Source organism: Pongo pygmaeus, chromosome 18 (assembly GCF_028885625.2).
Source record: "Pongo pygmaeus isolate AG05252 chromosome 18, NHGRI_mPonPyg2-v2.0_pri, whole genome shotgun sequence".
NCBI lineage: Eukaryota > Metazoa > Chordata > Mammalia > Primates > Hominidae > Pongo > Pongo pygmaeus.
The window spans coordinates 74,829,107-74,901,195 of record NC_072391.2 but is presented as its reverse complement, the minus strand read 5'-3'; the positions used below and the strand labels follow the sequence as shown (position 1 = coordinate 74,901,195).

General features: G+C 40.9%; 1 long non-coding RNA gene across 1 annotated transcript; it reads right to left on the bottom strand.

Moving 5' to 3' along the window:
- Positions 1 to 34,925: 34,925 nt before the first annotated feature.
- LOC129016245 (uncharacterized) lies at positions 34,926 to 56,863 on the bottom strand. Its single transcript, XR_008494749.2, has 3 exons — positions 56,828 to 56,863; positions 46,486 to 46,645; positions 34,926 to 35,069 (listed from the first exon to the last, which is right to left on the bottom strand). It is a non-coding gene; the product is annotated as an uncharacterized LOC129016245 (long non-coding RNA).
- Positions 56,864 to 72,089: the final 15,226 nt, after the last annotated feature.

The following is a 72,089-nucleotide window of genomic DNA, read 5'->3' as shown; positions in this document are numbered from 1 at the left end:
GAACTTTGCTACAGGGCAATGGGTTATCTTTGTCATACAACTCTTTCTGTTTTTTGAATGTTTATTAAGATATCACATAAATTAAAAAAATAAATACAAATCACATTCACAACTCATGGAATTTTCACAAACTGTGTACACCTATGTAACCAACACCCAGATCAAGAAACTGAACATTATAAGCGTCTCTAGCAGATTCCCTTGATTACTCTCCCTCCATCCCTCAAGGCAATCTTTCTCCTGACTTCTAACAGCATAGATGAATTTTGCTTGTTTTTGAATATGATATAAAAGGAATTACACAGTGAGTTCTTTTAAATGTGTCTGGCTCCCTTGCTGTGTATCACAATTGTGAGTCATCCTGTTGTTGGGTGTAGTTGTGGTCTGTCTGCTTTTATTACCATACAGCATTGTACTGTGTGACTGTACCACCATGATCTTACCCATTCCAATTTGTTGGCATTTGGGTCATTTCCACTTTGGGGGAAACTGTGAATATGCTGCCATGACCATTCCTGCACAATGTCGATTATTGATGAGCGGATTGATGCATTTCTGTCGAGTAAATATCTAGGAATGGAATTTCTGGATTGTAGAATTGAAAATCCCCTTTTAATGACAAATACATCTATCCCACATGATTCTAATTATACTTTTAATATTCCTAGGTTGGAAAATATACAATGATAAATATCTTGTGAATTCAATAACATTTTAGAATCAACTGGTATATGACTAATTACAGAAATATCTTGATATGTGCATGATGTATTTTGTCTGCAGGCAGGGGTTAGTGTGCATATGGACACGCAGATCCCATGCAACAACTGAGTCCCCAGTTGGGAGCCATAGACTTAAGTAAATGGTGGGGTGTGAGGCCAAGGAGCAATCATCAGTTTAGTTCCCTAGATTTTCGTTGTTCTAGGCCAAGACTTTAGAGAAATCTAGTGGGGGTTTCCCCCTACATTTTTTCTTTTTCCCTGAGAAACCACATGTGCTCCCTAACTATAACTGTTGCATTGTTAGGAAGATAGTATAGTCAAATGGAATAATGACAACCATTGGAGAGGAATCTGGGTTTGAACCCTAAACCTACCACTTATTGTGTGACTAGGTAAGAAATGAATTTTCTATGAGCCTCAATTTACTCATCTGTAAATGGAAATGAGAATAACTCTTTAGCATATGGATCATGAAAACTGAATAAGCTAATGTATGCTAAGTGCCTGATGTTGTGCCTTCTCACTGAATGGTAACTGTGGCTACTGATTTGATTATCATCATAACCATCTTTTCCTGCTTCTGTGTGTGTTTTTCCTTTGGATTATGTTCTTTCTCTGGGCATGCATTACCCGTGTTGCGTAGTAATTGCCTCCTCCCCATTAGTCTCATAACTAAGGAAAACCACTTAGATTGCTCAGCACCTTGGGTCCCAGGCATTTTTCCTTTTTAGATCCCCAAACATGCATTTTGTGTCCAAGATCCCATTTCATCAAGCTTGCTGGTGGACAGAGCAAATCTGATAAGTTCATTGTAGCTGGAGGGCTTATGGCTGATAATAACTTCCTGTGTTTGCCATCTCCCTAGTCAGTTGCCTTTCGAGTTTTTAATTCATCCAGAGAAATGAGTTGAGTGATGGACTTTTTGGTCCTGTGACCAGTTTCTGAGGGAGTTATTTTTGATTAAAGAGAACCTTTTGTATCTCCCTCTTAAAGCATTGTTTGTAGGAGACTGATGGTTAATTTTGTGTCAACTTGGCCGGGTTAAGTGATGCCCAGATAGATGGTAAAACATTATTTCTGGGTGTGTCTTTGAGGGTGTTTCTGGAAGAGATGAGTATTTGAATTGGTAGACTGAGTGAAGAGCCACCTGTGCCAATGGGGATGGCATCATCCAGTTCATCAAGGGCCCAAATAGGACAAAAAGGCTGAGGAAAGGCAGATTCATTCCCTGCTTGAGCTGGGACATCCATCTTTTCCTGCCCTCAGAAATCAGTGCTCATTGTTCTTGGGCCTTTGGACTTGAACTGGGACTTTTACCATTGGCTTCTCTGGTTCTCAGGCCCTTGGGGTTGGACTAGGACTACATCAGTAGTGTTCCTGGACCTCCAGCTTGCAGTGTGCAGATTGTGGGACTTCTCAGCCTTCATAAACACATGAGCCAATCACTTGTAATAAATATTTCTATATACTTCCTTATGTCTTCTTGGTTCTGCTCTATGGAGAATCTCCTTACCAACACACGTATTTCCTATGTAATCTTCAGGGAGTGCTTTGTACCTGAAGGGTTATGGATATTGTATGGAGGCGGTGGAAAGTCTATGGGGAGGGGGCTTGGCTGAAGGTATCAGAGGTGGAAGTGTAGAAAAGAGCTAGTATCTTTGACTAGCTCTTTTCTATACTTCCAAGGAAGTAGGAGGCCAAGGAAGATGGAAACAATGCCTCCAGATGGTTTCTCCTACCTTTCAGAAGTAAATTTGATTTCAAAGCCAAGCAAGGAGAGAGTCAGATGGTTTGGTCATTTGTCTGGGTTTGGGGTAAGACAACAGGACAGAGGGAAGTTTCTGGCAATGGGCCTGACGAAAGCCGAGGATCAAGAAGGCGATGAAGAAAGAGTGAGTGACAGGTCACACCCTCATGGGGCACTAGAGCAATCCTTCTGAGGAACCGATTTCCAGTTGATCATAACTTTTGATGAAGAGCAGTCAGATAGAGCTGTGTTTTGAAGCACACAACTGTGGATCCAGTCAGTTCTTAAAACACTTAGAGCTGAGCAGATGGATTCTAACAACTTATCTGTTGGTAATGCCTGTTCTGACTGCTAACCAACTGTTCTTGGTCATCATCAGTCTTTTAGAGGTAAAGGAAAGGAGCTGTATTTTTCCCACTTTGATAGGTATTTTCTCTCCTTGTCAGCTCTTTAAGGCCAGGTTGCCTAGATGCCCCCCATTCCTGCCGCCCCCCCAGCCCCCGTCCAACTGGGCTCCCTGCCTCAGTGAAAGCAGAGTCATTTCCCATAAGATTTCAAGCATAAATGCTCCCCATCCACATGCCAGAAGTGTGTACAATTCAAATATAGGGAAAATCAAATATACCAAAATAGGGTTTCTTGAAAATCCTTCTGATAAGAGTAACCAGAAAATGCTTACCTGCCTGCTTGATATCAACTAATAATTTAAGAAAAACACACATATGAAAGTTGTTTTTTATAATTTCAGAGTTTGGAAATTAAAGGGGGGAAAAGGTTGCTGAGAAAAATGTGTTACATTTACTGATCCTCAACTATCTGGAAAACAGTTTGAGATCCTTGGCCAAACATAAAAATCTCTGGCTGGGTTTTTATAACCCTGCTATCGACAGCTAATTTCTTGAGCAAATTTATTCACTTTTTTTTTTTTTTTTAAATTGGCAGCCCGAGCCACCTGAGATGTGCAGCCTGTTGAGAAATTCCTGAGTTCAACTTTCTTAAGCATTTCTGTTTCCTTCTTAGGTCTGAAAGAAAATTCTGGCAACATGACATAGTGTTTTGTTTTGTTTTTTTTGTTTCTGTTTTTGTTTTTGTTTTTTTTTTTGAGACAGAATTTTGCTCTTGTTGCCCAGGCTGGAGTGCAATGGTGTGATCTCAGCTCACTGCAACATCTGCCTCCCATGTTCAAGCGATTCTCCTGCCTCAGCCTCCCTAGTAGCTGGGATTACGGCACGCGCCCCCTCGCCCAGCTCATTTTGTATTTTTAGTAGAAGTAGGTTTTCACCATGTTGGCCAGGCTGGTCTTGAACTCCTGACCTCAAGTGATCCACCCACCTCGGCCTCCCAAAGTGCTGAGATTATAGGCAAGAGCCACCGCGCCAAGCCATGACAGTTTTTGACTGTCACCTTTCACCAAAGGGCACACGGGTGGAGAAGCCCTTCTTACTTTCTGAAGATAAGGCAAAACGTCTTGTCTCTAACACAGCCTTCTTTCTTTGTTTTTTTAGGGGTTAGAAGGAAGAAAAAGTTGAAACTCTGGATTTTGACAGTAGAATTCAGCTCTTTGTCTCAGGAGGAAATGTTTATGGCTGTTTAAAACTTGGAATCTTAAGCTAGAATCTGATTTCATTTATAAAAACCAAATCATTTATTTAGTGTCTGAACAGGGCCTTACATCTAGGTCATTGTTCTTAACTTGGATTGTAAGTAACTCTTTGTTTGGGTTTCCTCCCAAAGCAGGCCTTGAGACAAGGACTCCTGTGTGGTTAATTTATTAGGAAGTGGATCCAGGAAAAACAGGTGAGGAAGTAGAGTTAGGGGCAGGAAAAGGAGGAAAGCCAATCAGTGAGGCACTCATGAGCAGACTTTCTGCAGTGGACAACCAGGACTCACTCCCACTGGAGAATCTACATAGGGCACACCCACCATGAGGATGGGAAAACCAGTGCATTTATGCACCAACTCTAATCATTCCCCTTTCCCACAGCAAGTGTCCAGGGGACCCGAGGAAATTCTGACAGTGACTGGAAATATAGGCATTGGAGGGGAAAGCTGCCAGCATGCTGGAGACAATCAGGGCCTGGGGAGCTTCCACGGGCCAAGGAGATGCACGAGGCATTGGCAGACTGTGATTCAGTGCTTGTAGACAAATTATGTCCCCTCTAAACCCTCATTTCTCATCTTTTACAAGAAGGAATTGGAATTTCCAAACTGGGTCTCCTGAATGACAGACGCTCCTTACAAAAATTGTTTCTTGGTGAAATGATGGCATTCACAGCAACCTGGATAGAATTGGAGATGATTATTCTAAGCAAAGTAACTCAGGAATGGAAAACAATACGTTGTATGTTCTCACTCATAAGTGGGAGCTAAGCTATGAGGATGCAAAGGATTAAGAATGATACAATGGACTTTGGGGACTTGAGGAAAGGGCGGGAGGGGGATGAAGGATAAAAGACCACACATTCGGTACAGTGTATACTGCTCGGGTGATAGGTTCGCCAGAATCTCAGAAATCACCCCTAAATAACTTAGTCATGTAACCAAATACCACCTGTTCCACAAAAACCCATTGAAATTTAAAAAAAAAAGGTTACTTGGTCAAATAGCTTTAGGAAATATTAGATTAAACATTTTTTAAAACTGCAGGGCATCTTAGAGCCTCTAGCCAAGAGTGGGAGAGGAGGGATGGTGTATTTGACCATGAGATCCTCACTCTTGTTGTTTTTCCAGACAACACCTGTGAATGTCTTGAGGATGTGGCGGTTTGTGGCATATGGTTTGGGACAAGCTACTCAACTCCAGCCCAGCTCTCTGGTTGACAGAGTCAATAACTGCAACTCTTTAACTTGGTTCAGAGGAGATGTGGAACGCATCAGATGGGTTCTAGGCTTTCAAATCCCATTTTCATCTCTTATCTGTTGGACTTCTGACTCTGCTTTCTTTTGATAAGAGCTTTCTGCAATGAGAAACAAAATTAAGAAACCAATGTATCTAGGAGAAGGACCTGGGAAGACACGTTGTGGTCTTGATAGAGATAACTGTAGGGTAAGAAGAAAAGGAGACTGGACTCTGGTCTGGTTAGACTGAGGCATTCCCACCTGTGCTGTCAAAGGGCTCCTTAGCAGCTTTCTTGTGGGTGTTTCCAATCCTTATCACACCTTAGAATTACCTGAGGTGCGTTTTTTTGTTTTTATTATTGAGACAGTTTCACTCTGTCGCCCAGGCTAGAGTGCAGTGGTGCTGTCTCGGCTCACTGCAAGCTCTGCTTCCCACCTTCATGCCATTCTCCTGCCTCAGCCTCCCGAGTAGCTGGGACTACAGGCACCCGCCACCCACGCCTGGCTAATTTTTTTGTATTTTTAGTAGAGACGGGGTTTCACCATGTTAGCCAGGATGGTCTCGATCTCCTGACCACCTGAGGAGCTTTTAAAATAAGACCTGTGCTTGAGACTTCCTCCCCAAAAGACAGTTTATTGTTTCTAGTGTTTCTGAATGTTGTCAGAGAATAGGACAGATCACAAATGACTTAAACTGTGATTTTATTTTTAGGAGTCCCAGGATGTGATATTTCCAAGGGAAGGGGTAAGTTAGCTAGCATTGGTGGCTACTCTGTTAGAAAGTAGCTAGCATTGGTGGGAGACCCCGTGCATAGTCTCTTACTTAATGCGTGCACTTGGTGAAAAAGGATATTTTGAAACTGATTTGCTCACAAAGACCCTGTATTAGATGCCTATTGATTGCAGCTGTAATAAATTGCCACATATGTAGTGGCCTAAAACAGAATATATTTATTATTTTACAATTTTGGGGGTCAGAAGTCCAAAATGAGACTCACAGGGTGAAAATCAAGGTGTTGGCAGGGCTGCATCCTCCTGGAGGCTCTAGGGGAGAATGTATTTATTTGCGTTTTCAGTTTTTAGGGGCTGCCTGCATTCCTTAGCTGTGGCCCCTTCTTCCATCTTCAAAGCCAGCAATGTCCAGCTGAGTTCTCATGCTGTCATCTCTCATTCTTTTCTGCCTGCCTCCTCCCCATTTAAGGGCTCTTGTGATAATACTGGATCCACCTGAAAAACCCAGGCTACAGTTCCATCTTAAGGTCAGCCGACTTGCAACCCATCTGCAACGTTATTTCTCCTTTGCCATAAAAGCTCACATATTTTCAGCTTGCAGGGATCAGAATGTGGACATTGTTGTGCGGGCTGTTATGCAGCCTGCCATAGACACTGAGACTTATGCTCTGTGTTTAAAGCTCAGATGATTCTCAAAGGCCAGACTTCAGGCCACAGCGCTATGCAAAAGATTTCTTCATTTGCTTCACGGTTACTTTCAGAAACATTTCTCAATTTATTTGTCAAAACACACCACAGTGGGGCTGTGGGCAAGTCTTTTAACCTTTAAATGTCATGATCTCAGTTTGCTGCTCTGCCTTCCTCACTGGGATGATGTTAGAATAGGATGTGTACGGAAACCTATTTCAGAAGCCATACAAGACCAAGCTCCTCTAAAGGATGATCATTAGCATAGATCCCAGCCATAGGGAACAAGAATATAGTTTTTTGTGTTATTCATTCAATAGTCTACTAGGCCATGAGTTAATTGAAGGTATGGTAAGGGTTTTGTTTATGCCTGTCTTCCAGAGCCTAGCTAGTTTCAACACAAAGTGTTCTTCTTAGTCCATTTGGGCTACTATAACAAAATACCTTAGAATGGGTAATTTGTAAACAATAGAAATTTATTTCTCACAGTTCTGAAGGCTGGGAAGTCTAAAATCAAGGCACTAGCAAACTGGGTATATGGTAAGGGCCCGTTCGTCACAGATGTCACCTTCTGTGTCCTCACATGGCAGAAGGGGCAAGGGAGCTCCCTTGAGCCTCGTTTATGAGGACACTGATCCCATTAATAAGGGTGGAGCCCTCGTGACTTAATCTTCCTAAAGACCCCACCTCTTATTATCACCTCAGGTATTGGTTTCCAATGAACAGATTTTCGGGGGACATCAACATTCAACCAGTAGCAGTGTTTGATATTAGTTGCTGAATTCCGCAGTAGGTAAAAGTCTAGACAGAAGGGCATATATACTAGGATCTGAGAGAAATGCAATAATAAAATGTAGTTGCCTGCCTTGAGGAATTAATGGTCTAGAAGGGGGAAACAGAAACATGTAAATGATAAAGAGTAGAAAATGTGTCATAAGAGAAGCAGAAGGCAACAACTTTGGAGTTTCCAAGGATGGAGAATTTAACACAGAGTTGAAGAAGTCAGGCAATGCTTAATTGACATGGTGACACCAGATAATAGGGTCTCCAAATCCATGGCACTTGTACTGTCCCTCTTCACTTCCATTGCCACGGTAGACATAACTAATCAATCTTGTATTCTTTCCCAGTAAGCCAGTGATTAGGATTTAGTGCAGATCTCCGGTCACCTGTTGTTAGAAATTGACAAGCAAGGAGCTTAAGTCCAATTTATCCTACTGCATTCTAGGGAGGATTTCTCTACTGGTATTTTAGCAGATTAATTTTGCCTGAAACTCACTTATAGCAAGGTGTTATCTTAAGGTCCCCTTGGGCATCCACAGTAAAATAGCTCGCTATTTTTAGATTTCCCTAGATGAATATTCCCAGCAGTACAACGTTCTCTGGATGTCTCAGCACAATTTCTGTTCTGATTGAGAGCCAAGATTGGGAGGCTTTGTCTATACTCTCACCTATGTGATTTAAGGGTCTGTTGCCAACCCTGCTGGTAAGGGATATGCACTTGAAAGCATGCTGACATGAGTAACGGCAGCCTAAAACAAGGACCCAGTTGTGTATCTGTTTACACATCATTGCTCAGTGCTGTGTCCTCAAATCTTTCACAGTACAATGAGGTGCGTCTCTAAGTTTGCTTGGAGGACACCTTGTGTTTCCACCCTCGGCATGGCGAGAGATTCCCCAGACAGAAGCTTTAGGGACAAACAAAAAAGGCAGGAAGGGAGAACAGCCCAGAAGGGTGACAGAGTCTTATTCCCACTTCAGGAAAGGACTTATTCCTCACGAGGAGCAAGGACTTCTGCCTTTAAGCACGATTCACTTGGTCCTGAGCCCATGACAGCATGAAGGATTAGATTATGCAGATTCATTTGGAAATGTCTATTTCTGTTCTTAAAACATGAAATGATAAAAAAATTTTCAGTGAAAGTGTACAGAAACATGTGGTCTGAAATAGTCACCTGGAAAAAAAGACAAATCCCTCTTTAGTTATGGGTGTTCAGTCTCTTAAAAGTGGAAAGTGATTTTAAGCATTTTCACCATCAGTACTGATAAGAATATTTGTGTATGTATACGATATTATATATGATACTGTGATCAGATTGATGGGTAGTTATCTGGGAGGATAATCTATACTCTGAGTGAGAGGAGAACAGCATTCTAGGCTGTTTCCATATGCCCCCAAACCAAAGACTACTCTGGGTTTTTTTCTAATCCATTTTTTCTGCTTATCTGCAGGAATTAGATCAACAATAGTCAAGTGATTGCCTCACATTTATGCTCATCAACCAGCTTTTGGGAACGGGAACTTGGAGCTAGTGCTCCATATGAAGAAAATGTGGTGAGAACTCTTAGCTGGAAACTTCAGGCACTGATTTTGGCTGATTTAAACAGAGAAGAAGTTTTATTAAAAAGTGTGTTGTTGAAAGAGCTGAAAACCATGCCCAGATTGATACAGCCAGAAATAAAGATAAAAATCATACCCTAGAACTGGTCTGGGGCAGTGGGAGGAAACACTCAAAGCCTGAATACTTTGGCTTGTACTCCTGCAGTTGTGCCCTGAGAGCTAGTCTGCTGCAACCTCAGTTGCTGCCAGAGGTAGCCCTGATTCCTGGCACCTCTTTTTCCTGTTTATGTCTTTTTTTGAGATGGGATCTCACTGTGTTGCCCAGATTGGAGTTTAGTGGCATGATCGTGGCTCACTGCAGCCTCAACCTTCCAGGATAAAGTGATCTTCCCACTTCAGCCTCCCAAGTAGCTGGGACCACAGGTGCATGCATACCACCACAACTGGCTAATTTTTAAATTATTTATAGAGATGGGGTCTCACTATGTTGCCCAGGCTAGTCTTGAACTCCTGGCCTCAAGTGATCCTCCTTCCTTGGCCTCCCAAAGTGCAGGGATTACAGGTGTGAGCCATTGCACCTGGGCCCTCTGGGTCCTGTTTGAAAGTCCATTGTGTGTGGGTCTGAATGACAACCTGGGTCCTGTGTTCATACCCTGGCTGCAAGGGAATCTGGGAAATAAAGATTCTGACATTCTCAGCATCTGTAGTAGAACACAGGTAGAATTCTCCAAATGTAGAAGAAAGTTGAGATGCTGGAAAGCAAAGTTGAAAAGTGTTTGCCATAAGCAATTAAAGGCAGAGTAACCAGCAGGTGCAAACTCACAGCTGCACAGAACATAATTCAGACACAGCCTGGGTCCTCCCAGAGTTTATAGTTCATTAAAGGACATGGGATACAGCACATGCTGCCTTGTATTAGAGTTATTCTTACACCAACTGGGTGAAATAAAGCTGTTCGGAGTCTAGGGAAATGAGATGTGAAACAGCTTTACAATGATTATGAAATTATGAAATGGAATGTAATACGATTGTGGCTATTAAAGCAACATCTGTATTTTAAAGACTGTAAGATGGGAGAAGGTTTATGGGTGTTAGACATACAAATGCCATCTTCTGTGGCACAAATCTGAGTAATGAGAAAGATTAGAAAATTTTTTTTCCTTCTATGTATTGAGAAAGCTGGAATTTGGAGAATGAAATATTTGTAAGGAAATGAGACTTCTGCTGTTATATGCATGGAGCTTGTGTTTCTAGATCGGTTTTGAGAGACAGTAAACTGTTGGGGCCCATTAAAGTCCAGCCTTAGGCTATGGAGGCAAAGGAGATGCGTTTCATATGAATTTCATTCTTCTTGTCAGTCAACCAAGGAAGAGATGGGTTTTAGGTGAACAATAAAGATGAGGGTCTCTCTGCTGGACTCAGTGTTTCCACTAGGGAGTATAAGATTTAGTATAGCTAGGAATGGACTCGTAGATATTGAGAGTTAGAGAAAGATGAAAAATCAGGAATTGTCTTCTGCCACATGGAGCCACAAGCTGGAAGTGCATAGGGTCATACTTGGTAAATCAGATTATCTACACTCATGGTCCTCTTTATTTTGGTGTTGATATCCCATTTAGCAAAGCTGAATGTCACCATTCTAGCATTGTCTTCATCATACTAGGGTTATAAAGAAAAGACTCTTTCATCCACACTTAGGCTAAAGTTTGAAAAAATATTGAGTAATTTCCCCTCCAACACTACCCAAGGCTGATGAGGCAGTGGCACCAGAAATGCTACAAGAAAAGTGCATCTTAGGGACAGACTCAGAGCTGTACATTCTAGCTCCCCTTCTGAACCAAAAGTGGTGAACTTGAAGGTTCTCAATTTTATACTTGGTAAAGAAGAGAAAGGGGAATTTCTTAACAGTATGTTTCCTAAAAGTCAGGGAATATGCATAAGTAAAGATGAGAAATCAATGAAACATAGCAGTTCCTCACCTCATGGGCAAAAAGTACTCAGTTGTACCAAATAAAGTTTGGGAAGAATAAAGTTAAATGCGTTGCCCTGTGCTCTCTATAAAAGGAAAGTTTTAATGGTACTTTCTGAAAGAAGGACTTATTCTTTTTTAAAGATACTGTCCCAAATCACTGTGGCTTGTAATTAGTACTGGTGGCATCTGGCAGATCCCCTGGTTTGGCCACTTTTGCAGGGTTTGATTTCACAGTTGTGGTTTTTATGCAGGACAACATTATTTGATCTAGCAATTTCCATGCAAATTAAAGGGCGAAAATCTGTGCTACATAGTGAGATATATTGTTCTACATTTTATGCAGACATCAATTTAAAGGGAGACTAAAACCCCAGTGGATGAGACTGTTGACTAGACATTTCTTAAAATAAATAACAGTTGATAAAACTGCAAGACTAATGTCTGAACACTGACCACAACCCAGACATATTACACAGCTTTTTCATAGGATCCTGAGTACAGCTTCACAGGGAAGAAATTATTCACAGGTTATGGATGAATGCCGGTAAAATCTTTTTGGTGGAAATCTTTAGAGAGATCTTGCGTTCTCCCTCCCTGCCTGCTTCTTCAGCATCGTCTCGCACCAACTTTAACCTTATTTTTTGTATTCCTTGATTTTTTTTGTCCTGTCCTTTTCCTCCACAGAACGTTGGGACATGCTCTCCTCTGGGTCTGGAATAATTTCTCTGCATCCTTTGACCACACCCCTCACCTACCTAATGCCAGTATGCCAGTTCCTCCTCCTGGTGTGTGTCCCAGCAGGACTTAGAATGGCTGTTCCAATTATCCAGCAGGTTTCTATGCTACAAGCTCTTGGATAATCATGCTCCTCTCTTTCAGGGCACTCTTGTTGGTTTATAATATATCCTCAAGGAAATCATGACCTCATTCCATCCACCCAGGTTCATCACACCCATTGAACTGTAGGCTCCAGGAGAACACAGTCCTCGCTGGGTTTTGCTCCGTGTACCCCCTGCCCCTGGCACGCTAACCAGTATAACTGTTAGTCCTCGGCTTTAATTAGAGTAGCAAATGAGGTATGCTTACAACAACATTCTCAGAGGCTCACAGAGAATTCAGTGGCAGAGCTGAAATTCAAACCAAGTCTCTTTGATTCCAAAGTCAGTAAGTAGTGTTTTGTTTTGTTTTGTTTCCAACTTCCACCTCCTGGATTCCTGGGTTCAAGTGATTCTCCTGCCTTAGCCTCCTGAGTAGCTGAGACTACAGGTGTCTGCCTCCATGCCTGGCTAATTTTTTAAAATAAGTAGTGGTTTAAGAGTGTAGATTCTGGGGTGAGGACACCTGTGTTGAAATCCTGACTTTATCACTTCCTGGCTTTGTGATCTTCGGTACGTTACTTAGCCTTCTATGACTTTGCTTCTTTATTTTAAAAATGTGATTAGTAACTACCTCAGAGTTTTTGTGCCAGGTACAGCATCATACCGTTCTCCTGTACCCAGTGATTATATCGCATGCTAAGAGAAGTAGATACCAAATGCCTGGAATGAGGAAGCATTTACTTAGCATTTGAGAGTAACAGGCAAAGGAAAAACTAAGAAGGGTGACATTGGAACTTGGTCTTGATTTAGCCTCAGAGAAGGGCATAAAAGACAACGTAGAACCTCCACTTCTGACATTCTGACAGATAGAATTGGAAGGGTGCCTGTTAAGCGCTGAATTGTGCCTCCTTGCCAACTTGTATGTTGACGGCCTAACCCCAGTACCTGAAAATGTGACTCCACTTGGGGAAAAGGGAAAGGATGATTGATTGATTCATTTTAAATATTTATTTATTTATTTATTTATTTAAAGAAAGAGTCTGACTCTTCACTCTGTCACCCAGGCCAGAGTACAGTGTCATGGTGCTGTCTCACTGCAGCCTCAAATTCCTGGGCTCAACTGATCCTCCTGCCTTGGCCTCCCATGTAGCTGGGACCAAAGGTGTATGCCACTGCACCTGGCTATTTTTTAATTTTTCTGTTGAGACAGAGTCTTACTATGTTGCCCAGGCTGGTCTCAAACCCCTGGCCTCAAGTGATCTTCCCAACTCAGCCTCCCAAAGTGCTTGGAATATAGGTGTGAGCCACCATTCCCAGATAGGAAGGAATCTTTACATATTGTAGCTGGGCATGGTGGCTCAGGGCCATATCCCAACACTTTGGGAGGGTGAGGTGGGCAGATCACTTCAGGTCAGGAGTTTGAGATGTGTCTGGCCAACATGGTGAAACCCTGTCTCTACTAAAAATAAAAAAAATTAGCTGGGCGTGGTGGCACACACCTGTAGTCCAAGCTACATGGGAGGCTGAGGCAGGAGAATCACTTGAACCCGGGAAGTGGAGGTTGCAGTAAGTGGAGATTGTGCCACTGCACTCCAGCCTGGGTGACAGTGCAAGACCCTGTCTCAAAATAAATAAATACTTGCTATAGTCTGAATGTTTGTGTCCCCACCTCCAAATTCACGTTTTGAAACCTGATCACCAATGTGATATTAGGAGGTGATTAGATTATGAGGGTGCATCCCTAATGAATGGGGTTAGTGCCCTTATAAAACAGGCCTCAGAGAGGTGCCTTGCCTTTTCAGATAGAAGGTACTATCTGGGAACCAGAAAACAGGGCCTCATCAGACACTGAATCTGCTAGTTCCTTGATCATGGAGTGCCCAAACTCCACAACTGTGAAAAATAAATTTCTGTTGTTTAGTAAGCTATGTAGCTTATGCTATTTTATTACAGCTGCTTGAACAGACTAAGACAGTATTTAATTTAAAATGAGGTCACTCGGGTGGGCCTTAATCCAGTAAGACTGGAATCCTTCAAAGCAGAGGAGATTTGGACAGAGATATGCACAGAGGGAGGACCACGTAAAGACACAGGGTGAAGACAGCCATTGACAAACCAAGAAGAGGGCCTCAGAGGAAGTCAGTTCTAGTGACATCTTGATCTCTGACTTCTAGCCTCCAGAATTGTAAGAAAATAAATTTCTGTATGGCAGCTGTATTAGTCCGTTTTCATGCTGCTGATAAAGACATACTCAAGACCTTCCTAGGAGTGAACAAAGTAAGAAGTTTGCACCATGCTTGTGTGTTTAATCTGAATTTTCACTATCATGTCACTGGAATTAATATAAAAACTAGTCCAAAAACAAAGATGGAAGAACTAAAATACATCAGTAATTGCAAATCAAATAAATTGATTTAATTTACATATTAAAACGCAGTGATTCTCATACTAGGGAAAAATCTGTTTTACTTGAATAATAAGTAGTTGTTATTCATAATGCAGATAGTTGAATTCATAATTCAGGAAAACTGAAAGTTAAAAGATGGAAAATATACGTTAGGTAAAACTGAGTCATACTAATGTCAGTTAGAATAAACTATAAGGTAAAATATATTATTAGGACTTATAGAATTCTAACAGAAGGAAATAACCAGAAAGATACTGGAAACTTGACCCTGAATGCACATATAAAAAGATAATCACAAAAATATGTAAAGCAAAAATGGACAGAATTGCAAGGAGAAATGGTCAAATATAGAAGTATAGTAGGAAATTGAAACATGTCTCCTGTGGATACCAATAGATGAATCAAATATCAGTGAGGCTACAAAATATATGATCAATACAATTGATCTAATGGGTACATATGGGACCCTGTTCCAGAAGTTAAAAAATACTCACTTTTTAAAAAAAGTACACATTGAAAATTTGTAAAAATCATACACCAGGTGACAGTAACTCACAGCACACATCAACGAATTGGTACTATACATACCACCATACATTAATCTTGTCCACCATACATTAATCTTAGAAGTCAATAATAAACCCCCCCCAGAAACCATGTTTGATAATTTTACTAATTCAAACAGCCCCTTACTCATCTAAAAAATTTTAGTGGCCTTTGGAAAATACCGAGAATTCCAAATAACAATACAAACACTACATGTTAAAAAGTTGAATCGGCTAAAACAGCATGTTGACTGAAACTGATCTTATTAATAGATTCAAAATTAATAACTGAAGGATATGAGATTATTCACTTACGTGAGCCGTCCGGTACTTCGGCTTCCCTGTCTTTGACCTCCTTGTCTCCAGTGATGTAATTTCTTCACCTACATCTGCTATCTTCGCCCACTGTTGTATCTTAGATCTTATGATTTCCAAAATCTGTTTATTAAATCTTCCAAGTTTCTTCCTACCTCAGGGCCTTTTCACTTAGCCCTTTATCTGGAATACTCTTCCTCACTTGATTAAGGATTTTTCCCAAATGCATCTTTCTCAAAAATGCTTTTGCCGATCCTTTTATCTAAGTTCATCTCTGACCATCATTCTCTATCCTCTGACTGTGGAACTTATACACAGTATAATAAAAACTGGTGTAGTTAATTCATTTGTTTATTTTATCAGAAAATATTTGTAAGCACTTATCACCTGCCAGACTGAGTTCTGGATGATGAAGCTACCACTGTGAATATAGCAGACAACAACCATTGACTCACAGAGCCTGTGGTCCAGTTAGGATCACAAACTGAAACAGACATAAATGTGTGTTTGCATACATGATATATTAGTGCTTACATTAATGTATATATACATGTATTGGTGTATATTAATGTGTGTATATATGTATATTAGTGCTACGTACATGTGAGGTCTGTGAGTCAATGGTGGTTGTCTGCTATATTCACAGTGGTAGCTTCATCATCCAGAACTCAGTCTGGCAGGTGATAAGTGCTTACAAATATTTTCTGATAAAATAAATGAATGAATTAACTACAGCAGTCCTAACAACACTAAATATCTTATTTGAAGGGGAAATGCACTGTTAATAATCTGTCCTATAATTGAATGTCTCATTTGGAATGTCCTGTAAAAGTCAATCTTTTAAGTGCCATGTACGGTTATAAAATATATTCCTAGGACTTTATAACTTTATAAAACCATAACTGAACATGTAATTTTGAAGGAAATTTTACTGTGAAAGGACAATATTTTTATGTGAGTTGACATGTTATTTTCAACTTTTTCCCAAATGTATCCTTGAAAAAAACAGGCAGTAAGAAAGTACTTTTGGTGTAGCTGATTGGCAATTAATCATCTTTGGCATTATTAAAAATAGCAGCTTACTTTACCCAAGAAAACATATGTTTTCTATTATATAAACAATTTTATTATTTGACATTGTATGAACTTTTAGAAATTGGATTTGTAGCTTATAGTTCTTGAATGGCACCTCTTAAATTTTGAAATCGTTGAAAAATATTTCATAGCTTAAAAATACCATATATTGTGAAAACTAGACAGGAAAAAAAATACTGTCTTTTCTGGCACCGAACCCTCTTTCAATCAGTTATTTGAATTTTTTCCTGTCATAGAAGAGACATACAAGCAGTAAAAAAATTAAATGTTTGCCTGGAAAGTGATGGTTGGTAACATTTAACTAATCCTGCTCCAGTCTTGCTTTTTCGATGATGGTCCTGGGACCAATACACTCACTGTGGTTCAATATGTCTTATTCCAACAGGTTGGCTTGGGTCCCTGTCTGGTCATCCTGGGGAAGTCAAAAGTCAGGGATCAGCACAGGATTGCATGAACACCAGTGAATTGTTCTCCTATATATTTCTCCATTTCTTCCTCCTTCACTTCCCTATTGTGTTCAAATCTGCTCTTTGGTCCTTTTTAGACACCTCATCTTAAAAAAATCTCGCCGTACCAATATGGTTTATTTTTTATCTGCTTATATGTTTATAATTTGCCAAAATTGAATGGACCTTGATGAGACCAAAAGCAGTTTTGTTTCTTCTCTTGAGAGCTTCCGCAAATATTTTACAAGGATTGCATAAAGGCTTTCCCTTAAACGATGTATCAGTTAGAACAGACCAGGTTGTGCTGCAGGAACAAACAACTGCTACATCCTGATGGAACCAAAGAGCAAAGGTTTATTTCTTGCTCACTCCACATGCCTATAATGGGTAGGTTGGGGGTTCTGTCTCACATTATTCTGAGTCCAGAGCATTCATTCGCCTACCATGAAGAATGATGAAGGTCACTGTGGCAGAAGGAAAGAGAGTATGTTGAATCACATACTGTATCCTAAAGCTTGGCATATACCTTCAACTCCAACACTGTGGCCAAATCAAGTCACCTAATCATATTTGCCTTAAGGCGGCTGGGCAAATGTCAATTCGGTGTCATTCTACTATGCTTGGAGGAAGAGAGAATCGAACAACTCTAATGATTCAACAATATACTACATTTAATTGCTTGGGAGGTGCCTTCTAGGGCATCATCTTGGGAGGTGTTGGGTCTGTCCTCAACTAATCAAAGAAGACTGTGATAGCTCAGTGTTATTTGTAGTGGTAGAGACAAGACAGTTGAACTGTAGGGGCCAGGTTGTTTCTTTGCCTGAGTGGCCAGCAGTTCACAACTTTGCTGCTTTAAACAGTCTCAACCAGGCGTAGTGGCTATGCCTGTAATCCCAGCATTCTGGGAGGCTGAGACGAGTGGATCACTTGAGGTCAGGAGTTCAAGATCAGCCTGGCCAGCATGGTGAAACCCCGTCTTCTACAAAAAGTACAAAAATTAGTCAGGCATGGTGGCGGGTGCCTGTAATCCCAGCTACTTGGGAGGCTGAGGCACGAGAATCATTTGAACCCGGGAGGCGGAAGTTGCGGTGAGCTGGGAGCACACCACTGCACTCCAACCTGGGTGACAGAGTGAGACTCTGTCTCAAAAAAAAAAAAAAAACAAACAAATGAAAACCCCCAAAAGCTCCATGGAGAGTTCTAAAAATACAGTTGCTCAGGTACCATCTCTAGAGTTTTTTTCCCCAAAGTTCAACTTTGCTCTCTGTCTCAAACTATATCTGTAAGATAAGCTCCACCAGGACAAAAGGAGAAGAATCTGGCAATAATTGTCTGGTTAAGCTAGTGCAAGAGAGCTACTAAATCTGCTACAAATAGAAATTCTGATAACTAGTGAAGGGTTTTGTTTTATGGCAGAAAAAGAAAATCCATGGCTCGGATGAATCATCCCTCCTGGCCAGATATGGCATATAAGAGTTCATCTTATATAATAATACTGATTGGATGGGGCTGCTTAGAGCACTGTATGGAATGGTGCTGAGGCTGCATTAGGGTTCAGTATCAAACATGTGCAGTGATTAACACTGTCTGCCATGGGTGCAAGAGGGGTGTATTAGACTGTTCTAATGTTGCTCATAAAGACATAGCTGAGACTGGGTAATTTATAAAAGAGGTTTAATGGACTCACAGTTACACATGGTTGGAGAGGTCTCACAATCATGGTGGAAGGCAAAGGGGAAGGAAGACATGTCTTACATGTCGGCAGGCAAGAGAGCTTGTGCAGGGGCACTCTCATTTATAAAACCATCAGATCTTGTGAAACTTACTACCATGAGAACAGTATGGGGGAAGCTGCTCTGGTGACTCAATTATCTCTACCTGGCCCTGCCCTTGACACGTGGGGATTATTAAAATTCACGGTGAGATTTGGGGTAATGGTGGAACACAAGCCACATGTTTGTCTGTCTTATTCTACATAGTCACTTCTACCCCACCTCTCCCTTTTAGGGCATTACATTCTAATCTAACAATCTGATTACTACTTTTTCTTCATAGATTCCTTGCTATTTGTGTAGGTGTAACTTGAGAGACAAGGCTCCATTGTTTCAGTTACTTATCTATTCCTCTAGAGTAAATTAAACCTAAAACCAAAAGCTAGACATTTTAATTTATATCAACTTTTTAGGAATCTGATTAAATTGAGTCAATCCCAGAGATCATGGTCAACTTACTAATAATGTAAATGACTTAATGTTAAAATCTGAACTTGAGTGTGATCTTCCCAGAAGATGCTCTCTGTTGGAAAACTGGTCAGCTTTCCTCTCTGACATCACTATACTTGTTCTTTCTGATTTCAATAATTATCAACTGGATAGCATCAGAGATGAAACTGATATGGAATAACTCATGTGTCCAGAGTAAAAGAAGAAACACATGAAAAGTTCAAAGGAAAATAAAAGCCAATGTTAAGATAAGTGATACTCTGCTAATTCATCAAGAGTGAGCTGAGTATTTCTAAGGTTAATAAAGAATGGAAGCCTGGAGTATTCCAAAGAGCTGCTTGAGTTTTTTTTTTTTTTTTTTCTTTTTTATCATCAGTGTATGATTTAGGGACTGAGAAAATACATGCCTTCTTGGCTCCAGAGTAGACATTCAGGCTTGTTTCTCCACTTTTAAAGATAAGATGAGGCGGAGATCTTTTTTCTAATGTGATCATTGATCATTGAAAATAAGTACTAGACAGGTGTTGCGGTTACAGACACCCTTATATGCTGATGAGAGATGGGATGCATGTCGAGAAATTAGAACATTTCAATATGCCTTCAGGACTATAAGAAAATTATTTCACCTTTTCATATTCTTCATGACTAGAAACAATTTTTATAATCCCATAAATCTTCAAGCCCAGAGCGTATACCAGTAACTTTGACATAAACATATTTCTAGGGTGTAATGATATTTATCTAATGGGACTGAGTCTCTGGCCAGCTGCCTGTGTGTACTAGATAGGGAAGCGTTTTCCAAATCCTTAGATTTAACCCATTTTTGTCCTAAATGCTGAACAGCATAATTTATAATAGATAAGCAGTTCCACTCACAATTTATTATTGTTTTAGACAAGGTCTCAATCTGTTTCCCAAGCTAGAGTACAGCAGCATGATCGCAGTTAAGTGCAGTGTTGAACTCCTGGGTTCAAGTAATCCTCCTGCCCCTGCTTCCTGAGTAGCTAAGATTACAGGCGCGTGCCATCATGCCCAACTAATTTTTTTTTTTTTTAAATGGGGTCTTACTATGTTGCTCAGGCTGGTCTCAAACTCCTGGCTCTAACCTCCCACCTTGGCCTTCTGAAGTGCTGGGATTACAGGCCTGAAGCACCACCCCCAGCCTAAGGGAGTGGCTTTTTACTAAAGCTTCAGCCCCATTTTCCCTGGCCTGTTACACAGGCATCCTGGGGTTCTCAGTGTCCTGCCATATTTACCAAAAGGAAGTCATTATAGCTTCCAATGCCCTGGCTAGTTTTGTTTTTTTTTGTTTTTTTTGTTTTTGATTTTGCAGATATAGGTGGCGGGGGTGGGGGGTAGGGTGTTACTGTGTTGCCCAGGCTGGTCTTGAAATCCTGGCCTCAAGTGATCCTCCCATCTCGGCCTCCCAAAGTACTGGGATTATAGGTGTGAGCCATCACGCCCTGGCTCCACTGGTAATTTTAGTTTGTATCTTATGTAATATAGTTAAATAGGAAATCTTAAAGGCCATATGATCTATACAGATTTAAAATATTAGAGATCAACTGATTTATCATAGACATTCTCAACATGGGTAATACTGCTAGCAAGGGGGTAAAAATTGGTTCTTGGAGTGGTTAAAAAAAAAAATCTTGACTATTACAATGGTTTGTGGCTCTCCGAAGGGCTACAGCACATAAAAAGATCTACAGCATATCTGTGGCATTAAAATTTCATGGAGAGGAGGAATGCTTAGCAAAAAATGTAAAAGAAAAACTCGCTTGGAAGACAATAAGTTTGAGAGATACTGCTCTGTCTCTCTAGTTTTAGAAATAATCATTTTAAAAATCAGTAACATTTGTTGTATGTTTCTCCTGTACCAGGTACTGCTTTTCAAGTATAGTACTAAGATTGTCTCAGTTCCCCTGACAACCCTGAAGGATAGGTGCTTTTGTGTAATTTTACATTTGAATGAGACAACATAGCATAAAGGTAGAGAGACACATAAAGAAGTCAAAGCATTTGGGCTGGGCGCGGTGGCTCATGCCTGTGATCTCAGTACTCTGGGAGGTTCAGGTGGGCAGATCACCTGAGGTCAGGAGCTCGAAACCAGCCTGGCCAACATGGTTGAAACCTCGTCTCTACTAAAAATACAAAAAGAAGCCAGACGTGCTGGCACAGGCCTGTAATCCCAGCTACTTGGGAGGCTGAGGCAGGAGTATCGCTTGAATCCAGGAGGCGGAGGTTGCAGTGAGCCGAGATCACGCCATTGCTCTCCAGCCTGGGTGACAGTGAGACCCTGACAAAATAATACGGATGTCAAAGCATTTGACTAGTCTTTTGACTAGTCTTTCAACTAGTAAGAAGCAGAGCTGAAATTTTAACCTACAGTGTCTGTTTTCAGTTTCTTAACCACTTCCCGGCTTTGTACGCCAGCTGCCTGTGATACAGATAAGAAGACAGAAGCCCAGAGAAGGCTCCTTGCTTTCTTATCTCTACCACAGGTTAATCCTGGATTTAAGACACCTGCTATCAATCCCCTCACGATTTCAGGATTTGGTCTTAAACAGTTTCTCTGCCATTAGGGCTCTTCCCTGTAGTGTCTTCATTTTGGTGACGAAACCATTGACAAAACTGTGAAATATAAGGGGAGCTGACCCTAAAACTAACTGATCTTCAACAAGGCAGACAAAAATATACACTGGGGGAGGACACCCTATTCGATAAATGGTGCTGAGAAAATTGGTTGGCCACATGCAGAAGAATGAAATGATCTTTATCTCTCACCACATACAAAAATTAATTCAAGGTAGATTAAAGCCTTAAATCTAAGAAACCATAAAAATTCTAGAATAAAACCTAGAAAACACTCTTCTGGACATTGGCCTAGGTAAAGAATTTATGACAAAGCAAATGTAACAGAAGCAAAACTAGAGCCGGGTACGGTGGCTCATGCCTGTAATCCCAGCACTTTGGGAGGCCAAGGCGGGCAGATCACAAGGTCAGGAGTTCGAGACCAGCCTGGTCAATATGGTGAAACCCTGTCTCTACTAAAAATATAAAAATTAGCTGGGCGTGGTGGCAGGTGCCCTGTTGTCCCAGCTACTTGGGAGGCTGAGGCAGGAGAATCGCTTGAACCCGGGAGGTGTAGGTTGCAGTGAGCCGAGATTGTGCCACTGCACTCCAGCCTGGGTGATAGAGCGAGGCTCCGTCTCAGGAAAGAAAAAAAAAGAAAAAAAAGACCTAACTAAAAAGCTTCTGCACACTGAAAGAGAGTAAACAGCCAACCTAAAGAATAAGAGAACATATTTGCAGACTATATCTCCAGTAAAGTGCTAAAATCCAGAATCTACAGGAAACTCAAATCAGCAAGAAAAAAAAATCCCATTAAAAAGGGGGCAAATGACATGTACAGACATTTCTCAAAAGAAGATACACAAATGGCCAATAAATATTAAAAATGTTCAACATCACTAATCATCAGGGAAATGCAAATTAAAACCACAATATGATACTACCTTACCCCAGCCAGAATGGCCATTATTAAAAAGTAAAAAAACAAAACAAAACAAAACCCCACAAAAACAAACAGTAGATGTTGGTGTACATGTGGTAAAAAGGGAATCCTTATATACTGCTGGTGGGAATGTAAATTAGTACAACCACCACAGAAAACAGTATAGAGATTTCACAAAGAACTAAAAGGAGATCTACCATTTGATCCAGCAATCATACTACTGGAGGTCTACCCAAAAGAAAATAAGTCATTATATAAAAAAAGACACCTGTGCGTGCATGTTTATCACAGGCCAATTCACAATTGCAAAGATGTGGAATCAACCTAAGTGCCCATCAGCCAATGAGTGGATAAAGAAAATGTGGCATATACCATGGAATACTACTCAGCCATAGAAAAAGAATGAAATAATGTCTTGTGCAGCAACTTGGATGGATTTGGAGGTCATTATCCTAAGTGAAGTAACTGAGGAATAGAAAACTGAATACCACATATTCTCACTTACAAGTGGGAGCTAAGCGGCATATAGAGGGGTATAATGAACATTGAAGACTCAGAAAGGGGAAGGTTGGGAGGGAAATAAGGGATGAAAAACTACCTATTGAGTACAATGTGCACTGTTCAGGTGACAGGTACACTAAAAGCCCAGCACCGGTATACAATTCATCCATGTAACCAAAAACGCCTTGTACCCCTAAAGGTAGTAAAATAATTAGAAATGAATCAATCATAAAAAATAAAGGGGACTGACTTTGCTTTGAAAGGAAATATACCCAATGTCTTAAGTCCTGATTTGAATTTCTGAGTATTTCTTTTGCTGTTATTGCCAACTTATGGATTTTATTTCTTGGGGGAGTGACAGTATCTCCCTTTACCCCAATCTAGTTTTTTTAGATTTTATTTTTTACATCAACATTAAAATTGACTTTTTTTTGGTGTAAACTTCTGTGAGTTTTAACACGTGTAGATGCATGTAACCATGAGCACAATCACGATATGAAACAGTTCTTTGTTTCCCTCAAATTGTCTAATGCTGCTGCTTTGTAGTAATATCTCCCCTCCATCCTTAACCCCTGGAAACCACTGATCTGTCCTCCATTACTGTAGTTTTGCTTTGCTCCAGAATGTTATATAAAAGAATCCTACATTATGCAACCTTTTGGAAACGGTTTTTTTTCCAATCAGCATAATGCCTTTGAGATTCACTCAAGTTGTTACATTGTATCAATAGTTTGTTCTTTTTTGTTGCCGAATAGTATTCCACGGTATGAATCTATGGATCTATTTATCCATTTAAGTACATTTAAGTTGTTTGACGTTTTTGGCTATCACAGATAAAGTTTCTATAAACATTTGTGTACAGCTTTATTGAGGGAATTTCAAGTTTTCAGTTTGCAAAGATAAATACCTAGAAGTAGGATTGCTGGATCGTATGATAAATGTATGTTTAAATTTTTCAGAAACGACTGTATTTAAGAACTTTTTGCCTAACCCCATGTAACAAAGTTTTTCTTTTTTTTCTAAAAGTTTTAGAGTTTTATGTTTTGCAAAGGAGATCTCTGATCTATTTTGAGTTAATTTTTGCATAAGATGTGAAGTTCAGGTCAAGGTTTACCTTTTGCATATGGATGTCCATTTGTTCTACTACTATTTGTTGGAAAAAAAATTTTCTCCAATGTGTTTTTTACCTTTGTCAAAAATTAGTTGGTCATATTTGTGTGGGTCTATTTCTGGACTTTAGAAACAATTCCGTTCTATATGTTGAACTCTTTTCTGATTAGTCTGATTTCTGACATTGTCTTAATCCTTTAAATTTTATAATAAGTCTTAAAATCAGAAAGTATGACTACCAACTTTATTCTTCACAATAGTTTTGGTGGTTCTGTTACCTTTGATTTTGTTTATCATATACAATTTAAATTAAGTTTGTGCATATCTACTAAATCTCTTTTTGGTATTCTTGTTAGAAGTGCATTAAATCTATGTATCAATTTTGTGGAGGGGGATAGAACTGACATTTTAACAATACAAAAACTTCCAGTCTATGAATAGGACATATTTCTCTATATAGGTGTTCTTTGATTATTTCATCAATATTTTGACATTTTCAGTATAGACATTCTGTACATTTACCCTTTTTATAATCATATAATATTGCCTTTTATTTCTGGTAATTTTTTTCTGAAATCTTTTTCTGATTTTAATAGAGTCTCTTCAGCTATTTTTTGACTAGCATTTGCATGATATTTTTCTCATCCTTTTACCATAACCTACAAATATCATTATATTTAAAGTGGGTAGATATCTTGTAGAGAATATATTCTTAGGTTTTATTTTTAAAAACTTTCTCTGACAATATCTATTAAATAGTGTGAGTAGACTACATGTTTAATGTGATGGATTTGTTTGGGTTTAGGTGTACCATTTTATCGTTTTCAATTTGTTTCTTCTGTTTTTCATTTTTTTGTTTTTACTCTTCTACTTATTTTTGGATTATTTGATTTTAATGCTGTAAATTATCTATTGAGATTTTTTACTCTATTGCTTTATGTAGTTTTTTTTTTTTATGTTTTAAGAGATGAGGTCTTAGTCAGTTGCCCAAGCTGGAGTATAGTAGCCATCATGGCTCATCGCAGGCTTGAACTCCTGGGCTCAAGGGATCCTCCCATCTCACCTTCTCAAAGTACTAGGATTACAGGTGTGAACCACCTCTCCTGGCCCATACTGGTTTTTTTTTTTTTTTAAGTAGTTATTGCTCTAGGGATTATAATATACATACTTGTCACTTTCTACTCAATATTTTCAACTTTGAGTAGACTGGAGAAATCTAACTACAATATAGGTACTTTTACCTTTCCTCCTTTATGTTATAATTACTATATGTATTATATCTATATACATTGAAAATCCCATGAGTCAGTGTTAAAATTATTGCTTTAAACCATCATACATATTTGGCAACATAATGAGAAGAATATGATGTTTACCCCAATATTTACCACTTCTTGTGCTCTTCCTTAATTCTTGATGTTCCTCGTCTCCTCCCCTGCCCCTTATTTCACCTTAATTTCTGAAGGACATTTTTATGAAAAATAGAATTTAGGGTTGATGATTCTTTTGCAGAAATTTAAAAATGCTCTTGTTCCTTCTGGTAGCCATAGTTTCTGTGGAGAAATCCACAGTGATTGGAATTGTTGTTCCCCTTTATGTTATGTGTCTTTTTCTTCCGGCTGCTTTCAAGATTTTTCCTTTGTCTTTAGTTTTCAAATTGTATTATGATAAATCTGGGGATTAATTTCTTTGAGGTTACTATGTTTAGTGTTTGCTGAGGACAGAAAGCAAAATGTGGTGGCCGTTTGCCTTTGATTGTGGCAACCATGCCCTCAGGTCAGAGGATTCACTTGCCCCAGTTTTAGCACCTGCCTAGCCTCTGCTGCAATGAGGCAGGATTGCCTGGGGGCTGGGACAGAAACTTATAATTTTTTTTAAATTGAGACTTCCTAAACTGTCTCTGATCTTTTCAGCCCCCTTTCCTGGTCTTTGGGCCTGAAAAGTCAAGTCTTCTTCTGAAGCCCTTTCTGGCTACACCAGTGTATACTTCTGGGTTTTGGGCTGAATATGAATCCAAGCTAAGTGATATTGAAGAGGAAAAAGTGGAAAACAACACCAGTTTGGTGGTTCTTCACATTCTGCTTTTCCCAATCTACCCACTATCATTATTTTTGGAGTCCTCAGATAACTGCTCCATGCTTTCTGTCTAGGGTTTATATTTGCATTTAGTGAGAGTCAGGGTGAAAAAGACTGACTCTGTCTTGCCCCGGATTGGTCCCAATCAGTTTAAATATTCATTCTTGGCTTATGATTCCCTGGCAGGCATACAGGGATCTGTACCCTTAATTACTTAAGTCCTTTACTTTTTTTTTTTTTTTTTTTTTTGAGAGAGGTTTTCACTCCATCGCCCGGGCTGGAGTGCAATGGTGTGATTTGGCTCACTGCAACCTCCACCTCCCAGGCTCAAGTGATTCTCGTACCTAAGCCTCCGGAATAACTGGGATTATAGGCACGCCTGGCTAATTTTTGTATTTTTAGTAGAGACAGCGTTTCACTATCTTGGCCAGGTGGGTTTTGAACTCCTGACCTCAAGTGATCTGGCTGCCTGGGCCTCCCAAAGTGGTCCCTTACTGTTTGATATGATTCAGGTCTCTCAAGTTGTAGAAATGTCTACCTTCTTTCTGCTGTAGGTACCTGGAAGTTCTGGAAAGAATTTTAATGGAGAGAGAACTAAGATTTATTGAGTTAGTTCTTGGTGCAAAGAACTTTATGCATATTGCCACATTTTATCCTCATAATAGTCCTTTTTCGTATGTATTATTTCCCCATTTAGCTAAACAAAGTCACATAGCTGAGTAAGTGGCACATCCAAACTCAGGTTTATTTTTTGAATTCTAAAACCTGGATTCTCCTCATCATGCTGAGGATAGACTAATTTTGTTTTCAAATGTGGGTATTATTGGAAATTGCCCATTATATTTTTGAACCCATTGATATTTGAAAATGCAATAAACATTTTGGTTTTGTGTTCTTTGAAAAAGTACTCACTGGCTTGGTCTGGCAGCACTCAGAATCCAACTGTCCCTTGATTCTCTTTTAAGACTGTTTTTAGGTGTTGCAATTTCCATAATCACCACCTGATCCTCTAGTAGAATATTGACCTGAGAAGTTCAGACTTCCAGTTTATCAAGAAAGAAGACAGCAATATTTAATTTAGAATGTTTAGCTTGGACAGAACATTAGTCTCATAAATGCGAATTTGTGAGTAGTCACTGGGGTCTACATGGATAAGTGGATTGACCTTCAGCAAGTCTGTGGCTGAGTAGCCGGCTGGGCTGCCCGTGTTGTCAGGAAATCCCTGAAGTCATGGATTCCACGCGGTGGGAGAAGTAGACTCACTGTCCTTACTGCCTGCTGAGATTGTCCTGGTGGCAGTTACGTGTATTCTTTGGCAAACGGCCATTTCCGCAGCCCCAAACCAACAACAGTTCAATGGTTGAAGCCATGTCTTAGAAGGAGTGATTCTGCAGTTCTTTGGCAGCCTCCCCAGAGTTAGTGATATGGAGGAGCTCTATGAAGATTGAGGGAAAAGATAGTGAGGTTAGCAGGTCAGACTGTAATTGTTAGCTTTAAAAAAATAAAACAGATGAGACTGAACTTAGAGGTCTGCAAACTACCTGAAATATGTAGGATTATTTTTCTCTGCATTTTCTAGGAAGAAGGATACTTCTTTAAATTGGTCAAGGACCCAACGAAGTTAAGAGTCTCTGATCCATTATGTAAACATGTGCAGATCTGCAAACTCAGTGTGTGTGCTATGCACAGAGGGACTCATGAATAATAACAGATAATGTGTGAAATGGCCAGCTGAGAGCCTTCTCCACCGAGGGAGTGGTAATGTCATCCATGCAAGGCACTGTTCAAATATTAGTGGGGTTTTGTGGCTGTATCCTTGTTATGCTGTGGTTTCACTGAAATTTCAGCTCAACAGTGATGATCTGAAGAATGAAGACAGTATTTTAAAAAATGCATGGTCCTTAGGGAAGTTGGATGAAGGATCTATTGTATCTCTATGTAATACTTTTGTAAATCTTCAGTAATTCTAAAATAATTCCCATACATTGGACACACACACACACTCTCACACACACTCACACGCTTTCTTTGCAACAAGATGAACTATCGAAGAAGACAAGTTCTTCTTCAATGAACTTGAAGAATGGCATGAATGGATGAGGCTGACCTTGGGAATTTTTATAGCAAGGTTAGGTAAACAGTGCCGTGTTAAGGAGCATACACTCTGGGGTTAAAAATTCCTAGGTGTGATTCCTAGACCTTGTATTTACCTGCTGTGTGACCTTTTGTAATTTTGCACATGCTCATTTTACAGATGAGAATACTGAGGCTCGGAAAGTTTAATAACTGAAACCTACCTCATATGGTTGTTATGGGAGTTAAACAAGATCATTCAAGTAAACCTTTCTATGTACAAGTAACCTGGTACATAGAAAGCATTCAGTGAGTGTTATCTGTTAATATAACAATTATTATCAAAATGGAGACAAGATTTTAGAAGTCATGAGTGCACTGGTAATATCAGCAAATTCTATGTCCTGACAGCTGATGATCTTTCTATGTGTCAGAATGTTTTAGGCACTGCAGCTACATAAAGAGGTAGTGGTCAGTGCCGTATAGTTGAGAGAGTCAACTGATGTAGGATTCAGGAAAACAAGCTGGGCTGACAGGGGCAGTACTGGGAAATTGCTGAATCTCAGAGACATATGTAGAAGGTCAGGTGAATCAATTATGAGACTCCTAGAAGTATTCTATTATTAATAATAAACCCTGACCATCTCATAAGTCTAATTTGTTGGGAGTATCCCTTTGGAAATCAGGTAGGGATGAATTTTATTTTTATGAGATAGATTTTTAATTCATAGTCCCTTTAAAGTAAAACTGTTTCTTCCCATTTTTATTCAGGGGCTTTGAGATCTTTTTGTAACAGGGACATGATTTGCCATCTTAGTGAATTGTTAAGGCCTTGGCTCTAAGAAAATGTGCTCTCCCCCTTCCCTGAGTGTGTGCACCATGACCTGTGAAGGCTCAAGACTGACTTTCAAAATGTAACTCCATTAGTCCATGTGTGACAGTCAGAAACAAGTCCAAATATTATGAAAATGATAGTCGTGATCTGCAATCATTTTCCTTCATTCTAACTCGAGCCAGAGCATGTTATTTCCCCCTTGAACTTAACCATAATTTAAACATGATATGTTATCATTTTAATGTCTGTGGTCTTACTCAAGAATTCAGTGATGAAAAACTAGGACACATGAAAAATGGCTCATGGTAAGAGCCTATATTAAGAACATGCTCAGAAAGAGGTTAAACTAATTGCAATGAGGGGAAAAATGGGTTAGGAGAGACCTGACTCGTGTTCCTACTTAGAGTTACAGCCTCTGAACATATTTCTTTATTGGATATGAAATGATGTTACAAAGGAGATTGCCTGAATAATGAATGTAGTATATAAAGCTGGCAAACATTAGTATATAAAGCTGGCAAACATTAGTTAAATAATGCTGATGATAATTGCTATGAGATGTGTGCGTAGTCACACATCTTGACTTATTGTTTTCGCGGATGGTGACATTTCAGTTTTAAGTGGTCCATACACATGCTTACTGAGGTAGTTAATGCTAGAGTTTGTGGGATAAGGCAGCAATCCACTAGAAATAGGAAAAGCAATAGCTGGGAATAATATTTTTGAGACTACAAAGGAAATACTAGTTTTGAATATCCAGATTCTAGAAATCTGGGGTCATAAAGAAAAAATAATTGATTAAAAATGCCATCTTTCTCATTATCATTATTTTTAAAAATAATCATTTTTACTTTACCTTATTATAGAAGTTGTGCTCACTTAGAAAATCTAGAAAATATAAAAGGAAATAAAAGGTATTCATATATGACATAAAAATAAGAACTGTTAACATTGTTTACATTTATGTCAAGTCAAACAGAAATGTTTATTTCTATGTAATTATTGCTAGCATGAATGTACAATTTTGTATCTTGCCTCATATCCATGGTGAATATATTTCCAATATCACTGAAACTTTGCTGAAATACTATTTTTAAAAAGTAGTTGGAAGTCTGCATAAGGAGAGTGGCTCCCACGTGCCAGAAACAGAAAGGTCCTTAAAGAGGTGCTCTGGGATTCGGCACACACCTGTCATCTGCTAGACACTGGACACTGTTGGTTGGCATCCCCGTCCTGATAAATGGCCGAGTGGTAGGTATTAAGGAGAGAGGTCTCATGGCTTCTCATCCAGCATTGATGTTGAATCTTATTTCTGCCATATGCTGAATGACACTGTTTCGCCTCTGCTAAATTTGGATGTTTGCATCACCCAAATCTTATGTTGAAATGTGACCTCCAATGTTGAAGGTGGGTCCTAATGGGAAGTATTTGGGTCATGAAGGCAGATCCCTCATGAATGACGTTGTATTGTGCTGTCCTCAAGATGAGTGAGTTCTTGTTCCATTAGTTCCGTGATAACCAATGATTAAAACAAGCCTGGCACCTTCCTCCTCCTCCTCCTTTCTCTCTCATTGTGGGATGCTGGCTCTCCTTGCCTTCTGTCATGAGTGGAAGTAGCTTGAGGCTTCACCGGAAGCAGATGCTGGTCTCATGCTTCTTGTATAGTCTGCATAACCATGAGCCAAATGAAACCTCTTTTTTTAAAAAAATTACCCAACCTCAAGTATTGCTTTGTAGTAACGTAAATGGACTAAGACACCCTCTCTGAACCTCAGCTCCTTATTTTCCATTTAATGACTGTTAAGATATTTTCAGCTCTAGGACTCTGTCCTTAGTACCTTGGCATATAGGTTCATATTTTTGTTTTTCATATTTTTATTCTTTTGACACTTTTTATTAACTTGTAATTTTCCAGACACTGGCATGTTTTCTCATGTAGGGTTTATAGTCACCCGGTGAAATAGGAGTTATTATCCTCATGCCAGAGACAAGACAGGTGAAGCTCAGAGGGCTGAAGGAGTAAGTGGTAGGACTGAGCTTTGACTCTGCCTAGCCATGGCTGTCCAGTAAACAGGCTGTTTCAGAGAAACTGAACGTTCATCACCTAGACCTAGTCACTCATTGGTCAGTCCATGTATTATGTCATTCTTGAGTTACTATAAATAAATACCTGAGACTGAATAATTTATGAAGAAAAGAGGTATAATTGGCTCACAATTCTGCAGGCTGCATAAGAAGCATGGCACCAGCATCTGCTTCTGTGAGGCCTCAGGAAGCTTACAATCATGATAGAAGGCAACGGGGAACCAGCATGTCACATGGTAAGAGCAGGAGCAAGAGAGCATGTGGGGAAAGGTCTCAGACTTTTAAACAACCAGATCTCAGGTAAACTAACTGAGCAAGAACTCAATTATTACCAAGCGGGTGGTGCTAAACCATTCATGAGGGATCTGACCCCATGATCCAATCACCTCCCACCAGGCCCCATCTCCAATGCTGGGAATCACATTTCAACATAAGATTTGGAGCGGACAAACATCCAAACCACATCAGTCCACTAGTTTGTTAGTTACTCATTTATCCACTCACTGGCTGACTGGTTACAGTAGACAGAACAATGTCTACCTCCCAAAGATGTTAATATTTTACTCCATTGACATGTTATGTGGCAAGGAGAAATTAAGGCTGCAGATGGAATTAAGGTTGCTAATCAGTAACACTTAATATAAATGGATGATCCAAGTGGGCCAATATAATCACAAGAGTCTTTAAAAGTGGAAGCAGGAGAAGAGTCAGTGTCCAGGTGATGTGATGTTAGAAGTTCTCCCCTAGCCATTGCTGGCCTCGCAGATGCGAGGAGGTCGAGAGCTAAGGAATGTGGGCAGCCTGTAAAGCTAGAGTAGGTAAGGAAACAGATTCTCCCTTAGGGCCTCCAAAAAGAATTGCAGCCCTGCCAGTACCTTGATTTTTGTCCAGCGAGTCTGACATTAGAACTCCAGAACTGTAATAAATTTGTGTTATTTTAAGCCACTATGTTTGTGGTGATTTGTTATGGCAGCCCTGAGAAACTAATACACAGGGTGGGTTGCAAGGATAAGAACTCTGGAGTGTTCCTGTACTGATGCCCAGGGGCTCTGTCTTATTCGGGGATGGAGCAGCAGCAAATTCTAAGAGGTGCTCATGCTTGGAAGTAGGTGGACAGCAGCTTGAAGGTTTGATGTGGTTGCCTGTTTCAGAACAGGACCCAGAAGTTGTCAAAGGCCTGGTTGCGACCAGGCCCTAGAGCATGATTAGATCAGGCCTCCAGGAATGAGTCAGGCAGATTGGAAGGAATCTGCAACAGTAGGTTCCAATGGAAACATAATCAGTCTATGCTAGTCAGTCTTCAGTGGATGTGATACACACTTTTTCTGTCCTCCAAAGTTCAGACTTAAAAAAGAAAACAACTGAAACATTGCTCAAGGAACATTTATTGATGATTGATGACGGTTGTGGTTGTTCATTTAATTTTTAAGAGAGTATTTTTTGACCGTATTGTTTTAAATGATACATGAGAATGTATCACAGAAAAAACACCCCCAGATCTAACACATTCATGGGAATAGTGAAACTTAACAGCAGTCCTAGTGTTTTGTTAGTTATGTATAATATTTTAGAAGAATCTTTTCAAATGGGAATTTTATTGGTCTGTTGGCTCAGGGAAAAGAAAAAGACAATTGAAATACACATTGTTTCAAGATGATGGAAACAGAAAATAATTCTCCACAAGAAAACATCACCCAAAGGCAAGAAGCCAAAAGAACAATAGTGGTGGTTAATATACTAATATAATAAATCTAAGCCCAAATCCTTCCTCTTATATTTAAACAAAAAAGCAATAACAATTCTATTTTGTAACAGTATCCCTGGGAATTACACGTGAAAATATTTTCTCTAGGCAGTATTTGGGTTTTCATGCTCTGTAATCTATTTTCGAAACAATTTAATATCTGGTAACATCTGCATGGTCATCATGGTCTGTATTTCATACTCAGAACATGTGGCAGCATACAAAAGCACATTGCCACTGTTAAGCAGTTTGAAAATTTATTGACTATGTTTATAACTTTGTTTTTCCCAAAGGACCAAAATCCAATAAAATAAAAATAAGAAATGGGGGCAAGGAAAGGAGGAAGAAATCCATATGCTAACTCTCTGGGTTAATATATTTACTGTGACTGAGCTTCCAATTTGGCTCTGAGCATCCTACCTCCCCTGACCCAAAAAAGAGTGTAAAATTCACAAAGCTCCCAGTAGCAGAAAATTAGAATAAAAATACTTTTATCAGGGATTTTCCCCCATCACTATATATTTTTTCTTCTTATTTTTAATTGAGACAGGGTCTCGCTCTGTCACCGAGGCTGGAGTACAGTGGCAAGATCTTGGCTCACTGCAGCCTCCACTTCTTGGGCTCAAGCCTCCCACCTCAGCCTGCTGAGTAACTGGGACTACAGATGCATGCCACCATGCCTGGCTACTTTTTGTATTTTTTTTCTAGAGATGTGGTTTTGTCATGGTTCCCAGGCTGGTCTCGAACTCCTGAGCTCAAATGATCCACCCTCCTCAGCCTTCCAAAGTGCTGGTATTACAGGCATGAGCCACCACGTTCTTTTCTTGTATTTTAAGTCATTAAAAAAAAAGTTTCTCTACTGTAGCCACTTCCAAAATAGAGAACCCATGACTATGTCTTAAGGTTGTAGTTTTCAAACTCCAGTTTGCCTCGTAGTCTCCTAGAGGACCTATTATAACAGATTTCTAGGTCCTATTCGTAGAGTGTCTGAATCATTGTAGCCTGGGAATTTGTATTTCTGGCACATTCCCTGGTGATACTGATGCTGCTGGTCTATGGACCATGATTTGAGAACCACTGCTCTAAAGGAAATTTATGAAGTGATATCACAGAGGAGATATTGAGTAATCTATGGGAAAATTCCTTTAAAAGACGTCCACAGCATATGCAGCAACTATTGCAACATGAATGCTTCTTCAGAAGATGATCAGCAAAAGTCAAGGGCACAGATCCGACTTGTGCTGACATGCTTAGTAATATGGGAAAATCTTGCAGTATGATTAGTCAGCATGATCCTACTCTGTAGAGTTCTGATATGATACCCTCTTTGTATGTGTGTGTGTGTTCACTCAATGGTGGTATTATTTAATATTTTTTAACTGCTTTTTTGAGGTAAGACTGACATACAAGAAATCTATACATGTTTAATGCTTCCTACTTTATTTCAAGGATAGTATTTCGAATTCATAAGGGAATAGATAATATTTGAATAACGTATCACTAAATGTAGATTACTTTTAAAGAAATCTTGTTCTTTATAAATTGGACTTTTAATTGAAACTGTGATTTAAGACCTCATGCCTCTCTTGATTCAAAAGAAATGTATGGGCTGGGTGTAGTGGTTCGTGCCTGTAATCCTGCACTTTGGGAGGCTGAGGCAGGCGGATCACTTGAGGTCAGGAGTTTGAGACCAGCCTGCTAACATGGTGAAATTCCATCTCTACTAAAAATACAAAAATTAGCCAGGCATGGTAGTGGGCACCTGTAATCCCAGCTACTTGGGAAGCTGAGGCAGGAGAATTGCTTGAACCCGGGAGGCAGAGTTTGCAGTGAGCCAAGATCACACCACGGTACTCCAGCCTGAGTGACAGAGTGAGACTCCATCTCAAAAAAAACATTAAAAAAGTATGCATTGACTGCTGAGTGTACACACATGAATGTAAGAATTTGCTTCCTCTACCTCCAAAAATCCCATTGAAATGCTGTAGAAGAAATGAAAGCTTACTTGTCTAAGAATGAGAGAGAGGGAACTTCCAGTGGGCCAGTGGAGGTCACGAATATCTGGAGGCGAAAATGAAGATGGAGTCGCAGTGACCTCACTTTTTAAACATTTTTATTTTGAAATAATTACTGAGTCATAGGAAGTTACCCAAAAAATATTCACAAAGATTCCATATGGGTTCCATGAAGGGAGTCACCTTTCACCCAGCATTCTTCAATGGTCACATCTTGTGTCACTCTACTACAATATCAAAGGCAAGAAATTGATGTTGGTATCATCACAGAACTTCAGCCATCAGTTTTACCTGTTTATGCGTGCTTGGGTATGTGTGTGTAGACATTTGGTTTTATTACATGTACGTGTGTATTTGTATAACCACTACCACGATCGAGACACAGGACTATTAATATTTCATCACCATGAAGATCTCCCTTGTGCTACCCATTACAGTCACACACACCCTATGTCACCCCCCATCCCTAACTCCTGGCAACCACTAATCTGTTTTCCATCTATGATTTTGTCATTTCAAGAACATTATGTCAATGGGATCATCCAGTGTGTAAACTTTTGCCATTAGCTTTTTTCAGTCACCACATTTCCCTTGAGATCCATCCAAGTTGTTAAGCATATCAATATTTGCTCTTTTTTATTGCTGTGTAGTATTCTTTGGCATAAATGTAAAATGTTTTGTTTAGTCAATCACCTATTGAAGGACATTTGGAGGAAGGGGACGGGAACACCCTGAGGGCAAGGCAGCAATGACAAGATTAAATTTGAGAATTACTCTTTCCCAGAGTCTCAGAATGTATCTGGCTTTGGTTCAGAAGATTACAAAGGGTGAGGGTTGGAGGAGATGCAGGAATCAGGGTGAGTATTGGAAGACCTCTCTAGGACTTTTTTGTGTGTGGGTGTGATATGATATGGGGTACCAGGAGCCCATGGTGAAACACACTATAATCAGACATTTGGGGAGGGGAGCAGTCAGTCTGTTCACTTGCTCTGGACTGGTCCACCCTAAAGTGAAGCCAGCTTGTTCATAGGCCCCAACTAGAAACTCAGTTCCTGGTCTATCCCCTTATTCAGGGAAGAAGTTTGTTGGGGGCATGGAGCCCACTCAAAGGAAACAGAAGCGCACCTCAGTGACCTATGTTAATTGTTAAAATCTGTATTTATGAATATATACAGACAGTCCAGACCACCAAACACGTGAGGGAAGTCAATTCTAAAGGAGGACCAAGATGAACAAACAGAACATTGGCTCTGGTAGACAGAAATTAATCAAGGAACGAAAGAGGATTTTAGCAAAGCCTAATTGTATTAGTGATTCTGGCCATTTTTTAAAAAGGACAAGCTGCAATGAAAGAGAAGAACTCAAAAATAAAGAGTTCTTTTAATTGTTCTAAACTGGAGGCAGTTTTGTTCCCCAGTGGACTTTTAACAATGTCTAGAGGACAATTTTGGCTGCGACCAGTGGGGTTGGGGGTGCAACTGGCATAGTGGGCAGACGCCAGGGATGCTGCTCAACATCCTATGATGCACAGGACGGCCCCCAAAACAAAGAATTATGTGTCCTAAAATGTCAATATTGCCAAGATTGAGAACTCCTGCTCTAAATTAAAACTATTATTTCCATAATGAAAGAAATGTTCTTTAACATTTAGAAGAGATACATTACGTCTCTCAGAATGGAAAGCCAAAGATGTAGAGAAAACATGGGAGAGCACTTGAAAGACAGAGTATTAATATACGTACTTGGGCCCAATCTCCAACTCCTAGGAGTCCCTCCAAGAGAAAAGAGACAATGGGAATGAGAAAATACTCAAATAATAGAGGACAGTTTTCAGTGCCGAGTTAAGATACCAGGTACAAAGCAGGTAAAAGAAAAACTCACGACTAGACACAACCCAGTTAAATTTCAGAGCACCAAAGAGAAAGAGATTATTAAAATATTAGGATAAGCTGGGTGAGAGAGAGAGGAAACTCAAGTTTTTGTAATTTTTTTAAGTCTGGAGTTCGTTCAAAATAAAAAAACTCTAAACAGTTTCCAGTTTGCTTTTCCATTTTCTCTTTATTGTAATTAACTCTATGAAGAACATCCTGGTAGCTAGATCTTGAGAGCAGATGGCTTGGTTATGGATCATATAACTCTTATTGATTTAATGTCCTCTTGTTGCTCATGCCTCAGACTTTGGAAGGAATTGATACCCAAACCCTGCTCCATTTTTTACAGTTCTCCCCACCCAGTGTTGTCATGGAAAGGAGACTTCGTGATCATCTAGGCAGAGGTTGTTTAATTTACAGATGAAGAAGCCAAGTTCCACAAAATACAACTTACTAATCCAAGGTCATGGTGTCAGGAAGTCTGCTTCTCAGATGATGGGCGTTTCAAACAGGGCCCACGCCACTGCAAGCCCACTGTGTGCTGGAGTTTTTTGTCTGAGTCTCGTCTCTATTAATGGGTAGTGCTCAAATTCATAAAGCCTTCATGATTTTTTTCTGTGCTCTCTCAATAGTCCTTTGTTTATAACTCGACATGGCCTTGTAGTTGCCCTGAGCACTATCATTATTTATGTACATTGCAATCTTGCGGAGGGTAACTTCTCACCTTTACATAGTACAATTTCACAAAGCAAATGAAGTTGGCCCTCTGTACCTGTGGGTTCTGCATCTGTGGATTCAGCTAACATTGATCAAACATACTTGGGGACAAAACCCAATAAAAAAATAACAATACAACAATACAAAATAATACAAATAAAATAATACAGTGTAACAACTATTTACATACCATTTACATTGTATTAGGTATTATGAGTAATCTAGAGATGATTTAAAGACTATTAGCAAGCTGGGTGCAGTGGCTCATTCCTGTAATCCCAGCCCTCTGGGAGGCCAAGGCAGATGGATCATTTGAGGCCAGGAGTTTGAGACCAGCCTGGCCAATATGGCAAAACAGTGTCTTTACTGAAAATACAAAAATTAGCCAGGTGTGTTGGTGGGCGCCTGTAATCCCTGCTACTTAGGATGCTGAGGCAGGAGAATTGCTTGAGCCCAGGAGGCAGAGGTTGCAGTGAGCTGAGATCAGGCCACTGCACTCCAGCCTGGGCGACAGAGTGAGACTGTCTCTAAATAAATAAATAAAGGAGAATTAGTGTAGGTTATATGATAACACTGTGCCATTTTATATTAGGGACTTGAGCATCTGCTGATTTTGGTAGCTGGGGAGGGCATCCTGGAACCAATCCCCCTAGGATACCAAGGGATGACATCAGTGTCATCTAGTTAACTGGAACTAAATTAATGTTAACTTCTTCATTAAACAGATATTTAATGAATACCTACTATGTACCAGGTACTAGTTAAGAGATATGAACAAGATAGATAAGGTCCTTGCCTTTGTAGAGTTTATATTTTGTCGGGAGACAGACCATAAACAAATAGACATAATATTAGGTAGTTAATGAACACAGAGAGAAAATTAAATCTGGGTGAAGTGTGATTAGCTTGCTATTTCAAACAGGGTGGGTAGGAAAGGCACTACATCTAGAAATGTCATTTTCAGAGAGAAAATCTATGGTCATCTTATCACCTTTCAGCCACCTTATCACTGAAGATATAGAAACATGTAATCATTTTTTATTACTTTATCCCTTTTAGTGTTCCTTTTGGGAAAGGTAACTGGAGTCAGAGAATTCTAAGACCTTTTTCAGGACTGGAAAGCGATAACAAGAGACACTCTGCAGAGCAGCAGAGGTTCTTATCAGAAACGCTATGAACCTCAGAAAGTACCGAGAATTCCACATCAAAACTGCAATGCTTGTGAACGTGTCTCCATAAACTTGTTCCTTCAGCCCCACCGTGGTAGGGTGTGTCTGTATGCCCATGAGTGTGCATTTATCTTTTAAGCGAGTGTTTGAGGTTGCACATGAGTGTTAGCTCAATGATTCTTGTCCTTTCCAGCCCATTTTTTACCCCATAACCTCAGCTGATGAGGTCATGGGAAAAGAAGTGGTGCAGAGTACGGAGCAAAGGGCAGTGATGCAGGTCCCTGATGCTCTCCAGGGCTCTTGTGGTGTTCTCATTTTTTAACAAACGAGATGCAGGTATTCATGTCTTGCCTTTTCCTCCCCTTTCCTTATCCTGCAGTATTTTCCCCTCCATGTGGATATTGTTACTCAAATTTAGCCGAAATTACATTCCATTCATGAGTTCCTTCTGAAGATTCAAGAGATTCCCACGTCTAGATTGGAGTTTCTTAAGAGTTCTCTGCCTGGATATGGATTCCCCCATCATATTCCATGAGACAGCCCAGCCTGAGTGTCTTCCAGACCTGAGGCACAGAAGCCCAAGTCAGCTTTTCCATTTTATACCCATCTGTCTCTCTCTCACATACTCATCAAAACCTCATCCTGGGCTCGTTACAGCCCGGATACTTGAAGGCAGCCCAATGCTTGCCTTTGACATAGAACTGCAGTCATCTCCTTATTAGTCCCAGGCTCAGGGCCCAACCCGGGAGCAGAGATTCTATTTGAGATGAGTCGTGCAGACAGATCGCAAAACTTCTGTTCAAAAGACTCCTCCCTACTCTTCCTTTCTCACCTTGGGTTCTTCTTACTCATTCCCAGACACTCAGATTTATTTGCTAATTCATTCATTCTCTGTATTGATTTCTTAGGGCAGCCAAAACAAACTACCACAAACTCGGTGGCTTCAAACTAACAGTTCTGGAGGCCAGAGGCCCAAAATCGTGGTGTTGCCAAGGTTTGCTCCTCTGCACACCCTGAGGGAGAATCTGTCCCATGCCTCTCTCCTGGCTTCTGGTGACTGCAGGCTCTTCTCTATGTTCCTTAGCTTGTAGACTCGCCACTCCAATCTCTGTCTCTGTCTTCAAGTCACCTTTCTTCCTTTGTGTCATAAGTCTTTCTCTGCCTTTTTCTTGTAAGGATGCATGTGATTGAATTTAGTCACCACCCTAAATCCAGGCCAATGTTATTGAGAGATCCTTAATGATATCTGAAAAGACCTTTTTCTCATAAGGTCATATATTCACTAGTTCCAGGGGTCAGGAAATGAATGTATCTTTGGGGGCAGGGGACACCATTCAATCCACCACATTCATCAACATTTATTTATCCCATCACTTCTAGACTATTTTGCTTAGGCTCGAGGAAAATCTCTGTGGATGGAACAAAATTCCTGCTTTCACACAGTGTACAGAGCTTGATAGGAGCCAGTGTTTCTCTGGTAATCCCAATGAAAAAAGGATGACAGTGACACAAATTGGGACCTTCATGAGAACTGGACATTTGGTCTCCTTGAATGTGCTCCTTTGTGCAGAGAAAACCAAGATTGTGCCACAGCACTCCAGCCTGGACAACAGAGTAAGACTCCATCTCAAAAAACAAACTATAAACTAAGTTCCTCCCAAAGTTAGTTCAGCCTACACCCAGGAGTGAACAAGGACAGCTTGGAAGTTAGAATAAAGATAGAGTTGGTTAGGTCAGATCTCTTTCACTGTCTCAGTTACATTTTGCAATGGTGGTTTGCTCTCATGAGTTAGGCCAAGGCTAGACTTTACCAGATACTGTATCCGTGTTCAACACTTTGCCCCTCCCTATCCTGCTTCATCTTTCTTGTAGGTTTGTTTCAAAGAGTGCTCCCTCAGTTAATCACATGCCTCTAAATCCTTGTCTTAGTTTCTGCTTCTAGGGAACCTGAGCCTTACGTGTGTATATATGCATGAACATGCATACATACATGTACATATGTATGTACTTACAGACAATGACTTTTTAATTTTCAGCTGGCAGTGATGTTTATTGGATCAGTAGTGATACAGGGGATGGCAGAGGGAGAAAAACTATGATGCAGGGACCATGATAGCCTCAATGGGCCCCTAAAGCTGCTCTGGAGCTAAGAAGTCCGGGCCTTTATGTTCTTACATTGATCAGTGATTAGGTACAGGCTTCCTGAGAAGGGGCATGACCTTGGGTGAGGCTGCTTTTGGCTGTGGAGGTGACCCCTGAAGAGACTGACAGCCAGATGCCTTCTGCTGACGGTACTACCAGTAACTGAGCCAACAAGCCCTCCATGGAAAGGGATTCTGGGCCGCATTTTACCATACATCTCAGGGAGAACAGGAAAGCTGGCATCTCTGCCATGCTACATCATATGGGGGTTGTGAGGATCGAAGCAAATAGAACATAGAGGACTTCTGCAAAAGAACCTGGCTTATGGTAAGCCTCCAATCAATCTTGTTTGTGGTGTTAGCATTTCCCAAAATTATTTTAAATATCTCTTTATTTTGCAGAGCCTCTGAAGGTAAATAAAATACTTGACCAAGTTCACATAATAAGTTAATGTCAAAGCTATGAATAAAAACCTTTTTTTCTGAAATAAAATCTTGCCTTTGTTCCAAACTAGCTTTGATGTAGCATATAGTATTTGTGGTTTACTAATTCATGATTTTTGGGGTGGTAGGGAGAAGCTGTAGCTTACTTTTTCAATCCTGCAAGGTCTATTGTAAGAAAATCTCACTCTGGTTGATTTCAAGGAGAAAGATGAACATAGGTAACTTAACTAGAAGATGGGTCAGAGTTTTAAATAAACTTTGTAAAATGAGAAATGTGCAGGCTAAGAGATGCTATCTTCAAGGTCAAACATCTCTCAACCTTCAATGCATGGAAATTGTGGAATGGGGCTGTTGGAAATTTTACACATTCATAAATATTGACAGGCTGACAAAGAATTTTAATTTTGAGATGTCTGACTCTGATTATTTCTAAGACATAAACACCTTTCAATTCTCCCCTTAGGCCAAAGATCAAACTTTGGCTGTCGTCTTTTAGATAAGGCATCTGACTGTTAGATGTAATCCAGATTTATACACATTTCTGCCCGGGGAAGCCAACCATTCAGTTGTCAAAGAAATGAGAAAGCTGGCTCTTTCCTGGGACCTCCTTGTTTGTTCTGCTGTGTAATTCTCAGCCAAACCCTGAGGGAGCAACTTATATGCTCTGCCTAGGAATCTCCCACTTTGGGTGGAGGTAGGTAGGGTTCTTCTGGGTAACTCTTTTCAAATGCAAAACTTCAGTAGCTTCTCGCTGCACTTGGAACAAATTCCAGACTTGTAACTATGGTCTGCAAGGGCTTACGCAGTCTTTTTCCTCCTCTTTTGCCTCCTTGCTCATTACTCCAGCTGCAATGATCTTTCAGTTCTTCCAAGTCTTCCTGTTGTAGGGATTTTGCTCATGATCTTCCATCTTCTTGAGATATCCTTCCCTGGACTTGCTTTTTGTCTCAACTGAAAGCTCATCTCCTCCTCGAGGCATTCCTCATCACTGTCGGTCAGCAGTGTTAGTCTATGTCACAGTGAAACTGCCTTTGCAAAAATTATATCAGTGAGAAAATTATGATGGTTAAAGAGATCTGATCTAACTCACACCTTCTTGCCTTTATCTTTCAAGCTCTCTTAATTATTCCTGGGCTTAGATGAAGCTAACTTTGGAAGACCTTTAGGTTATAGTTTAAATGATAATAGGCTTCCCCCCAAATACAACCACCTTTGTAAAGCTAATGAAATGCCACCAGGTTAGAGGGAGGACAGGAACCTGAATTCTGCTAAGGTGTAGACATAAACAATTGCCACCCATTATTCTGGAGGTCCTGCAGGTAATGTCACTATTGTAAAACACATGATTGGCCTTTTAAGATATCTTTTCAGGTGTTTTTTGCATGTCTGATGCCCATGGCTCTAAGTGGACCCAACTACCCTTCCCTCACACCTCTTGTGGCCCCATTCAGAAGCAACTCTCTGAGGGAGACACCTTCAACCCCATGTGATTTTATTTTTACCCCTCCTGATCATCAGCAAGCACCCATTACCTGACCACCCCCACGCCTTCCTACAAACTGCTTTGTAAAACCCCCAGGATATGAGCCTTAGATGAGATTGATTTGAGTAATAACTCCGTCTCCCACGTGGCATGGTTGGCCTTGCGTCAGTTAAACTCTTTACTGCAATGCTGTGGTCTTTATTTGTGCAGCAGTCAGGAAGACTCTGCCAGGCAGTTACAACAGTGCTTGCTCTGCTTCATATTTTCCTTCAGGAGTTTTATCCTAAAATGTAAATACTGATCAGCTTTTTAAATTGTCTTGGAAGTAGGGGACATGCCCGTCTTGTTTCCATCCTCTATTTCCTTCTCTGCTGCTTACTTTTGGGTTATTTAAACATTTTAAAAAAATCTACTGTTTTTTAACCATATATTTTTGTCTGGTTTTTAAGTAGTTGCTCTGAGGTTTATAATTACATATTTAGCTTTTTACTGTCTACTGAAATTCAACATTTTATCGTTTCCATTGGAATATCAACACTACTATAAGCATCTCTTTACTTCCCTTTAGGTTATAATTTTTCATCCAGTACATCTATGTATGTTGAAAACCCCACTAAACGGCGTGTAATTTTTGCTTTCCATCTTTTTTCTCAAGCGAAGAATGGTCTATTTACTCTTTCATTTGCTCTTTATTACTGATGTTTTAAATTTCTATCTGGTATCATTTTCCTTCCTTTTGAGGAGCTTGCTTTAGCAATTTGGTGAGGGCAGATCTGTCGTAAACGATTTTTCTTAGTTTTTCTTCATCTGAGCATGTCCTTATTTCAACTTTATTTCTGAAGGATATTTTTTCTGGATGTAGAGTTTGTGTTGACAGTTCTTTCATTTCAACACTTTAAAAATAGTGTGCAACTACCCTCTGGGCCCATAGTTTTGAAACAGGATTTTTCTCGGCCCCTTTGTGGGACTCACAGCAGGGACATCCCATCAACTTGACCCATCACGCTCAGCCCCTTGCCGGAGGGAGCACATGAGCTCATGAGTACAGGATTCAGCCAGCCACTCTGAGTGCCAACACAGGAGCAACCTCCTTGTCGGCCCACAGCCAGACCAGATGTGTTACCTCCAGGGGAACATGGCGGTGCCCAGGCAGAGGTGCCGCTGACCCCAAAGCAGCAGCGTTAGTGTGCTGGTTAGCTCTTTTAGTTCCACTGTCCACAGCCTGATGGACACAGTGTGTTAGCAGCTCAGTTAGCCCCTTGCCCTGTTATATGGGGTGCTGCCCTCCACCAGTGAGGCCAAAGGGCCAGTGCTACAGCCTTTCAGAGTACCTGAGCTCAGTGTGTCCCAAGCTCTTGTCCAGAGTCCAAGAAGAATGAGGTCATGTTGATGATTAAAAGGTGATGAGAATGTAAGATTTTATTGAGCAATGAAACGGCTCTCATCAGAGAGAGGAGTTTGTGGGTGGGGGGGCGGTTGTTCCCCACCCCTGGAGTCAGGTGATTCCTCCCTCTCTGTGTTTCTGGGTCAGAGGATTATTATTATTATTATTATTATTATTTTTTGACAGAGTCTTTCTCTGTCATCCAGACTGGAGTACAGTGGTGCTATCTTGGCTCACTGCAACCTCTGCCTCCCAGGTTTAAGCAATTCTCCTGCCTCAGCTTCTGGAGCAGCTGGGACTACAGGTGTGTACCATCACGCCCGACTAATATTTTTGTATTTTTAGTAGAGATGGGGTTTTGCCATGTTGGCCAGCCTGGTCTTGAACTCCTGACCTCAAGTGATCCGCCCACCTTGGCCTGCCAACGTGCTGGGTCAGAGGCTTTTTATGGACTCAGAATGGGAAGTGCATGCTGACTGGTTTGTATGCAAAAGATTAAAATGAAGACACCGCTCAAAGGTGGGCACAACAGTGTAGAAAACCTATTAGGAAATGGTAGGAAAATATAAAATAGGTAAAGGGTGGGGATCAACCAGAGGAAAGTACGCCAAATGGGAAGACAACTCTCAATCTGGTCCGAGGATTTAACCTGTAGCTTGGCTTTCAGGCTTTAAATTGTCTTTGCCTTGGAGGTGGGGTTTCAATGGGGATCTGCCCCTTTCTGCCTAGGCATTGAGCTGCCTCCTGTAACTATCAGTTTCTAGTGAGAAATCTGCAGTAATTTCAATTGCTGTGTCTCTGTAGATAATGACTTTATTCTTTTTCCTTAGTTTTTAACTGAGTAAGATGTGTCTTGGTGTGGCTTTATTTTGGTTTGTCCTGTTTGGGAATTACTCAGCTTCTTGAATCTGTAGGTTTATGTCTTTCACCAAATTTGGGAAGTTTTCAACTTGTAATCTTCAAATATTTTTTCAGTACTGTATTCTTTCTATTTCTGGGATTTCAGTCACATGAATGTTAAAACACTTATTATCACGTAGATCCATGAGGCTCTATTAAATTTTTTCAATCTTTTTCTTTCTTTTTAGATTGGGTAAGTTCTTTTGCTCTATCTTCAAGTTCACCGACTCTTTCTTCTGTTATCTTCATTCTATTAAGCCCATTCAGTGAGGGTTTTTTTTTTTTTTTAAATTGCAGTTGTGCTTTTCAGTTCTAAGATGTTGATTTGATCCTTCTGTATATCTTCTATGTCTTTGCTGAGACTTTCTGTCTTTCCTTTGGTTTCAAAAGCATTTAGAGTTGCTTGCTCAAGCAACTGTATTTTTATACTATATTTTAAAGGCTTTCTCAGATAATTTCAACATTTGTATTATATCTGTGTTGATGTCCATTGATTATCTCTTACGATTTGAGTTTAGCCTTTCCTGATTTTTCATTTGCTGGAGTAATTTTAGATTGTATCCTGAACATTTTAAATGTAGTGATAATAGACTCTGGGTCTTTCTAAAATCCTGTGAAGAATGTTGATATTTTTCTTTTAGCAGTCAGTTGGGCTGTCTGAGGCCAGGCCCCGAGTTCTACCTGACATTCTACGGGTTATGATTCCAACATTTGTCCAGTTTTCAAAGCCTTTTCAGTGCTATTTGGATCTGCCCTGCATGTGCTCCACCTAGTGGCCAGTCTGGATTCTGGAAGGTAGTTTGTTCATTGAGCAATGTATCCATGTAGTAGGCTGAGTAGGATCAGATCTGTATGTGCACTGTAAGAGAATGAGCCCAAATGTTCATCAACACATTTATGGGTTTGTTTTCTTGAGTTCTACTTTATTTCATGCCTTTAATATTTTCTGTTTCCTGGAAGTTCCTCTTTTTGGCCTTCTGATTACAAAACTAGAAATTGATTATCCCACTCTGGTGAGTTGGTTGCCAGTGGTGGGAATACAGAGAGCAAAATGGAGGTTTTCCCTCAATCTCATGGGATCACAAGTCCAGAAAACAGAAATTTCTCTCCTCCAGAGTTTTGGCTTCTGTTAGTGCCTGTTATTGGAGCTCTTCTACTACCCTTGCAAAATTGATTTTTACTAAAAAACAATCTTAGTAATAATAACAAAGGGAGAGTAGAAAATTTGAGGAGGTCATAAATATGTTGATGGCCTTGATGGTGGTGATGGTTTCACGGGTGTATACTTTCCCCAAACTCATTAAGATGTATACACTGAAATGTACAGCTTTTTATATGTCAGCTAAAAAATACAGAAAAGAGAAAATGAAATGGGGATTTCTATAGTTTCTTTTGGAGGTAGGAGTTCCCTTCTCAGGTCCTCATGGCTTCTCCTACAGTTTTCTCATTTGTCTCTGCACTGTTGTCCACTACCAGGTCTGGTGTTTCAGTTCAGGCCAAGATATACTAGAGGAAAGAAGAGTGAAAAACCCACCCGTGGTTCAGCAGCATTTCAAATTCTGGTCTTCTCCCCCAATCTGTGTGCTGCCATTTCCTTCTCAGAGTCCTCAAATAGCTGCTTCATGTGTTGTGTCCATGTTTTATTGCTCTATTCAGTGGGAGAGGCAGAGTCGAGTGTGTTTCTTCCATGTTACCTGGAAACAGAAATCCTTAGTTATTGATTTAGGTGAGATACAAAACCTTCTGCTATTTGTGCTGATTCTTTAACCCAAATAGCTGCCTTGTTTTATTAGTGGGGAGCCACTGGAGTTCTAATCCTGGTGCTGGAGTGAGTTGGTCAAGTTAGTTAATGTCTCTGAGGCATTGTGTACATTGTGAATACCGTAGTATCACCTGCCCAACTTGTCCCCTACCCATGATTATTGTGAGGATAAAAAAAGATGTTGGATATGACAATATTTTGAAAAGTATAAAGTGGGCTGGGTGCGGGGGCTTACACCTGTAATCCTAGCACTTTGGGAGGCCGAGGTGGGCCTATCATTTGAGGCCAGGAGTTTGTGACCAGCCTGGTCAACATGGTGAAACCCCATCTCTACTAAAAATACGAAAATTTGTTGGGTGTGGTAACAGGTACCTGTAATCCCAGCTACTCAGGAGGCTGAGGCAGGAGAATCGCTTCAACCTGGCAGGCAGAGGTTGCAGTGAGCCGAGATCAAGCCACTGCACTCCAACCTGGGCAACAGAGTGAGACTCATCTCAAAACAAAAAAAAAAGTATAAAGTGGTATACAGAGAATAAATTATCTCCTGCGACCTGCAGAAAGTGATTGATAGGTGTATTTCTGGAATAGGGATGGAGAATCGAGCAGCTGTCTGTCTGTGTTGGGCTGGGAGCACCTCCAGGACTCCCTCATCCCCCTGTGTACTCTGTACACAGGCCACCATCCTCCCTCCCTGAGCCTCTCTTCTCTCTCAGGTTTCTGGGCACTGTAAGAAGCATTGTTGGTAATTAAAGGCTAACAGACCAGAAATCAGGGGATGAAACTCATGATTCTGTCACTGATAATCTCTTCACTTTTCCTCGAAGTGTTCCAGTTTCCTCATCTTTAAAATAAAAAGAATCAAAAGTCAGCAATGATTTTCAAGCTCTGTTTTATGGAGTCTTTGTCAACCAGCACTCCCTTAGTAGCAGTGAATGCTTGGGGTGGGGGTGAGGTTGGAGATGGGAGGGCTGAGATGACAGTTTGATTTTTATCTGTTTTTTTTTAAAAGTATAAGTATTATTTATTTCTTTTTATTTATTTATTTATTATTATTATTATTGTTATTATTATACTTTAGGTTTTATGGTACATATGTGCAAAGTGCAGGTAAGTTACATATGTATACATGTGCCATGCTGGTGCGCTGCACCCACTAACTCGTCATCTAGCATTAGGTATATCTCCCAATGCTATCCCTCCCCCCTCCCCCCACCCCACAACAGTCCCCGAAGTGTGATGTTCCCCTTCCTGTGTCCATGTGTTCTCATTGTTTAATTCCCACCTATGAGTGAGAATATGCGGTGTTTGGTTTTTTGTTCTTGCGATAGTTTACTGAGAATGATGATTTCCAATTTCATCCATGTCCCTACAAAGGACATGAACTCATCATTTTTTATGGCTGCATAGTATTCCATGGTGTATATGTGCCACATTTTCTTAATCCAGTCTATCATTGTTGGACATTTGGGTTGGTTCCAAGTCTTTGCTATTGTGAATAATGCTGCAGTAAACATACGTGTGCATGTGTCTTTATAGCAGCATGATTTATAGTCCTTTGGGTATATACCCAGTAATGGGATGGCTGGGTCGAATGGAATTTCTAGTTCTAGATCCCTGAGGAATCGCCACACTGACTTCCACAAGGGTTGAACTAGTTTACAGTCCCACCAACAGTGTAAAAGTGTTCCTATTTCTCCACATCCTCTCCAGCACCTGTTGTTTCCTGACTTTTTAATGATTGCCATTCTAACTGGTGTGAGATGGTATCTCATTGTGGTTTTGATTTGCATTTCTCTGATGGCCAGTGATGGTGAGCATTTTTTCATGTGTTTTTTGGCTGCATAAATGTCTTCTTTTGAGAAGTGTCTGTTCATGTCCTTCACCCACTTTTTGATGGGGTTGTTTGTTTTTTTCTTGTAAATTTGTTGGAGTTCATTGTAGATTCTGGATATTAGCCCTTTGTCAGATGAGTAGGTTGCGAAAATTTTCTCCCATTTTGTAGGTTGCCTGTTCACTCTGATGGTAGTTTCTTTTGCTGTGCAGAAGCTCTTGAGTTTAATTAGATCCCATTTGTCAATTTTGGCTTTTGTTGCCATTGCTTTCAGTGTTTTAAACATGAAGTCCTTGCCCATGCCTATGTCCTGAATGGTAATGCCTAGGTTTTCTTCTAGGGTTTTTATGGTTTTAGGTCTAACATTTAAGTCTTTAATCCATCTTGAATTGATTTTTGTATAAGGTGTAAGGAAGGGATCCAGTTTCAGCTTTCTACATATGGCTAGCCAGTTTTCCCAGCACCATTTATTAAATAGGGAATCCTTTCCCTATTTCTTGTTTTTGTCAGGTTTGTCAAAGATCAGATAGTTGTAGATATGTGGCATTATTTCTGATGGCTCTGTTCTGTTCCATTGATCTATATCTCTGTTTTGGTACCAGGACCATGCTGTTTTGGTTACTGTAGCCTTGTAGTATAGTTTGAAGTCAGGTAGCGTGATGCCTCCAGCTTTGTTCTTTTGGCTTAGGGTTGACTTGGCGATGTGGGCTCTTTTTTGGTTCCATTTGAAATTTAAAGTAGTTTTTTCCAATTCTGTGAAGAAAGTCATTGGTAGCTTGATGGGGATGGCATTGAATCTGTAAATTACCTTGGGAAGGATGGCCATTTTCACGATATTGATTCTTCCTACCCATGAGCATGGAATGTTCTTCCATTTGTTTGTATCCTCTTTTATTTCCTTGAGCAGTGGTTTGTAGTTCTCCTTGAAGAGGTCCTTCATATCTCTTGTAAGTTGGATTCCTAGGTATTTTATTCTCTTTGAAGCAATTGTGAATGGGAGTTCACTCATGATTTGGCTCTCTGTTTGTCTGTTATTGATGTATAAGAATGCTTGTGATTTTTGTACATTGATTGATTTTTATCTGTTTTTGAGACAGTGTCTTGCTCTGTCACCCTGATCATGGCTCACTGCAGCCTCAACCTCCCAGGGCTCAATCAGTCCTTCTACCTCAGCCTCCCGAGTAGCTAGGACAACAAGCATGTGCTACCACACCCAGCTAATTTTTGTATTTTTTTGTAGAGATGGGGTTTTGCCATGTCACCCAGGCTGGTCTTGAACTCCTGGACTCAAATGATCCTCCTGTGTCAGCCTCCCAGCGTGCTGCGATTACAGGTGTGAGCCACCATGCCCTACTGAAACATCAGTCCTTCACGTCTCCAACCCATCTTGTACTGGAGCAGTTCTGCTATTCTCAGTTTTCTCACAGATTTTTCACTTGACAAAAAGGTCCTGTGGCTAAAATATGTTTAAGAACTCTGAGTAATCCTCAAAGGTAACTATCTCGGGATCCCATACTTTTCCAAGACATCAATTCCCATCCTATCTTTCTGGTTGTTTCTTTCTCTTTAACACCAACTTCTTTGTCTCCTGTCTTTATGTGTGGACATTCCTTAAGTCTTGGTCCCAGGATTGCAATCTTCTTTGCATAACACCTCTCCCTTGGTGAGCTCATCTAATGTTATAGCTTCAGCTGTCCAATAGGGGACTCCCAGTGTCCCATCTCTTTCCTGAGCTTCAGCCAAATATTTTTAACCATCCTCCGAGTCCCTCCATCTAGTAATATATCAATAGATTCAACTCAGCATGTCTCAAACCAGACTCATATATCATCTGCTCTCTGCAATTCCTAAATTAATACTTTTCTTCAACTTCTCTTTTTCTCAGTGGTCACATCAGAAGTTCTTCCAACAACTGAGTTTACAATTTTAGGGTGGTTTTTTATGATGCATTGCCTCTTTATCAATATCCATATAACCTCAGAAGTCTGTTAATCATGCTTCTTCAGTATCCCTTTGAAAGAATTTGTATTTCTGCTGATGTCATTGAGTTCATATTTTATTCTCCTGTGTTCCCCTCTTATTCCAAATGTGCAAGATAGCTCCCTAAAGTGATCTTCCTGTCCCCAACGTTCTTTCTGCTGATCACATCATGCTCAGACCAATATCTGAAAGCAAGAATCTTTGTAAGTCATTATGTTGTTAAATGGCATCTCTATTGGGTATAGAATAAAGCCCTGAAGATTCAGACTGCAGCCAGTGTCTTTGCCTTCTTTTACCTTACCTCACCTGCCTCCAATAAATGTATCTCCTCTACACAGATTAGTCCTCTAATTATTTCACAGACACACCAGGAGTCTTTATTTTCCATTCTTCTTTATGATGATTTTATGAGGCTTACTCCATTCCTCAAAGACAAATTTATATCCACTCCCTTATGGCATTATCCTGACGTCCCAGTCATGGAGATTTTACCTTTTCTTTTAAAGCATTTACTTTGACATAACTTATGTAAACTTATGTTTAGTATCTTTGTGCATGTCTTGCCTCCCAGGCACACTGTAACTTTATCAAAATCAGGAATTGAGTCTTTAATATTCTTGTACCACATCAGAATGCTTGGGAAACAGGAAATGCTTGGGAATTGAGGAATTGAATCTTTAATATTCTTGTGCCACCCCAGAATGCTTAGAAATGCATCAAATTTGTAGAGATAAAATGACTCATAATCTCTTTCATAAGAGCAATTAGCATGAATTATACTAAGTATACTTGTTTGCTTTTCTTTCTTTGTGGTTTCACCCATATTGGCCAGAATATGCTTCATGAATTAAACAGGAAATATTGAACATAAAGTTTTATAAACCAATCCAAAAATTTGATAGCAAGGAACTATTGCAACTTGGGGTAAAATCTTTATAGGCTTCCTTTTTATCTATTTCTTAACAGCACAGGTTTTGTGTATTGAAAATCCTATCAGTTACATCCGTATAATTATATTCATTAATGGATTAATGCAATGTTGACTGACTCTTTCTTTCAGATTCGTCTTAAATGGTAAGCAAAACTCTAAGAGACTGGGATTCCTAATGGCATAACTAGCTTCTCAAAGTTTCAGTATATATCATTGGATCTCAAAAGTATTCTTTGATTGACATGAAAATATTTACAATAGAAAAAATGAAAAATAACTATAATAAGAAAAAGTAGGGGAGTGACTAAGTAATGTCTAGCATATCCACATCATATAACACGGTATTATTAAATCTTAGCTAAAATTTGTTAAACCATACTGAGTTTTTAATGACATAGATGCATGCCAGCTTTTTGCTGTTATGCAACTTTTCCATCGTTACAGATTGTTGCATTTGACAATGCTGATCTTGGAAATTATTTGAAAGAAATCTGAAAACAATTCCTTTTTCTCAAAAGTATGCCACTTTGTCTTCCCCATTTGTATGTGACATCAGTAAGCAAAATGGCAAATTGCATTACACCCTTGTTCAGCACTCTCAAGCTTGGATTATATAGTGATACCGCTACTTCTTTGATTGCTCTATTTCTGTAACAGTTATCACTGGCAAAGAACGTTATTTACTTCAGAAGTTACTTCCTATCTTTGATAAATATCAATTGTTTTTCTCAAGGATATCAGTTATGGAGATAACCATAGCCAGTAAAAACCACTTCTCTGTATGAAATGCTCACTGTATGCTAGAAAATACGTGGCTGGTATCAAGTGCATATGCGATGTCACAAAAATAACAGTTTCAACTTTTGCATAGAATGAATAATGGCAATTCTCCTCCCAACACACTGTACTCTACCTAGACTCTTTAGTGGTGTGTAATTCATCAGGACTTTTGAGGCACATGGCAGAAGGCAGCATTTCATTTTGATTGCTGGATGAAGTTTCCAATGAAAATTAAAGATTAATGATGTGAGTATGTAAAAGTCAATAAGAAGAAAAGGCCAGGACTCTAAAACATTTGTAAACAGTGTAAAGCTTTGTACCAATCAAATGGGGCTGCAGACAGGGAAAGCTAATACCAGCGCAATAAAAACCGAGCGCTAACCTTTCATTGTGTCTGGTGCTGAGCTTCTAGCACTTGATGAATGGCTACCTTGTGCCAGTGGGTCACTGGGGAGTGTCTGGGTCTTTCATGTGGTTGGGACAGCTGTGGGCAATCTATGGATATGGATTACCCTGCTGAGAGACACAGCTACGTGTGAAGGCAACACTGCACTTAGGAGGAGTCAAAAAATAGATTAATATCAAGTACCGATTTACAACCTGGATGAAATCTTTGTGGGATTTTCAACTCAACAGAAATTGTCTCCTTGGGTTTTGATGTCTCCTTGAAATGAGATCATTTTGTCTCCAAGCTGGTATTTACATGTGGGTGATTAGGTTTCCTATCCGTCACTTCCATCATCCTCATAAGTTGTATGAGATAGGTGCTGCTTTTGCTGCCTCATCTTCTTACAAAGGCTCAAAGAAGCTCAGTAACTTGTCTAAAGTGGCAGAGCTAATAAATGGCTGAGCTGGGACCTGAACCCAGGTCTGTCTGATTCCATAGCTTAAGCTGTCATGCAATGGAAGGTGAACTGTAGCATTTGGTGAATGTAAAACTTCCTGCTTGCTTATATTAAAGGCTACTGCTATTTTTTTTTAAATTAGGGGAGACTGGGTGGCGGGGGGGAAGGGTAGAGTGTGTCTCAATTCTGAAATCCAAAAAGGGCCACATAGTAATCTCTATTTCTCTATTGCTATTTTTTTTTAAATTAGGGGAGACTGGGTGGGGGGAAGGGTAGAGTGTGTTTCAATTCTGAAATTCAAAAAGGGCCACATAGTAACCTCTATTCCTCTTGCCCTTTTGGCATAATATCCCCAGTTGTAGCAGGAACCAGTAGAATGGGTTTCCCTTCATTGTTTTTGAGAAGGAAATGCCTGTTGAACTTTGACAACAGTGTTAACGATTGCCAGAGACCCTCAATTTATTATTCACCTCTGAGGAGTCTTATGGAAATTTCCTTTGAATACTCTCTCCTCATCAATATTAATAATCGCATGATGTCGTGCATGCTTTGTGTTGGTCAAAATGCCATTGTGCATGTGACCTCATTCCATCTTTAATTTTTTATTGGAAGCTTTCTACATGTTAAGCACTGTGTTAGATGCAGGAGATGTCAAAAGATGCATAGCACAACTTCTCCCTCAAGAGTTGGGTCTGAACTCTAACCTGATGTCATGAAGTAGACCAGATACCTTCCCCATTTTATACACTGTTATTTTCCACAGCATAACCTTCTGTCCTCACTTTCTACAACTTCCTTGTCATATTTTTTACTCTATCAATGTTATTTTTTTCAGGTTTGTTTGTTTGTTTGTTTGTTTTTAAACAGATAGTCTTGCTCTGTTGCCCAGGCTATTGTGCAGGGGTGCAATCATAGCCTACTGCAGCCTCCAACTCCTGGGCTCAAGCAATCCTCCTGAGTAACTGGGACTACAGGTGCATGCCATCACACTCAGGTAATTTTAAAACTATCTTTTGTAGAAATGCTATATTGTCCCAGCTAGTCTGAAACTCCTGGCCTCAAGTGATCTTCCAATATTCTTATATTTACTGCTTCTTAAACATTAATGAGCAACTAAACATTCTCACATTCATCTCTAAGGTTTTTCTCATGCTTCATCTCTTCTTGACCTACTTCTCTATATGTCCAAATTGGACCCATCCATAAGCCAAGATAGAGTCTCCTCTCCTCCTTGACAGCTATTCAGGAATCAGACATCCTCTCCCCTCTTTCAATTTTCACTTCAGTTATTGTCACCATCTTACATTTGATACTTGGAATATAGTGCACTTTGATATAAACATATTTTTCTTCTCTATGTAATTGGTCTCATGGAAATACAGAAAGATCATCTATAGGTATTTTAAATAAATAAAAGTACTGTGCAATATGCATGATATTTGCTAAAAAGAATACTAGGAATAATGCAGAGCTTGTAAACTGGAGATCAGTGTCAGATTTAATACCAAAATACGTATTGTTGAGCCAGTAAAATACTGGCATACACAGTTTTTCGAAAGTTTTAATTGATTGTCAGTATCTAAGTACTGGGAGATCTGACATAGCATTCTAAATTTCTGGCTTCACTTGAAAAATCAGAGGCAAGGTTTGGCCTACTTTTTGCATGGTGACTGTAAGCTGAGGCCAAGAAGCAACTGCCATTGCCTCCTCAATGTTTGGGTGGATGAGAGTCACTTTCCCATTTATCACCATTCTCACTCTAATTATTTCTTACAACAGTGTTAAAAAGAAAGTGAAGGCTGGGCATGGTGGCTCACACTTATAGTCCCAGCACTTCAGGAGGCTGAGGTGAGCAGGTCACTTGAGGCCAGGAGTTCAAGACCAGCCTGGCCAACATGGTGAAACCCTATCTCTACTAAAAATAAAAACTAGCCAGGCATGGGGGTGCATGCCTGTAATCCCAGCTACTCAGGAGGCTGAAGCAGAAGATTCGCTTGAACCCAGGAGACGGAGGTTGCAGTGAGCTGAAATCGCACCACTGCACTGCAGCTTGGGTGACAGAGTGAGACCTGTCTCCAAAAAAAAAAAAAAAGGAAAGAAAAGATAAGAAAGTGATGTATTTCCTGTTACCTATGGCTCTGTCTCAGGGAACAAAAAGTTAGCATGAAAGGGCTGGTTTTCAAGAAAAATGAGAGGAAGCATTATTATTGTTTGGGTGCTGAAGTGGAAAATAGAATTGTGAGTTAATAGTCAGTGTGTTTAATAAGAAAACAAAACAAAACATAAGTGGCTATGATGGGATAAACCTGGCCCATTGTAATTTTTGTCATCCTAGCCCTTGCAGACATTTGTGTTTGCTGCTGACCCTTGGATCAGGGAAAGGTCAAGGACCTGAAGGTGGGCTGGGCCGAAGTCCTGGCTCTGGCCTTCACTAGCGTTTGACCTGGGTGGGTTAGGGCTAACCACACTTTTCCTCTCTCTAAAATGGGAATAATGATATCTGCTACATGGTGGTAAATTGAGCTTAAAATGAGATGCATAACAAGGGACTTTTGTCTGTTTTTGGTAACCCTAGTGCCTACAACAGTGCCACAGTGCTGTGTGCATGCTTGGGGCTTAATATACATATGTTGAGTAGACAATAACATCTGTAAAGCACTATGAGCTTTGCTCATAGGAGGACATTAGCGAATTTGAACATGTTGTTAAGGAGCTAATCATACTTGTTAAGGGTAGAGACTATTTGGTCTTTTTTTTCCCCAGCACCTAGGCCTGCCATACAGCAGGTCATTAATATTTATTTGCAGAATGAATAGATAATGTCTGATTGTCCATCATTTGGTAATCTTTCTTAAAGAGAGTGGCACTGGGGACATCTGGCTGCTATTTTGGTGTGGCTTTTTTTTCCCTCCTTGAGATAAAAGGATTGTCTTGTTGTTCCATGTGGCGTAGGCCTAATATTTTTGTTTCTTTTTACGGTTTGGTATATGGCTAGCGGAGGGTGGTATCTTCTTAAGAAAGTTTATTTCACTTTCTGAAGGTGTTTTTCATTTTCCCAGCTGCCCTTCACTTCCCCCTACGCGCCGTTCGCACAACTTCCCAGCTGGCAGATGTGAAGTGGATAACCATGTAGCGGTCACAAGCATCTTTAACAATGAAGGGTCACAGGGAGCAGGTAACACTCAGCGTTGTGGGGTTTATTATTACGTCCAAGCTCCAGTCTGGTTTTACCAGAGAGCCAGTCTTTTTTTTTTTTTTTGAGATGGAGTCTCTCTCTTGTCATCCAGGCTGGAGTGCAGTGGCGCAGTCTCAGCTCATTGCAACCTCCACCTCCCGGGTTCGAGCAATTCTTCTGCCTCAGCCTCGTGAGTAGCTGGGGTTATAGGCACCTGCCACCACACCTGGCTAATTTTTGTACTTTTAGTAGAGACAGGGTTTCGCCATGTTGGCCAGGCTGGTCTTGAACTTCTGACCTCAGGTGATCCGCCTGCCTCGGCCTCCCAAAATGCTGGGATTACAGGTGTGAGCCACCGTGCCTGGCTACCAGAGAGCCAGTCTTGGGTGGTGCAGCCAGGCCAGCCATTATTTTGCAATCTTGGCTATTTTCTGGTGTCTTTTCCTATTCGACATTAAGGAGTGGTCTTTCAAATAAAGGTTTCATTGACAAGTTTGTAAAAAGGAAAACAAAAATGAGTTAAAAGTCTGCCTCAGCGTCGCATGCTTAGGACAAAGCCTATATTAACTTACGTAACTTTTAGAGGCTTTGTAGTTACCTTTCCAACTCTCTCACTTGCATTTCGTGCTTTGACTTTGATCTTCAGAGCTTGGGGCTCAGTGGAGGTTAGCAAAATGGGGCATATTGGGTGCCAGGCATTGTGTTGGAAACTTTCACAAACGCTGCCTTGTTTATTTACAGAAGTTGCCAGCCTCATAATGGCCCATGACAACTTATCCAAAACAGCTTTGGGTTCTCCTCTGCACCATGGTTGCAATTCAGTTTTATTATCTCCCTGGTAAATACACTCCAGACTCTTGGGGATTGTATGATAGGCTCATTGGAATAATTGATTTCTTAAAGATGAGTAGTTATTCTATTGTTTTTATATATCATCTTCAAAGTAGGTGGTAATTGTGATGGCATTTGTACAGTTTGTGTGGTCAGGAATGTTTGTGAGGCATTAATTGAATACTTCTTTTGAATATTGTACTGTGCAAGGTCTCCTGGAGGCAAAGAAAAACAGTAATGTGAACACATAGTAGGTAGTCAATGAATGTTTATTAGCTAAGACATTCTTTTTTTACTTGATTGATACATACTTTTAAATAATGAGTTTTCTTTATTGTAATGGTAATGTATGTTGCTTGTGAATCACTGGGCATATATAAAAATATAAGTGTTTATTAAATAAACAATGATTCATTGGATACTTACTGTGTTCCAGGCTGTGTTCTGGGCATCAGGGATACAACCATGAACAACAGACAAAGTCTGTTGTGGAGTTGTGGAGTTGACATTCTTATGGCGGTGAAACACAAAATAATTCTAAGTTGTACATTCATGCCTTTTTTTTCTCCTGTTCTTTGCTTAAGTGCCATAAAACAAAACAAAACTAAGAGTTGAGGTAGAGACAACAAGGTAGCCCCATACCCTTCAAATAACTACTGTGAATATCTTTGCACATTTTCATTTGGTGATTGGCCTATGAATTTTGTGCAAGTGAATATATGCGAACATCTGGGTTCCATTTGGTTTCATTTTATTTCAATTAATGACCCATGTTAGGTTGTCGAACAAGGTGGACGTGTGAACGCCAGCTTGTGTTTTCATGCTTTTCTACATGACAGGAAGCCAGGTTTCCAGTGATGTACCTTTTCCCCTCTCGACTTACCCTCTTCCTCAAGCCCACTATCCCAGAGAGAAACCTGGCCTGGGCCCAGTGCACCTGGGACAGGCAACCTGGGGCATGGCAGGCTAAGCCCTGACTCCACAAACATGCTGTCCCCACTCTGTCTTGATCTCTGGATTGTGGTCCTGCCATGGCTGTTTTCAGCTGAAATAGCATGAAAAATGAGTTCTTGTGGTGTTTGTAATATAAATAGTAGAGATGCCACAGGAATTCAAGTTCTCAAGGGATGTGCTTTCTTACAGGACTTAATACGTCCTGGGAAGACCCTTGAGTTCTGCCTCCCCACCGGCTCTGCCCCATCAAAGAAGGAAGGGCTGGCAGCGTCCAAGGGCAGGGAATGTCTGCTAGGTTGACGGCTCCATCTGGTGCTGCCAGCCCAAAGCTTGCTGGGCCACGCAAGCCGAGAGAGTGAGCTCTAGGGTAGCAGTCTGCAGACTTTTTCTGTAAAGGGCCAGATTGTAAATACTTCAGGTTTTGCAAACCATGTGGTGTCTGTTGTAACTACTCAACTCTGCTGTTGTAGCATGGAAGGAGCAATAGACAATGTGCAAATGAATGAGTATGTCTGTGCTCCAATAAAACTATATTTACATAAAGAGGTGACACGTCAGATTTGACCTATGTGCCGTAGTGTGCAGACTCCTGCCCCAAAAACTGAATCAAAGGGCCCCTGGGATCCTACCTGGGCTCTACCACTTACCTTCTGGAATTGTAGGTGGGTAGTTTCAGCTTCTTCCTCTGTTAAATGGGTTTCATAAGAGCACCTACCTGCTAGTTCTCATGAATCTTAATGAGATAATATAAGAAGGCCTCCAGATACAATCTCCTCTGTGTTGAGTACCTGGACAATCCTAGCTGTGTCCCATCTCTGTCTTCCCAGACAGCTTTGACCTCTGGAAAAATTTCTCCTTCCAGTCTGAAAAGGTATTTACCCCTCAAAATTTTGGCTAATTCTCCTCTTCCAGGATGTAGCTCTTTTCATGCCCATGTGTAAATCTTGTTAAGCCTAAAGGCCAATCCACCCCATAAATTTTTCCTGGTTGCAGGTCATATTTCACTCACTTCTGCACACTTCCCCAACACTTTAACTGCACTTTTGGAATGGTACTCATCCCTTGTTTAATACCACTTCATTTATTCATTCATCCATCCATCCATCAAACACACAGGTCATTGACTATGCATTCTCCATGCTGCTATCAGTGTGTGTCTTAACTAGCACTTTTATGAGACCACAGGCCTTTTGAGGTCAGGGATTCTGTTTTATTTCTCCTGGTACATCAGAGCCTAGCCCTGGGATGAGCAAAATCTACGTGCTCGGTAAAGCTTTTTGTGATGAATGGGAGGGGGATGAATACTCTATCTCAACCTCCTGGTCCTCACTGTTCTTGGCCTAGAGACTTGTATACAGTAGGCATCAAAAACACACATGTTGATTGAGTGTTGCCTTCATACCATTTTACTCAGCCTGTAATGCTGTTTCTTTACTTGAGGGACTTGATTGCCAAATATCTTGACCTTTTGCCTTTTCCCTGGTGAAAGGGCAGGACTTGTGAATGAGAGGGGTCTCTAAGCCCTGAAACGGCAAGAGTCTGAAAGCACGTGGGTTAGAGGGAGTGAGGTGAGCGTAGGGCATGGGTGGTGGGGAGGGGGTTGTGAGTTCCAGCTAGTCCTTAACAGCCATCTGGGTGGCCTCTGAAACCAGACAGGGTAATTATCCCTCCAGCCCCTGTGCTCTAAATTATTTACATTTCCCAGGCAAGACACTAAAAGGGGAAGCATAGAAGGACCCTGCCTCCTCCTATTATCAGACTTGACTGTTCCGTTTCCTCCCCAGCTGATCTAAGATGGTTTATGGAATTCAGAAAGGGGTACCAGGTTCAGGGTCAGGAAGCCCAGGGTTTGAATCCCAGCTCGTGATTTTGAAAGGTTGCTTTATCCAGAGTGGTACCCGTTTCCCCTTCTGTAGTATGGAGGTAATAAAAGTCCCCATCTTAAAGGGGCTGATGTAAACGAAAACAAAGTCAAAAGAGCAACCAAATGCACATGTAAAATGCAACAACTTATGTAAAGAGAATCAATGAACACCTGCCATTTTCCTTTCCTCTGCCTGTTTTACAAATATTTGAATGCTTCCTTATCTTGCCTCTTGAGGAAATACTTTGGGAGACATTGGCTTTGTAGGAGAAGAACTAAAGATTGGATGAACCTCTCATCCTGGGTTTCTCAACCTTGGTCACTGCTGATAATTGATATCAGATAATTATTTGTTGGCCAGTGGGGAGGGCTCATCCAGTGCAGCGTAAGATGTTTAGCAGTGTTCTTCACCATGATCTGTAGATCATCATCAGTAGCGCTCACCTCCTACTCATGATAGCCAAAAACGTCTGCACATATTGCCAGATCCCCTGGGGTGGTGGGCCGGGGGGCACAGTTGTCCTCCACAGAGGATTACTATGGACAAATGACTAAAGAGCTCCTTGCAGGGTGTGGGAGGCAGATGAGCCGGTGATGGGAATGGCTCCCAGAAGTGATTTCTTTCCTCCTTTGCAAGGGAAGTGCATCCCTTAGGATCCAAGTGCTGAAGGGGAACAGGCTGTACTGTGGTCCCAAGGCCTGGAGAAGGCAGAGAAACAAGACTGTCAGACTCGAGGTTTGTCATGGTTAACAGGTGCTTTGTGTCAGGGCCACCTGAGGGCACTTGCCACATTAGGTAATCAGGACCCGAGACATGACAGCTGTGCAGAAACAGGGTCACTGGCCCCTATAGAGGTGTCTCCCTACATGGCAGGAAGACACCATTCCTAAAACTCAGACACCCAGGTTGGATGCAGCTTCAATCTCCTGGTTCAAGCAGTCCAGCCCCAGTAGCTAGAACTACAGGAACATGCCACTATGCCTGGCTAATTTTTTGTATGTTTTGTAGAAATGAGGTTTCACCATGTTCCTCAGGTTGGTCTCGAACTCCTGGACTCAAGCTATCTGCCAGCCTCAGCCTCCCAAAGTGCAGGGATTACAGGCATGAGCCCCACTGTTCCTGGCCAAAATGCTCACTTTTAAGCAGCCTCACAAGAGATTCTGATACCCACAGAAGCTTTTGGATCTCTTCCCCCATTGGAAAGGCCATAAGCTTTAGATCTAGAACTGAATTTCATGCCCCCTCAAACCCAAACACTTACTAGACGTATGATCTTTAAAAAGTTTTACTGAGCTGCCTTCCTAAAACAGGTTCAACAATATTTGCCACCCTGGATCATTACAGAGATAAAATACCATTTTCTGAGTACCCACTAAGTGTCAAGTACGTGGAAAGTACTTTTCATAGGTGATTTCAATGTGCATTCTTATAAAATTCCAAAGGAAGAGAATAATTTTACTTTTTATCACAGGGCTCAGCTGTGTGAATATTAAGCCCATTCTATAGATTAAGAAACTGAGGCTGATTAAGTCCCTTGTTCAAGGGTCATACAGGCCTGTAGCTCCCCGTTCTATGGCTCACCCCAGGTTTTTTCACTCTGCATTGAGTATTTTCACCTCTGATCTCTCCTCACCAGTAAATTGCCACGCTTGATTTCTACCCCCAACCTGGGCACTTATTCAGTATTAATGTGTAGGATTCTTTTCAAGGGTAATGCCAAGGAAAATCCAATCAGATGTCAACAAGAGGATCTCATCTGAGAAACCGATGCCAGGTGGGAAATGAGTCAGCACAGCACAATAGGTGGGAAATGAGTCAGCTAGAATCTTTTGCCTCCTCTAGAAACAAAGACACTTAGATCGATCCGCAAGTGAAGGGATCTTGGCATGTGTTCTGCTCTGGGATGAGAGTGCAGGTCCCTTACAGTAACTCTCTTGATGATCCTATCCTCACTTCCACCCCAATTTACTTTTACCTAGCACCAGTCTGAGGCCTTTTGTCACCAACGTAAATATCCTTTCAGCTTCCCCTTTCGATGCAGGAAATAACTGCTAGTAAGGGTGAAAGCCAAGACTGGACCACGTCACACGAATTCCACTCCAGAATCTCTTTTTTCCTGGGCCAATTAGCTGAAAGGGTTCAGGGAGCTGATCACAATCACTCATTGGGATCTTTCAGGAAGCAGAGGCAGAAATGAATTGATGGAAGTGGGTAGCGCTTTCCTTACGTTATTGGCTTTACTTGAAAACTCTGTTCAGGAAATTGTGGGCATTCGTTAATAAGTGCTGCTTTGACCCCTGAATTCCATGGACTCACTGTGAAAACAGCTGATTGGTGAGATGGGAGGATGAGCTGAGTAATACAGGACACCATGACGTGAATCACAGATGCCCAAGCTCTTGCACTTTGCATAGTGGCGGTTTCTTGAATGCTGGGACTGCTTCAGACTCTCCATCTCATGATGGGCAGGTCCGGGGGTTACACCTGGGAACCATAACTAGAAGTGGCTGTGTGGTGGTTATATGCAGGAAACTCGATCAACCCATTTTACAGGTGAGGAAATTCAACCTTAGGAAGTCTGGAAATGTGTCCAAGATTACACAGTTGAGATTCATACATAGAGTCATCTGATCTTTCAAGCGGTGTTCTTTCCACTTTATCATCAATCATTGAATGCGATCCTAGGAGTTTACCCCATCCCACCAACCCCGTGTAGAATTTCCTTTCTGCTCTGTTTTGTCAATATATCCAACATTTGGAAAATCAGTTGTATGTTGCATGTGTGTTTCCCCGAAAGGTGACTTTATGTCTTAGATCTCAGAAGCTTGGAGGGTGCTTGACGTTTCAGAGTGGCAGAGACTAGACATTTCTATAGGGTTTTCTACTGACCACGCCAGCTACTAGTGGACTGAGAACAACTCAATATGGCTTTCTCACTTGGCTTAGCTTAGAGTAAAATTCTTGTAGATGGTTAATGTGCTTTGAAATAATGCTAATGTTTACCCTTATTTCTTAGGGCCAGAAAATGGACAAGATGAAGCCGCTAATCTAAGGATTAGGACAAAGAAAATGCATTGACTAGTGCCAGGCATGGTGGGTCACGCCTGTAATCCAAGCTCTTTGGGAGGCGTAGGCAGGAGGATTGCCTGAGTAGGTGACAGTGAGCTATGATGGCGCCGCTGCACTCCAGCCTGTGAAACAGGGTGAGACCCTGTCTCTTAGGAAAAAAGAAGAAAATGATTGACTTTTTTAGTAACCAAATAAGTTGCATTGTTTCCTTCTAAATTGCTCTTTGTTCTTGGAAATATATTATTGCTTGTGCAGACTCCCAGGGACTATAAATGGTAGCAAATAAAATTATTATCATTTAATAGACTCTAGGAATAACACGGGCGTCAGAGGTGTGCTGTTTTAACCACTGTCCACAAGGTGGCAACCTCTCCAAGGAAACTGAGACCAAAATCTAGTCTTCAAGCAACTATTATTATTTAAATGCTTATTGGGCAACTCCAGCACGCTTGGCACTGTACTGAATACTTAAAAGATTTAGCTTCTGCCTTCGAGGAGCTTACCAAATAACTAGTTTCAACAGTCTCTTGAATTAGACTATTTCTCAGCCTCCTGTCTCCGTCAGTCACTGTAAATCCTGGGTCTATACCTTTAAAAAAGAGTAAGATGTAGAACAGAAAATGAATTTCATTGAGTCCTACCGTGTGCTGGGTACTGAATAGGCACTTTGCATGTGTGGTCTTCACTAGGAACTGTGAGGGGCGTGATGACTGTCCCATGTTACAGAAAGGAAGTTGGATAGACATTTTAATATTAGAACTCTAATATCACAGAGCTAGTCAATGGCAGAGGCAAATTACAAAGCCATAGTTATCTGCCCCTAAAGTCTTTCCACTGGTCACTATGTCTCACTGCAGGAAACTTGTGGAATACATTATTCCCAAGAAGTGGTCCAAAAGAAGAAATAGCCACAAAATCCTTTAGATATTTGCATTGATGTCATATCCCTAAGGAATGCTTACGAAGGAAGCTTGATTTTTTGAGCTATTCCTTGACTCTTTAAGAATGATGCCAATGGGGCCAGCCTGTTTTCCTGAAAACTTTGCTTTGAGAGAGAGGAAACATTGGATATCTCTCTGGTGCTTCGGCAATAGATTGGTTGCAACTTTAGCATTTAGGCATTTGATTTTTCCTGGTTAATTTTATCTATTAGTCTATACTATGTATTCATATATTTGTGTGATACATACATATGTGTGTGTGTGTATATATATATACACACATGCATGTGTATATACATATATGTATGCATGTATGTATATACTGTAGTAAATAGATACGTGGTATATAATAGACCACATATTCGATTTAGAAATCATTCCCATTGGACTGTGAGCTCACTAAGAGCGGGATCTTAAATGTGTTTAAGATGCTTCGCACTCTGTTTGGGGCCTTTATGTTCCAACGGTAATTCTTTGAATTGTTTCTTATGCAAATATATGTACTGTATTATTCAGGGTTCTCCAAGAAATAGAACCAATAGGATATCTCTAGCTATATAGGAGAGATTTATGATGAGGGGAGAGGTCATGCAATTTTGGAGGCTTAAAAGTCCCAGGGTGTGCCATCTACAAGCTGGAGACCAAAGAAAGCTGGTGATGTAGTTCCAGTCCAAGCTCAGAAGGCTTGAGTGCAAAGAGCTAATGGCATACATCCCAGTCCAAGTCCGAAGGCTCAAGAACCAGGAGTGCCAATATCTGAGGGCAGGAAAATATGGGTGTCAACTTCAAGCACAGAGAGCAAATTCACCTTTCCTCTGCATTTTTGTTCCATTCAGGCCCTGAAAGTCTTGGATGATGGGCACCTCCATTGGTAAAGGCAGCTCTTTTTTTTTTTTTTTCCAGATAGGGTCTTTCTCTGTCACTCAGCTGGAGTGCAGCAGTGCAATCATAGCTCACTGCAGCCTTGATTTCCCAGGCTCAAGTGATCCTCCCACCTCAGCCTCCTGAGTAGCTGGAACTACAGGCATGCACCACCACACTTGGCTAAGTTTTAAAATTTTTTTTTAGAGATGGGTCTTGCTATGTTGCCCAAACTCCTGGACTTAAGTGATCCTCTCACCTTAGCCTCTCCAGCAGCTGAGAGTGCAGACCTGAACCACTGCACCAAGTGAAAGTAGCTCTTTTTTATTCAGTCTACAGATTTAAAGGCTAATTTTCTAGAAATGCCCTCATAGACCATCAGAAATAATGTTTTACTAGCTATGTAGGCATTCCCTAGCCCAATCAAATTGACACATAAAATTAGCTATCCTGGCTGGGCATGATGGCTGTAATCCCAACACTTTGGGAGGCCACAATGAAAGGATTGCTTGAGCCCAGGAGTTTAAGACCAGCCTGGGCAACAAAGTAAGACCCCATGTCTTAACAACAACAACAACAACAAATTAGCCAGGCATGGTAGTTCCAGCTACTCAGGAGGCTGAAGTAGAAGGATTGTTTGAGCCCAGGAGATTGAGGCTGCAGTGAGCCAAGGTCAGAGCACTGCACTCCAGCCTGTCCTGCCTGGGTGACAAGATGAGATATTGGCATATATGTGCCTATATATATATACACACACACACACCTATATATATACATATATATGTACACGTATATGTATATATACACGTATACATATGTGTACACGTATACGTATGTGTACACGTATACGTATACACATGTATATGTGTGTGTATACGTATACACATGTATGTATGTATACATACACATATATATATATGCCAATATCTATATTGTGGAATACATTATTCTCAAGAAGTGGTCCAAAAGAAGAAATAGCCACAAAATCCTTTAGATACTTGCACTGATGTCATATCCCTAAGAAATGCTTGTGAAGGAAGACTCTGATTTTTTGAGCTATTCTTTGACTCTTTAAGAATGAGTCTATATTGGCATATATATATAGAATATATCTATATTCAATATAGATATTGGCATATAGCAAGGTCATATTGTCAAGATCACAGCACTGCACTCCAGCCTGTCCAGCCTGGGTGACAGGATGAGATATTGGCACATATATATATATATGCCTATATATATATATTCAATATAGATATTGGCACATACACACACACACACACACCCCATCCCATCTACCCTTTCTTGCTTTCACATTTGAAAATGCTGCTGTAGCAGTGAATGACATATTGGAGTTAATGAAACTGAGATGACCCCAGGAACAGACCCTGGAATGAGGATACAGGTATAAGAAGAGACTCCCAGGGAAGAGCAAAAAGTAGGGAGGCAGGGCAGGACAGGGGAAGACGCCAAGGGAGATAGCAAGTTTGGGCAAAGTCCTCCAGGGGGATCTTCAGCCTGATCCCATCAGGAAGACTTAGGAGGGCAAGCTACACTTTAGAATCTGGGGCAGGGGAGATGAGGATTTCCTCCTGCTGCACCTTGCAGTCATTTGTTAAGAGCCAGGAGGGGAGGGACATAGGGACATACATTCCAAGGAACTCATGGCTTCTCTTGCTTGTCAGCAAGGCCGGCTTCATTTGTCCAAGATCAGAATCTGTTAAGAGCTCCTGTTGCTGGCTGTTTTAAGTAAAAGCACACAGAAGCCAGGGCTGTACACATGCAGCACAAAGATACTCCGGAGGGTCTGGGTGGGGTATCAACGCTGCCCCCACATGTAGTAGGTTCTTGGCATTGAAACTTTTATGTTGATGGTTTTAAGTCCTTACTAATGCCTGTGATTTGTAGTATTTTGCAGCTAGACTTCAGCTATCAGAGTAACTTAGCAAGTCACTCAATCATACCTGAAATAATGAATTCTAACCCATTTCTTTTCTGACCTGCAGTGATTTGCTAAAGATTCAAAATCCCGGGAGGGACTGCTTAATTTGCTGAAGTTAGCCTGCTTTCTCCCTGTCTGGCTTCAGCTGCCCAACTACGATTGGAGTTATCTGGATTTGCCATCAGACAATGCCTGCCTCTGTGGAAGAGCCATCAAGCCCACAAGGAAGGAGGATGGATGGAGAGCTGCCAATAATGACAAACTCCCGCTAAAGTTCATAGATACGAAGCAAACGAGACCCTTTGGCCCACTTTGAGCCAAGTCCAGACCTCATTGTGGGGTGGTGCGTGAGCTGGGGAGTTTGATCTGAGACACTAGCTGGATGTCAACTTTCCAAGTCACTAGTGGCCTCTAGGAATAGAAGCTTCAATCTCTACCTTTCAGAAACCCCTTTGGGTCTTTCAGTGTTGGCCAGGTTGAGGTTTGGTAGCACATTTCTGGGGAGCCAGACCAGAATCATAGTGTTGAAAAGCATACATTTCCACGGTTCAGAAAATGATAGGTAAGATCATGGAGGCGGGGTGGGCTTTAAATAAATTTCCAGAGTGAAAACTTCCCAAGGCAGCTGCTGGGCATGTTGGGATCCCAAAACACCTGGTAAGAGTAGACTTTAGTGTGTTTACATGCCAAGCAGAGGCAGCTCTTCCAATTTCCCAATCAGCTCTGCATTCCCTGTAGGAAGCACTCACATTCCCTGGGATACCACAGAGGCGTTGATGCCCTTGGGACCATCACTTGAGGAAGGATGATTACAACCCTTTGCTCTCATTTCATCATCTCCCTCAGCTCAGGGCTTATACTTGTCTGAAATTGTTTAAAGCTACAAGGAACCTCCCATTGTGTGATGATAGCTCTGCACATGTGCAGACAGTTGGGAAAGAATCATGTGCTGGAACATCCTGGTCCTTTTTTCTGAGCCTGTCTTGGACTGGCCACTCAGCAGCTCTCTCACTCAGCTGTCTTAAAACATGCTGATTGCCCCAATTTATAAGCTGATGCTGTGGTAGCCAAGGAGGCAGCCGTAAACTTCACGGAATGATTAGAGAGTCAAGCTTGGTATGTAAACTTGAGGTCTCTGACATTTTTTTCCTGATTTGGGAAAGAGATAGCCAAGATTCTAGTAAAACTTGAGATTTTGAAGAGTCTTTAAAGGAGGCAGTACTAAATAGAGGCTAGGAGAATTAACAGAGGGTTTGAAACACTCAGGGACCATTCATGGTGGAAAGCCATTCACTCCTAGACTTGTAGGACCCTTGAGGGCTGCAGCCACAATAGGGAGGGTGCTTATGAATACCTTCGAAAGGCTTCTCAGAAGAAATGATGCTGCAACTGAAATGTGTAGCTTCATGGGAGTGAACTGGGCGCAGAGGAGGTAGGTGAAGCTAAGGGAGAGTGATGCTGCAATGGCTGAGAGCTTAGAGTTTGTGGGGTTGGGTGGCAGAACAGAGCCTAGAGCTTGGGGGGAGTTGATGCTAGAGAGCAAGAAAGGAGTAGCCCTGTTACAATGGAACAGGAGTTTTGTTTTCCTCCCATGGCAGTGAGAAGCCATTGAAGGGTTTTAAGCAAGAGAGTAATAACTTTCCTTTGCTGATCTCACATGGTGTTGCCCTCCAATGGCAGAAGCCACTGCACTGACCACTCCTTGAGGGTCTGCCTTGAGGGTTGGTTCTTTGTCACTGGCAGCAGCTAACTGGCTCTTCAAGCAAGGGTGCTCTTGACTCCCATATGCTCCAGTGGGGTGACCTTTCCTCCCCAGCCATCTTCTCCTTGGACAGATCCATTGCCCATGATGCTCATAGCCTCACCACTGTTAGCATATCCCAAGAAGATGCTTCTGGTCCATCTAGATAACTCTTTTTTTCTCCTCTAGGAGAGCCTGCTCCTCCGGGCTCCAGAGATTTGTGTGTCCTGGGTGACCTTCTTAGTTCGTGAAGTCTTATTTCAGTCTGGATATTATTCCTGCAGAAATATCTCATTATTCCGCAGTGGAATGTCTATGCTTGCTATCCTTCTCTTTGTTAATGTAATAGTTCACACAGGAACTGTGTAAAGCATTTATATAAGTAATTTTACTCAATTCTCACAATGACACTATCTGAGTCGAGTATTATACTCCTTTTCCAGTTGAACATGCTGGGAAAGATTAAATACACTTCTTTTTTTTTTTTTTTTGAGACAGAATCTCGCTCTGTTGCCCAGGCTGGAGTGCAGTGGCGCGATCTCGGCTCACTGCAAGCTCTGCCTCCCGGGTTCACGCCATTTTCCTGACTCAGCCTCCCGGGTAGCTGGGACTACAGGCGTCTGCCACCACGCCCAGCTAATTTTTTGTATTTTTAGTAGAGATGGGGTTTCACTGTGTTAGCCAGGATTGTCTCGATCTCCTGACCTCGTGATCTGCCCACCTCAGCCTCCCAAAGTGCTGGGATTGCAGGTGTGAGCCACCGCACCCAGCCTAAATACACTTTTTAAGTGGAAGAGCCTGGAACTACTACATGGCAGAGCAGGATTCAAACCCAGGTCCTAATCCTAAGCTCTTGAGAAGCCGGCTGGATCATCTCATCCAGAGATTGATGCCAAGGCTCAAGCTTCCTTACATCATGCACAATTAGCACCCTCAGTGCCGTTCTTAACTCCACAGTGGTCAAATCCTTCAGCCTCCCTGTTGCTAGAGCTCAGGGTTTGGAGTACCATGAGGATAGCACAGTTAACAATCACCTCCAGCTCTCTGGGGTCACAACTATCATTTCCTTTCAAAGAACTGGAAGTTTGAGTCCTAGAAGCAATGGGACCTCCAGCTTGGAACTATTCACCTACATTCAAGGTGATAATCTGTCAGGGTCCAGAGCAAGACGAAAAGGGAAAATCAGAGGAATTAGCAAATTGATGTTTTAGGTCCAACTGGAGACAAGCCATCATTTGTGAATTATTAAGTTTACATCACTTAGATCACTTTACAGGCAAGCAGCTCGGTATTAGAAATTGCGAGTGTTTATTTGCACAGATGCAGTGGAGAAAAATATATTTCTACAGGGTCATGTTAGCCCAGCTGATTAACTGATAAGGAAGCTGCACCATCTGCTCACAGCCAAGCCTCTGAGTACATTTGGGATCACTGTTAACCACATTTATGACAATATACGAGGAAATGGAACATTTTGGTTTTTCTCCCATTCAAGCTCTATATTTATATTTTAAACCAAACATGGGCCTTCTTTTCTGGACTGGATGTTCCATGTATGTCCCCATACCTTCATTCTATATTTACTTCCCAGAACACTTGCCAATTTGAGTTGTTTACATCTCTGGAGACACTGGGCTTACATCATGCTGTATGATGTCCCATCTGATGAGGCATGTTTGTGAGGCATCCTTTGCAAATGAGCAAAGAGGAAGGATTAGCAAATGTGTAACCAAGATGCTGAGAAGCAATTAGCCCAAATGTGAATTTCATCAGAAATAGATTTCAGAGCCATTATTTGCACATTCTTTGAGAACAAGGAAGGGAATCCATCCAGTCCCTAAGGAATCCATGTAGCCCCTCTTGTGTTTAAACTTCAGTGTCTGTATCTGTGTGGGGTGGGCAAGGCAGTGATGGGTTAGGTCCTGGATAGTACCGTGGAACGCTTCTGACTGGATTTGGCCAAGAATGAATTAGGTTACATGGGGGTCTGGGTGTTCTCATCCTGACCTCTTCTTCCTGGCTGTGTGACCTTGGCCAGTTTTCTGTCCTCTCTGAGCCTCCCTTAGTATATATAAAATGAGGAGAATAATCTCCTAAGTCAGCACTATTTGACCACTACAAACGTGATAGATAGCAACTATTGTGCCTGGACTTGATGAGAAAATGTGGCCCATGCACTCAAGGAACACGCTGTCAGTTGAAGGTACCACTAGGTATCACCAACCAGTGAAGCAAGATAATGAAGAGGTAGTTTGAATACATCTTTATAAACAGGGTGCGTAGGAAGGAAACGAAGGCCGGCCCATGACCCTGAGGGATAAAGGAAGAATCAAGTGATAAACATAGAAATAATAGGTAAGAAAATGCTTTATAACATTTATCAACATCTGAATGTTTAAATTTGGATTATTCCTGTTTCTAAGGACATACTCGTCAGGGTAGACTATGTTATGGTGCAATAACAAGTGCCGCACAATTCAGTGGCTTTATATAATAAAAGCTTGATATTTTTTTCCTGATTCTAAATGTCCAGTTGGTTGGCAAGATTACTGGTGATGGGGCAGGGGTCTCTGTCCATTGCAGTCACTTAGAGACCCAGTGTTTGATGAAGGTTCCATATCAACATAGGTGTCTATGATCTCCATGGCAGGTGGCAAAGCTCTGCACTGGCTCTTACAGCTTCTGTCTAGGGGGCCCATTATCACTTCCCATCACATTTCATTGGCCAAAACAAGTTGCATGCCTGTCTTCAAAAAGGTCAGAGTGGGGTGATCCTATCACATGCCTGGAAAGTGGAAAAAGACGAAAAATTTGTGTACAGCTACAATGTCGTGGAATTCTTTTTCTTTTTTTTTTTTTTGAGATGGAGTCTTAACTCTGTCACTCAGGCTGGAGTGCAGTGGCACAATCTCAGCTCACTGCAACCTCCAACTCCCAGGTTCAAGTGATTCTCCTGCTTCGGCCTCCAGAGTAGGTGGGATTACAGGTGCATGCCACCACACCTGGCTAATTTTTTATTTTTAGTAGAGATGAAGTTTTACCATGTTGGCCAGGCTGGTCTTGAACTCCTGACCTCAAGTGACCTGCCAGCCTCAGCTTCCCAAAGTGGTGGGATTACAGGCATGAGCCATTGTGCCTGGCCTAACATCGTCTTCTTGTATTTTCCGTAGAAATACTGCCTGCCTGCTAGAGAGTCAAAGTCAACATTTCTTTTTGTGAAATCATGCAGTATCATAACTATAAATCGTATTTAAAACTCAATAATCCCATCCCCAGGTGTATATGTATATGTGTGTGTATATATATATATATTTATATATATATCCCAGAGAAATTCTCTCATGTATCTGCTAGAATGAACAACAAGACCCTGTTTGTTTTAGCAAGGAATTGGTGTCTCTTATTTCCCTGGAGAGAGAAAACTAGGCTGAGTCAGGAGGATCAGTTGGGCCCAGGAGTTCGAGACCAACCTGAGCAACGTAACAAGACTCTACCTCAAAAAACCCTATGTATATGTTTTTTTTGTTCTGACCTCCACAACTGGAAGATAATATACTTGGATGGTGTTAGCCACTAAGTTTGTGGCAGTTTGTTATAGCAGCAATAGGTAATGGGCACCAGTGCAATGCA